The sequence below is a fragment of the Pinus tabuliformis genome, chromosome 4_2 (assembly GCF_031772625.1).
Source record: "Pinus tabuliformis cultivar Carrire ecotype Pingquan chromosome 4_2, CPIR1, whole genome shotgun sequence".
In the NCBI taxonomy this organism is placed as follows: domain Eukaryota; kingdom Viridiplantae; phylum Streptophyta; class Pinopsida; order Pinales; family Pinaceae; genus Pinus; species Pinus tabuliformis.
The window spans coordinates 288,467,614-288,539,702 of NC_142304.1; the positions used below are offsets into that span (position 1 = coordinate 288,467,614).

At 36.9% G+C, this 72,089-nt stretch overlaps 2 protein-coding genes across 4 annotated transcripts; both read right to left on the reverse strand.

Annotated features, from left to right (window-relative positions):
- Window positions 1–34,812: 34,812 nt before the first annotated feature.
- Window positions 34,813–46,607, reverse strand: LOC149169125 (uncharacterized). 3 transcript variants are annotated; one of them, XM_089427023.1, is made up of 5 exons: window positions 46,479–46,607; window positions 45,922–46,315; window positions 35,413–35,499; window positions 35,227–35,319; window positions 34,813–35,054 (listed from the first exon to the last, which is right to left on the reverse strand). In XM_089427023.1, the coding sequence occupies exons 2-5, from the start codon at window positions 46,063–46,065 to the stop codon at window positions 34,857–34,859; spliced, it is 522 nt and encodes a 173-aa protein (XP_089283149.1). In that variant the 5' UTR covers window positions 46,066–46,315; window positions 46,479–46,607; the 3' UTR covers window positions 34,813–34,856. The 3 variants fall into 3 exon arrangements, with proteins under 3 accessions (XP_089283149.1, XP_089283151.1, XP_089283150.1); XM_089427025.1 differs by lacking the exon at window positions 35,413–35,499; XM_089427024.1 differs by lacking the exon at window positions 46,479–46,607 and having other exon boundaries at window positions 45,922–46,337.
- Window positions 46,108–46,959, reverse strand: LOC149169126 (pentatricopeptide repeat-containing protein At3g22690-like). The gene is made up of 2 exons (XM_089425087.1): window positions 46,525–46,959; window positions 46,108–46,341 (listed from the first exon to the last, which is right to left on the reverse strand). The coding sequence occupies exons 1-2, from the start codon at window positions 46,957–46,959 to the stop codon at window positions 46,108–46,110; spliced, it is 669 nt and encodes a 222-aa protein (XP_089281213.1).
- Between the last annotated feature and the right edge of the window lie 25,130 nt (window positions 46,960–72,089).

Consider the following 72,089-nt stretch of genomic DNA (forward strand, 5'->3'; position numbering starts at 1 on the left):
ACATACTCCAACTTGACCTTCTGCTCAAGCACTTGTTCCCGAAGAAAATGGTACTTGATTGGTATGTGCTTGGTCTTTGAGTGCATGACTGGATTCTTTGAAATGCTGATTGCACTTGTATTATCACATAAGATAGAGACTGGTGGAGTGCAAGTGATTTGAAAGTCCTGCAAGGTCTGCATCATCCAAAGAAGTTGTGTGCAACAAGATGCCGCAGCCACATATTCTGCTTCAACAGTAGATAAGGCAATCGAACTCTGTTTATTGCTGAACCAAGATACTAATCTGGAACCGATGAAGAAAGCACCACCACTTGTGCTTTTCCTATCATCCACACTTCCAGCCCAATCTGCATCTGTGTAAGCATGAAGAGTGAGATCTGTATTTCTAGGATACCATAAGCCATAGTTTTGGGTCCCTTGAAGATACTTGAAGATTCTTTTGACTGCCTGAAGATGAGTTTCCTTTGGGTTGGCTTGAAATCTTCCAACAATTCCTACTGCATGTGTAATATCTGGTCGGGTACCTGTCAAATAGAGCAAACTCCCAATCATGGATCTATAAGTGGGTTGGTGAACTGCTGCTGATTCATCATTTGCACTGAGGCTGCATCCTGTAACCATGGGTGTACATACTGGCTTTGACTCTTCCATGCCATACTTCTTCAAGATCTGCTTGAGGTATTTGGTTTGAGACAAGAAGATACCTCCTTTATTTTGTTGAATTTGCAATCCAAGAAAATATGTCAATTCTCCAAGTAGTGACATTTCGAATTCTTTCTGCATAACCGAGGCAAAGTTTTGACTCATAGTCTCTTCATTGCTGCCAAAGATAATATCATCTACATAAACAACAAGAATTAGCAATTTGTTATTTTCAACTTTTATATAGAGATTGCTATCTGCTGATCCTTTTGAAAAGCCTTGTTGGTGAAGATATTTGTCCAACCGATAGTACCAAGCCCTTGGAGCTTGTTTGAGTCCATAGAGAGCCTTTTTCAATCTGCATACTAGGTTTGGATCATTCCCAAGAATGAAACCATCTGGCTGCTCAATATATACTTCTTCTTCTAAGTCTCCATTCAGAAAGGCTGATTTCACGTCCATTTGAAATACTTTGAAGTTTTGAAAGCTTGAAAGAGCAAGGAACATTCGGATGGCCTCAAGTCTTGCTACAGGAGCAAAGGTCTCTTCAAAATCTATTCCTTCTTGCTGTGCATACCCTTTACAAACAAGTCTGGCCTTGTTCCTAATTACTTCTCCATTTTCATTCAATTTATTCTTGAAGACCCATTTTGTTCCTATTACATTCTTGTCTTTTGGTCTAGGAACTAATTCCCAAGTGTTGTTCTTTTCGATTTGCTCAAGTTCTTCATCCATTGCTTTGACCCAACATTCATCTTTGCATGCCTCTTTCACATTTTGTGGTTCAGTGGAGGAGAGTAATGCCAAATACCTTGAAGCTTCTGCAAGTGTCCTTCTTGTTTGTACTCCTGCTTCTTTCTGCCCCACAATCTGAGATTCCGGATGATTCTTTTGAACATATCTGGATGGAGTCTTTTCTTCTATTCTTGTCTGCTCCTCTGGTTCTTCTTGAGGTTCTTCTTCTTCTTGAGGTTCTTCTTCTTCATTATTCCGTCTTTGAGGGTAGCCTTCATCTTCTTCAATGTCTTCATGATGAACTTGCCTAGGAATATATCCCTTCTCATCAACCACTACATCAATGCTGTCAACAATTTTGCCAAGTCTTTTATTGTAGCACTTGTATGCTTTGCTATGTGGAGAATAACCAAGAAGAATGCCCTCATCTGCTCTTGGTTCAAGTTTGCCAAGTTGCTCATCAGTATTCTTAATATAACATTTGCTCCCAAAGATTTTGAAGTGCTTCACCAAAGGAGTCTCACCACTCCAGAGCTCATGAGGTGTTTGAGTGCTGTTTACTCGGACATTTGTTTTGTTAAGAATAATAACCGCAGCATGTGCAGCTTCACCCCAGAAGGTTGCGGGAGTACCTGATTCATCAAGCATAGCACGAGCCATTTGTTGGATTGTTCTGTTCATTCTTTCCACAACCCCATTTTGCTGAGGAGTTCTAGCTGTAGAGAATTCTCTTCTTATCCCATGTTCTTCACAGAAATCGAAAAATTCGTTTGAGGTAAACTCCCCACCTCTGTCAGATCTGAGGCACTTAATTTTGTGTCCTGATTCATTTTCAACCAAGGCTTTGAAGGATTTGAATTTTTCGAATGCTTCATCTTTGTGCTTCATGAGCCCTAACCAAACAAATCTGGAAAAATCATCATTGAATAATATCATATATTCTTCTCCTTGAGGTGTCCTCTTCCTAAATGGACCACATACATCTGTATGGACTAGCTTGAGAGGCATGCTAGCTGATCCTTCCTTCTCTGGAAAGTTAGTTCTGGTTTGCTTTCCAAACTGACAAGATTTGCATATGGTATTGTCTGGAATTTTGATATCTGGAAGACCACGAACTGCCTGATATTTGCATGCTTTCCTTATTTGTGAAAAGCTTAGATGCCCCAACCTCCGATGCCATAGCCAATGTTCATCATCCTTGCTTAAGTAGCATTGTTGTCTTTCCTCAAAGATATATAGATTATTTGGAGTCCTTCTTCCTTTGATCACTGTTTTACCTGTATCAAGATCGCGAACACAACATCCATTTGATCTAAATATTACCTCAGTTCCTTGATCGCACATCTGACTGAAACTGAGAAGATTATGCTTCAATCCATCAACATATAAAACATTTCCTGCTTTGACCTCCTCTTTCAACGGAGCAACACCTTTTCCTTTTATGGCTGCAGAGATATCGTTCCCGAAAGAAACTTTCTTCCCCTTTTCTAATGCGGTATATGACTCAAGCTTTTCTTTGTCCCCTGTCATATGCTTCGAACATCCGCTGTCAATGTACCATAGACTTTCTTGACCTTCTGCATAAAAGGCTATCCCACATCTTTCTGGTTGTGATTCTTTTATTTTCCATGTTCTAACATTTGAGGTTTGTTCCTTCTGAGTTGTCTTCCGGAACCTACTCCTGCATTCAGAGTCTTCATGACCAAAGTTATTACAAATAGAGCATTCAACTTCATTTTCAAGAACCGAAAAGTTGTTATAAGTCCTTTTCATGGTTTCAGTCATTCTCCCTTGTTTTTGAGCTTCTCTAGTCATGATCGTTTTGTAGGCAACACATTGAGCTGCTTTGTGACCGAAGTTATGGCAAGAAAAGCATTGGCCATTAAAGAAACTTCTGCGATAATCAGATCTATCATCCAACCGATTGTAGCTTCTATTCATTCTTGGAGCAAATTGGGAAGATTTTACCTGTGGCTGATTGTAGTTTCTGTTTAAGGCAGTTTGTCCCCGAATTTCTTGATGGTCTTTATTTGTTCTTGAGGTAAACTGTCTCTGATTCACCTGATGACTTTTATTTGGCCTTTGCTCGCTTCTCCTTGCTGCATCAAGATAACTTTTAGAGGCAGAGGCTTGAGATGTTTCTCCATTATATCCAAGACCTGTCTTGATCAGAGGAGATCGCTGCACATTGATAATCTCATCCAAGGTTTCAGATCCTTTAACAAACTTAAGATTAATTGCTTTGGTTTTCTCAATCTCCTTTCTAAGACAAACAATCTCACATTCCAATTTTTCAAGATGTTTTTCCTTTTCAGCTAGTTGACATTGTAGAGAATCAATAATAGCACTCTTCTCTTCTAAACAAACTTTGAGATCTTTCATTTCTTCATAAAAGCCTTCTACATCTATAGCATCCATGTAGTCATCATCTTCAAAAGCCATTAAAAGTTTATATCTATTACCTTGTTCATCTTCATCACTATTTGAAAATCTATCACTATCTTCATGAGTGTAGTAGCTTTTCTTCTTTTCATATTGTTTCTTGTGCCATTTAACAGGTTCCTTTCCCTTGTCATTCTTATCTTTGTGAGGACATTTAGCAGCATAATGACCTACTCTTCCACAAGCAAAGCATTTAAAAGGTAACTTACCTCTGAACCTTCCAGAACCCCTTTGAAGATTTCTGACGAAATTCGATTCCTCTTCTTCATCTTCTGGCAGGTGACTTGCTTCATAATAATCTTCTTTGCCTGAAGCCTTGAAGGCAGCTTCTCTTCTGTCTGATGGACCTCCCTTTCTCATTTCATAAGCGGTTAGAATTCCATGAAGCTGAGACATAGTAAGAATTTGCAAATTTTCCTTTTCTTCTATGGCAGATACTTTAGATTCAAACTTGGGGGACAAAGATCTTAGAATCTTTTCAACCACAATAGCCTCTTTTATTTCTTCACCCAAGTTTTGCATGCAATTCACAATCTCATCTACCCTAAGGAAGTAGTTAGCCACACTTTCATCATTATACATTCTGAGAGTCTCATACTTAATCCTGAGAGTTTGAAGTTTAGCACGCTTTACCTGATCGTCTCCTTCATAGCTCGTGACCATTTTGTCCCATATTTCTTTTGCAGATTTATAGTGCATTACCTTCATGAATTCTGATTGAGAGATGCATCCCAATAGAGTATTGACTGCTTTCGCATTTGTTTCATATTTCTTTTTCTCGGCTGGATCTGTAGGAGTAGCTGAAGGAAAAGTGTAGCCTGTTTCTACGATGTTCCAAACTTCTGTACCAAGAGATTGAAGATATGCAGTAACTCTTACCTTCCAATAATTGAAGTTTGTCCCATCAAAAACCGGTGGCCTGATTGATGGTTCTTTCTCGTAGTTGCTCATGATGATCGATCTACCTTCAAGCGGTCAAGCTTCTCTGAAGGACCTGCTCTGATACCAATTGTTGAAAATAATACTGAGAGGGGGGGTGAATCAGTATTATTAGAACTATAAAACTTTTTCAATGCTCAGAAACATATATGCTACTTTAGTTAAGTGAACCAGCGTGTACACGCAACTGTGTCTAAGGAAAACATCGTGTAACCAGAAATCTTATAATTCAGTCAGTTTATCTTCAATTAAGTGCATAAGGACATTATTCACCAGAGTAAACAGATGCAGTAGAACAGATCACACAAAAATCACACACATGAACACCATGATATAAGGTGGAAACCCAATGTGGGTGAAAACCACCTGCTGCAAGTCGTCTCTATCTTTCTTTAATATGAAACTTCAGTTTACAATCATTTTGTACTGGTGCAGCCTTATACCAGTACGCAGGCTACAACCTTCTCTCGTTCTCCAAACTTCCTTGGAAGGGAGCTCCAACCCCCTTTGCTCTTGTACTAGCCAAGATACTAGTACGTAGGTGCTGGCCTACAATCTTCTTTCTTTCAGGTACCACCTTTCATACATTTTCAGACTGGATATTCCTGAAGCACAACGTTACAATCTGAAGACCACAATTCATTCAACCTTCACAACAAATCATTGAAGCACAAAACATCCAATACTAGCATCATCAATCACTGAACCACTGAAACCCTATCAAACACTAGTTACCAGAACACAGAGCAGACTACAGAACTCTGCAATAACAGTTAGATCCAACTGTAACCCAAAAATCAAGCTCCAAAAGATATACGCTACTTCAATGAGAGAAACCCGCGTATACACGCGCTTTTACCGAAGCCAACCTGCGTACAGATCTAAAAATAAATTCTCTCAACTTGCAGCTGTACCAGACATCAGTTAGACCCAGAACATAACATTGCGTCAGTATGCAGATCTAGAAATACGTATAATCAACCATATCATAATAGTGCATTTCAAATCATTAGATCCCAATCTATCCTTAGGTCTAGTCTTCCATCAACCGAAGTGATCTCTCCTTAGCTTAGATCAAGCAACCCAGAACCTGCATACCAGATCTCTTTCTTCTTCAGATATTCAAGCCTTTTCAAGATATCTTTGCCTAATGATCTTCTTCTCCTTATATAGCCTTAGGCCTTGCTCAATACCAAGGGCCAAACCATAGAAAACCAATACCATCAACTTAGAAACTAGGGATCAACACGTCTGTCGAGATACTTTGGTCCAAATACATAGGCTCAAATACCGAGGACTAACTACCACGGACCAAAGGGAAGCTTCCCGACATATACGCCCTTTTCTGTTCATGCATAAGCGTGTATACGCTCCTTAGTATTAGCTCTCCTGCGTATACGCGACTTAGTATGCAGATCGCTTGCGTGTATACGCAACTTAGACTTAATTAACCTGCGTATATGAGATTTTTCTTCATTTTGTAATATGAACAAAGATCTGTCATCAAAGAGAGTTGCCATCAAGGACAACACCTGTATCATAGCGCCACACCTGTGCCAAAATGCCAACATTGTTGAAATACATTCTATTGATTAAGGACAATTTTCAGCATAAGGTTTTTGATGCAATAAATACAATGAGAGATTCTCAACTTGAAATGTTCTAATAGTTAGCAAGGTTGTTGATTTTTTCTTAGCACTTCATAATCAAGTCTATGTCTAAAACATGATCACAAACACACTAAAATACCACAAAACCACACACTTTTCACAATGAAAAATGTACAATATTGAATCAATGAAGTACACAATAGATATACAAATACAAAACTTGTTTGTATTGCAACTTTAATACAACAAATATAGGGCTCCTATACCAAGGATCATGGCCCTTACAATTAGCCTTGATACAAGGAAAGTTAGGGTTTGATGTCGACAACACTTGACTATCAATGTACCCAAGAACAAGAACAAAATTGACTTTCTTATTGAAGAAGTGCTTACACTATCCCATTCAATCCACTTGTATTGAACACCTAGCATGTCCTTTTCCACCTATACTTGTAGAGAATATGCTCCTCCAATATCCCTGCCTTAGTTGCTCACAAGTTCCTATATTATTCCATATTTTCTTGCACACTTCAGCTCAACACCTCTCCCTTCACACATTGATAATGCTCCTCCAATGTCACTATGCATAAGGATTCAAATAGTCTGCCAACTATGAATTTGTCTCATCAAATATAATTGTACTTAGGGCACAAAACAAATTGGCCAAACCCTCCTTATTGGATAGAACTACACCAATTAAGCTCTACAATCATCTACTTGAAAACCAAGCCACATGTCTTTCCAAGGATCTCTACACAATATTGAAAAGTCTTAGTCCTAAGGTACTCTTCCTCAGGTTACCCGGCCATAAAACTCCCTCATGAAGTACCTCATATTTCGATCTTAGGTACAAACCTAAATACTTATACATATACCTCACTTCACATCCCTTAATATTCGACGCATTTCATTTATGAGGCTCAACCCTCACTTCTACTACACCATAGGCCTTACAGCCTTACTATCTAGCAATTCCAAGGTTCTCAACTCTCCTTAACACACCAAAAATGCAATCGGCCCTATACAAAGATATATACAACAAAAAGTATGTCCAGTACCACATAAAATAACACATTCATCTCCACAGAAAAATTTTCCTAGACAAAGAGCATGCTCAGCCTTCTTTCTAGCACTTGCAGAATGTGACAAACCATACAATACTCCTTCTCTAGCTATGGATTTCTCCTAAGGTTTGGAATACTATTCTTAGTTTTGTTTTCTCCTTATATGAGTTTCAATGATGTGCCAAATGAGCTCCATCTTATTGCTACTTATAGTGTTATTGGTGGAGTCAGTTTGCCACCAAGGGTCATGTCATTTTTCCTAAGCCAACCTAAGCCTAAATTTTCAAACAACATTAAATTTAGAAATAACACTCTTCTCAATGAATTTTAAACTCTCCATTATATCCGTAGGTGCCCTTTAATCCATGAAAGGTGCCCCTCATGCATCCAATAGAATAAACAATATTTTTTTCCCTTGGGTCTTTAGCCCACAACTTTGGGTACAAAGCCCACTACTTGGGTACAATGCCCTCAAAACATTTTTTTCATGGGTAAACTCCTCACAAACCTAGTACCCTAGGGGTTATGGTAGTACCTCCAAAGCTACACATTTCAACACTCCTTCTTAGAGAGGGAGGTACTTCCACTACTCGAAAGTAAATTTTCAACAACACTACCCCAATATTTGGCATCCACCACTACAACATACCCTAAAGAATGAACAACACTATCCTAGGTAGTGTACTTGCTTCTAAAAGCTTCCACTTCTTCCTCTCATGATAAGCCTTAAACCCATTCCATGGTCCCTTCTTGCTAGCTATAGAAGTCTCCTTACTCCCCACTGACCATACACTCTTCTTTGGTTGTATATTCTCCCCCTGAACATACAAACTCTCGCTCAAACTTGACCCCATCTAAGTATCAGGAACTTGCTTCTTCCCTTGATTTATAAGCTTCCCCGTTGGTCGATATAGGCTATGCTCCCTAACTTCAATGATAGCTCCAACAAAGTTAGAGCCTTTGAGCTTGAGCACTACTTTCCCATCTCAGAATATCACTTCCAACCCCTTATCCTTGATCACCGAGACAAAAAACATACTATACCTAAGCTCTGAAAAGGATAGTACATATTGAACTCATAGAAACCCACCTGACTCCATCTTGAATGGAACAACACCTAACCCTTTGATAGCTTTCTGACTCTTACTACCAACATCCATGTGCAACTTCGAGTCCCATTCAGTTAGAGTCTCAAAAACGTATTCTGAATTTGTCATGTTCTTCGACACTTCACTATCCAGGTAACACACATGCTCATTAATGGCACCCTCAGAGGAATGAGAGACTCGACCAAATTCCTCCTCCAACTTTCTTCAGAAGTCATCCAATGCACCTAAAGATGTAACAACCCCAATGGTCTCCTTACTCTTCTCATTATCTCCCTTCTTCTTTCATGAACACTTACTTGCATAATGGCCATACTCACCACATGCAAAACAATTCAACTTGGTCAAGTCCTTATTTTATTTTCCCTTCATCTTACCTGCAAGAGCCACATTATCATCAACACACTTCTTCTTGTGAAGACCCTCATCCTACAATACTTCTTGGATGAATTCTTCCCATAACCTATTCTAATATAACAACTTATCTTCAGTGATAATCCCTTTTATAAAATTCTTCCATTCCTTGGTAAATCCCTTTAAAGTTGTTATAACTAGCTCATATTTTGAAATGTTATCTCCAGTGGAAATTAGCTCATCACAAACTTGAGAAATCCCCATCAAATGAAAAATGACACCTTTTCCATCCAACATCTTGGTGTTCTTGAACTTCTCTCTCAATACCAACAACTATTTACTTTTCTTATTCTGGAACAAGTCTTGAAGAGCCTGTTGGCATTATGATTCAGGTGTTGTCCTTGATGGCAAACCCTTTCAGGTGATAAATCAAGAAGGACGCAGGAAATATGTTCAGCAAGTGCGTCCCCGCAGGTATACCATACAGAACCCGCGTCCAGGGACACCGGCCAGCCGTTCAGGAGGTGCGTCCGCCCAGTGCACACATTTCAAGGCAGAGAAAAGCACGTGGGGGTTTCTTGCATGGTATCTAGCCGACGGTTTTGTGTTTCTATGGTGTCGGCTCGTGGTATTGTTCCATGTTTTGGGGAGAAGCTTGCCTATATAAAGCAAAGGAGTTCATTTGGATTAAGCATCATCTTGGTTGAATATCTTTTGGTGAGATCTAGTCCAGATCTATGAGGGCGAATCTTCTAATGGACTGTGATCTCTATGGCGCATGATCAGATCTGTGGATCTGAGTGTTTGGGTTGGTTCTGAAGTCCTCATATCTTTTATATCTGAAGGGACACAGGTTCAGTGAAGGGCAAGTGCGCCGGGACGCAGTACAGTAAAGGCTCAGGTGCGTCTCTGAGGCAAAGGACGCGGCGCGACTGTGTTATTGGGTGCGTCTCTGAAGCAAAAGACGCGGCGCGATAGTGTTTCGGGGTGCGCCGGTCGCAGCAAAGCATAGAGGAACAGTGCGTCTGCACGCAGAACAACGGAGGGTAGACTGCGTCCAGTCGCAGGCCACAGAAAGAAAATATGCGTCCCTGTCTTAAGATGATCTGTTGACTGTATATTTCTGTTCATAAGGTGTTCTGGGTTATTTCTGTAATTACTGATCTGATATCTGTAGTGGACTGTATCTGTTATATACTTGTTGATCATTTGATTCTTCATGAAAAGAAGTAGGGGGTTGTAGCTCCCTTCCAGGAGAAACTGGAAAACGAGAGAGAGTTGTAGCTCTCTGTAGGTTGCAGCCTGCGTGCTGGTAAAGGACTGCACCAGTACAAAATCATTGTAAAAGAATTTCTTGAAAGAAGATAGAGACATATTGCAGCAGGTGGTTTTCTCCCGCATTGGGTTTCCACCTTACATCTTGTGTTCTTTGGTGTGACTGTCTATTTTCTTTATTCAAGCTCATTATTTTATGGTACTGATATGCAAGAATAATTCAAAAGATCAAATAAGGAAGATTTGGTAAATTGCTTAATAATACTGATTCACCCCCCCTCTCAGTATTATTTCCAACAATTGGTATCAGAGCAGGTTCTTCAGAAAAGCTTGATCGCTTGAAGGTAGATCGTTCATCATGAGAAACTACGAGAGAGAAGCATCAATCAGGCCACCAGTTTTTGATGGGACAAACTTCAATTATTGGAAGGTAAGAGTTACTGCATATCTTCAATCTCTTGGTACTGAAGTTTGGGACATTGTAGAAACAGGCTATGCTTTTCCTTCAGCTACTCCTACAGATCCAGCTGAGAAAAAGAAGTATGAAACAAATGCAAAAGCAGTCAGTACTCTATTAGGAAGTATATCCCAAACAGAATTCATGAAGGTAATGCACTTCAAATCAGCAAAAGAAATATGGGACAAAATGATCACAAGCTATGAAGGAGATGAACAGGTAAAACAAGCTAAACTTCAAACTCTCAGGATTCAATATGAGACTCTCAAGATGTATAATGATGAAAGTGTGGCTAATTATTTTCTTCGGGTAGATGAGATTGTTAATTGTATGAAAAATTTGGGTGAAGAAGTAAAGGAGTCCATAGTAGTTCAAAAGATTCTAAGATCATTATCCCCCAAGTTTGAATCCAAAGTATCTGCAATAGAAGAAAAAGAAAATCTCCGTGTTCTTACTATGTCTCAGCTACATGGAATTCTAACTGCTTATGAAATGAGAAAGGGAGGACCATCAGACAGAAGGGAGGCTGCTTTTAAAGCATCAGGCAAAGAAGATTACTATGAAGCAAGCCATGATCCAGAAGAAGAGGAAGAAGAATCAAATTTTGTCAGAAATCTTCAAAAAGGTTCTGGAAGGTTCAGAGGTAAGCTACCTTTCAAATGCTTTGCTTGTGGAAGAGTAGGTCATTATGCTGCAAAATGCTCTTATAAGGATAAAGGAAAGGAACCAGTTAGATGGAACAAGAAACAAAGCGCAAATAAGAAAAGCTACTACACCCATGAAGATAGTGATGGCTTATCAAACAGTGATGAAGATGAACAAGGTAATAAATATAGGTTGTTAATGGCATTTGAAGATGATGATTATGAGGATGCTGTAGATGTGGATAACCTTTATGATGAAATTACTAGACTCAAGAGATGCATAGAAGAAAAGAACATGATTATTGATACTCTACAATTTCAAATTGATGAAAAGGAAAAACATCTTGAAAAATTAGAAGGTGAAATTGTTGGTCTTAGAAAAGAAATTGAGAAAACAAAAACTATTAATCTCAAGTTTGTCAAAGGATCTGAAACTTTGGATGAGATTATCAGTGTGCAGCGGTCTCCACTAAATAAGACAGGTTTGGGCTATAATGGAGAAACTTCTCAAGCATCCACTTCAAAAAGTTATCTTGATGCAGCAAGAAGAAATGAGCAAAAGCACAAGGAAGATCATCAGGTAAAGCAGGGACAAATGTCAAACAGAAACTATCAGGGGCAATCCAGCAAAAGCCACAACCAGCCACAGGTAAAATCTTCTCAATTTGGTTCAAGAATAGATGAAAATAGAAATTACAATCAGTTGGCTGGTAGATCCAATAATCGCAGAAGCTTCTTCAATGGACAATGCTTTTCTTGCCATAACTTTGGTCACAAAGCAGCTCAATGTGTTGCGTATAAAACAATCATGACTAGGGAAGCTCAAAAACAAAGAAGTATGACAGGGATTACAAAAAGGACCTATAACAACTTTTCAGCTCTTGAAAATGAAGTTGAATGTTCTATTTGCAATAATTTTGGACATAAAGACTTTGAATGCAGAAGCAGGTTTCCGGAAAGAAAGGTACAAGAGCAGAAAAAGGAACAAGCCTCAGGCACCAAAACATGGAGAATAAAGGAACCTCAAACAGAAAGATGTGGGATAGCATTTTATGCAGAAGGACAAGAAAATCTATGGTACATTGACAGTGGATGTTCGAAGCATATGACAGGTGATAAAGAAAAACTTGAGTCTTATTCTAATTTAGAAAAGGGAAAGAAAGTCTCTTTTGGAAATGATACTCCTGCAACTATAAAAGGAAAAGGTATTGCTCCTTTAAAAGAAGATGTTAAGGCTGGAAATGTTTTGTTTGTTGATGGATTGAAGCATAATCTACTAAGTGTCAGCCAGATGTGTGATCAAAGAACCGAGGTTATATTCAGATCAAATGGATGCCTTGTTCGTGATCTTGATACAGGTAAAACAGTTCTCAAAGGAAAAAGAACTCCAAATAATCTATACATATTTGATGAAGGACAACAACAATGCTATCTAAGCAAGGATGAAGAGCACTGGTTATGGCATCGAAGGTTGGGACATCTAAGCTTCTCACAAATAAGGAAAGCTTGCAAATATCAGGCAGTTCGCGATCTTCCAGATATCAAAATTCCTGACAACACCATATGCAGATCATGTCAGTTTGGAAAACAAACCAGAACTAACTTTCCAGAGAAAGAAGGATCAGCCAGCATGCCTCTTGAGCTAGTACATACAGATGTATGTGGACCATTCAGAAAAAGAACACCTAGAGGAGAGGAATACTTGATATTATTTATTGACGATTTCTCCAGGTTTGTTTGGTTAGGACTTATGAAGCACAAAGATGAAGCATTCGAAAAATTCAAATCCTTCAAAGCCTTGGTTGAAAATGAATCAGGTCACAAAATTAAGTGCCTCAGATCTGACAGAGGTGGGGAATTTACTTCAAATGAATTTTTCGATTTCTGTGATGAACATGGGATAAGGAGAGAATTTTCTACAGCTAGAACTCCTCAGCAAAATGGAGTGGTTGAAAGAATGAACAGAACAATCCAGCAAATGGCTCGTGCTATGCTTGATGAATCAGGAACCCCTGCAACCTTCTGGGGTGAAGCTGCACATGCGGCGGTTATTATTCTCAACAAGACAAATGTCCGAGTGAACAGCACTCAAACTCCTCATGAGCTCTGGAGTGGTAAAACTCCTTCGGTAAAGCACTTCAAAATCTTTGGGAGCAAATGCTATATCAAGAATACTGAGGAGCAGCTTGGTAAACTTGATCCTAGAGCAGATGAAGGTATTCTTCTTGGGTACTCTCCACATAGCAAAGCATACAAATGCTACAATAAAAGACTTGGCAAAATTGTTGACAGCATTGATGTAGTGGTTGATGAGAAGGGATACATTCCTAGGCAAATACATCGTGAAGACATCGAAGAAGATGAAAGCCACCCTCAAAGACAGAATGATGAAGAAGAAGAACCGCAAGAAGAATCTCAAGAAGAACCTCACGAAGAAGCAGAAGAACGAACAAGAATAGAAGAAAAGACTCCATCCAGATATGTTCAAAAGAACCATCCAGAATCTCAGATCATGGGACAGAAAGAAGCAGGTATACAAACTAGAAGAACAGTTGCAGAAGCTTCAAGTTATTTGGCATTACTCTCCTCTACTGAACCACAAAATGTGAAAGAGGCATGCAAAGATGAATGTTGGGTGAAAGCAATGGATGAAGAACTTGAGCAAATCGAAAAGAACAACACTTGGGAGCTGGTTCCTAGACCAAAGGATAAGAATGTTATCGGAACAAAATGGGTCTTCAAAAATAAATTGAATGAAAATGGAGAAGTAATTAGAAACAAAGCCAGACTTGTTTGTAAAGGATATGCACAGCAAGAAGGAATAGACTTTGAAGAAACTTTTGCTCCTGTTGCAAGACTTGAGGCCATCCGAATGTTCCTTGCTCTCTCAAGTTCTCAGAATTTCAAAGTATTTCAAATGGACGTAAAATCAGCCTTTCTGAATGGAGACTTGGAAGAAGAAGTGTACATTGAACAGCCAGATGGGTTCATTCTTGGAAATGATCCAAATCTTGTATGCCGATTGAAAAAGGCTCTCTATGGTCTCAAACAAGCCCCAAGGGCTTGGTACTACCGGTTGGACAAATATCTTCATCAACAAGGTTTTTCAAAAGGTTCAGCAGATAGCAATCTATATATAAAAATTGAAAATGACAAATTGCTAATACTTGTTGTGTATGTAGATGACATTATTTTTGGCAGCAATGAAGAAGCTATGAGTCAAAGCTTTGCCTCAGTCATGCAGAAAGAATTTGAAATGTCCTTGCTAGGAGAACTGACATACTTTCTTGGTTTGCAAATCCAACAAAAGGAAGGAGGAATCCTTTTATCTCAAACCAAGTATCTCAAGCAGATTTTGAAGAAATATGGCATGGAAGATGCAAAACCAGTATGTACACCCATGGTCACAGGATGCAGTCTCAGTGCAAATGATGAATCTGCAGCAGTACATCAACCAACCTACAGATCTATGATTGGAAGTTTACTATATTTAACAGGTACCCGACCAGACATCATGCATGCAGTTGGAATAGTTGGAAGATTTCAGGCAAATCCGAAGGAGACTCATCTTCAAGCAGTGAAGAGAATTTTCAAATATCTTCAAGGGACTCAAAATTATGGCTTATGGTATCCTAGAAATACAGATCTTACTCTTCATGCCTATACAGATGCAGATTGGGCCGGAAGTGTGGATGACAGGAAAAGCACAAGTGGTGGTGCGTTCTTTATGGGTCCCAGACTGGTCTCTTGGTTCAGCAAGAAACAGAGTTCAATTGCCTTGTCTACAGCTGAAGCAGAATATGTTGCTGCTGCATCTTGTTGCACCCAACTCCTTTGGATGATGCAGACTTTGCAGGATTATCAAATCACTTGTACACCTCCAATCTCTATCTTATGTGACAACACAAGTGCAATCAGCATCTCAAAGAATCCGGTTATGCATTCAAAAACCAAGCACATACCAATCAAGTACCATTTTCTCCGGGAACAAGTACTTGAACAGAAGGTCAAGTTGGAGTATGTTCCTTCTAAGGAACAAGTTGCTGATATTTTCACCAAACCATTGCCCAGGGACACTTTTGAATACCTCAGGCAAAAGCTGGGGGTTGTTGATGCATCATCTTACTGTTGATCATCTTCCTATTGGTGGTATAGGCTCAGGGGGAGCACATAATGCATTGTTGGCATTATGGAGAAGGAGATCTTGGAAATAGTTGCAATATGTCTCTATCTCCTTCATGATGGATTTCTGGTTACAGATCTGGAGATGCATGAGCATAGGGGGAGCATACCCTTTGCTCTTGATGTCAAAGGGGGAGAATGAAGCTGAAGATTATGTGGTTGCCATCAAGTCCAAAGGGGGAGATTGTTGGCATTATGATTCAGGTGTTGTCCTTGATGGCAAACCCTTTCAGGTGATAAATCAAGAAGGACGCAGGAAATATGTTCAGCAAGTGCGTCCCCGCAGGTATACCATACAGAACCCGCGTCCAGGGACGTCGGCCAGCCGTTCAGGAGGTGCGTCCGCCCAGTGCACACATTTCAAGGCAGAGAAAAGCACGTGGGGGTTTCTTGCGTGGTATCTAGCCGACGGTTTTGTGTTTCTATGGTGTCGGCTCGTGGTATTGTTCCATGTTTTGGGGAGAAGCTTGCCTATATAAAGCAAAGGAGTTCATTTGGATTAAGCATCATCTTGGTTGAATATCTTTTGGTGAGATCTAGTCCAGATCTATGAGGGCGAATCTTCTAATGGACTGTGATCTCTATGGCGCATGATCAGATCTGTGGATCTGAGTGTTTGGGTTGGTTCTGAAGTCCTCATATCTTTTATATCTGAAGGGACGCAGGTTCAGTGAAGGGCAAGTGCGCCGGGACGCAGTACAGTAAAGGCTCAGGTGCGTCTCTGAGGCAAAGGATGCGGCGCGACTGTGTTATTGGGTGCGTCTCTGAAGCAAAAGACGCGGCGCGATAGTGTTTCGGGGTGCGCCGGTCGCAGCAAAGCATAGAGGAACAGTGCGTCTGCACGCAGAACAGCGGAGGGTAGACTGCGTCCAGTCGCAGGCCACAGAAAGAAAATATGCGTCCCTGTCTTAAGATGATCTGTTGACTGTATATTTCTGTTCATAAGGTGTTCTGGGTTATTTCTGTAATTACTGATCTGATATCTGTAGTGGACTGTATCTGTTATATACTTGTTGATCATTTGATTCTTCATGAAAAGAAGTAGGGGGTTGTAGCTCCCTTCCAGGAGAAACTGGAAAACGAGAGAGAGTTGTAGCTCTCTGCAGGTTGCAGCCTGCGTGCTGGTAAAGGACTGCACCAGTACAAAATCATTGTAAAAGAATTTCTTGAAAGAAGATAGAGACATATTGCAGCAGGTGGTTTTCTCCCGCATTGGGTTTCCACCTTACATCTTGTGTTCTTTGGTGTGACTGTCTATTTTCTTTATTCAAGCTCATTATTTTATGGTACTGATATGCAAGAATAATTCAAAAGATCAAATAAGGAAGATTTGGTAAATTGCTTAATAATACTGATTCACCCCCCCTCTCAGTATTATTTCCAACAGAGCCTTCCACATCTCTTGTGTAATGTTCTTATTGGTTAGATGAGGTATCAAGTGTTATTTGAAATCATCTAGGATGATGAGCTTCTCCTTCAAATCCAACTCTTCATACACTTCGAACTCCTTAGGGTCCATTGGATTTTGAATCTCCTTGTCAGAAAATCCCCATATCTTTTTCACCAACAAGAAAATATTGATCCTTTCCTTCCAAGCACTATAGATGGACAAGCCATCCAATCTATATTTGTACCTAATACTAGTGACCAACTTTTCCATGCTGCTAGTGCTTCAACAATAAGGCAACTGTCTCCCTCTTGATTTGTATGTCGTGCACACAGTGATTTAGTTGTCCCTTCAAAGTAGCTCTGATACCATGGTGATTTTTCCTTGCAACTTCCAAATTGATTATATGTCTAAAACCTTATCACAATAGAGATACGACAACACCAAGAGCTTTTCATACTTGAAAATGTAGAACAATGAATCAATGAAGTGAAAAATAGATTTTCAAAACTAAAACTTCCTTTTATTACAACTTTAATATAAAAAACATAGGGCTCTCATATTAGGTTTCATGGCCCTTACAATTAGCCTTGATACAAGGAAAGCTAGGGCTTAATGTCAACAACACTTGATTATCAATCTGACCAAGAACAAGAAAAAATTGGCTTACTTGTTGAAGAAGCACTTACACTAACCCTTTCAATCCACTTGTCTTGAACACCTAGCATGTCTTTTTCCACCTATACTTGTAGAGAATATGCTTCTGAAATACCTATACCTCAGATGCTCATAAGGTCCTTTTTTTCTTTAGATTTTCTTGCACACTTCAACTCAACACTTCTGCATTCACATAGTGATAATGCTCCTCTAAGGTCACTGTACAAACGGATTCAAATAACCTACATTCTCTCACTGATCTGCTTCATCAAATAAACTAAACATAGGCCCAAAAGAATCTTCCTTCTGACAATAACTCAACTACTCCAAAGTCACTGTTCACAAGATTCAAATATCTGCCCTCTAACTATGAATTTGTCTCATCAAATACCACTGTACTTAGGGAAAAAAGTACATTTTATAAGTCCTCCTTATTGGACATACCTACATCAATTAAACTATGAAATCATCTACTTGAGAACCAAGCCACACACCTTTTCAAAGATCTATGCGTAGTATTGAATATTATTAGCCCTAAGGCACTCTTCCTGAGTTTACGTAACCCTAAAATTCCCTTCTATAATACCTCAAATTCAGACCTTACGTATAGAACTCAAGACTTCTACATATACCTCACTTCAAAACCCTCAAAATTCTACACATCGCTAATGAGGTTTGCCCCTCACTTCTGCTACACCATAGGCCTTATGGCTTTACTGCCTAGCAATTCCAAGGGTCTCAACCCTCCTTAATACACTAGAAATATACTTAGCACTATACACAAATATATACAACAAAACATATGCCCAAAACCACATAAAATAACATGTTTAACTCCAAAGAAAACTCACCCTAGACACAGAGCATACTCAAGCTTGTTTCTAACACTTGTAGCACAAGACAAACCATATAATACTACTTCTCCAGCTATAGATTTCTACTGATGTTTGGAATCCCATTCTTAGGATTTTTTACTGCTTACATGAGATGCAATGATGTGCCAAATGAGTTCCATATTATTCCTACTTATAGTGTTCTTTGTGGAGTTAATTTGCCACCAAGGATCACATCCTTTTTCCCATGCTGACTTAAGCCCACATGCTCAAACATCATTAATTTTAAAAATTAAATTCTTCTCAATGACTTTCTCCTTCTCCATTATATCCATAGGTGCCCTTTAATCTATCAAAGGTACCCCTTATGTACCCAATAGAATAAAAACTAATTTTCCACTTGGGTCTTTAGCCCACAACTTTAGGTCCAAAGCCTACTCCTTGGGTACATTTCCCACAAAAAAACTTTTCCATGGGTTAACTCCTCACAAACCCAATACCCTAAGGATTGTGGAAGTACCTTCCAAGCTACACATCTCAACGAAGTCGTATAAACTTTTTCTTACTAGGTTGTATACAATATTGTAAATGAATGTAGATGGATACAATTGAGTTCTTACTAACATTCAAACCATTGAGTACCTAAATATGATAAGCATTCAAATAGGCCAAAATATATTCATAGCAGAAGACCTACTTAAAGATAATTACAAACAATACATGGTTCACATGTGTTGGCGGGGCTAAATGCACTACATGCAGTCCTCAGGGGATCTCTCTAGTATGATGCCCCCATTATACTTTACACTATTTTGGATGAGATTCTCATCCATAATTTTGGCCCAACTACTATCCTATGCTTTGTGAAAGTTAGATTTTAGATGAATGAGATATGAAAGGGAAACCCAAATAAATCCCTTGATGGAATTCAAGTAAAATCAGCCTTATTGAAAATACCTTAAGTGAATTTATATAAGGAATATTGCAACATATTTTTAAATAAGCATGAACCTTAAGGAAAGAGTGATACCAGTATCTAATTAATATACATGAAGATTAAACAATACTAGCTATTAATTATAAAATAGATTGTAATCAACAACCAACACGAAAGCATGTAAAAATAAACAAGACATTCTTAGAAATATGGAATTTTCATTAACATGAAACAAGAGTGCAACAATCATATACTACCAAACAATAATAAAGAACATTCTTATATCATTTGATAACACATTACAAAAATTCCTTGTTGTGGCCCTTACGACTTCTAAGTATTATTGCTAAAAAATTTAATGCAAACTCACAAAGTATCTCCATGAAACCAAACAGTGTGAGTGCACAAATATAGAACTTATTAATCAGGGAAGTTACAAGCCTTTTCCCTTCAAGAATTCTCCAAGAGTCCAAAAGCTAAAGCCCCCATTCTTTTCTAGAGGGTTACATTTATATAAAAGGTGGTGACTTTTCACATTGCATGACTCTTTACCTACCCTCATGTCTAATTTCTAAATTCACTTTATTTTCTAATTTTTATTTCTTTTACATAATTACATTAAAATTAAAAATAAATAAAATAAACACCTATCATGAACTTAACTCCAAAATTGACAATTCTTGGACTTGAACTTGTAACCCTTGGGTCATATGGGCATTCCAAGCCTTGAATTTTTCTATAATAGATGAAAAATTTCTTGAAATTAGACCCTCATTGATGACTTCATATTTGAAGGTATTAGGAACCGCTATCTGCGGATTGACCTGGATTATGTGGAATAATGAAGTAATAATTAAGTGTAACCTTGTGAGTTCCAATAGGTGTTGTTCTAATGCTTCTTTGGTTAGTTTTGTATAGCTATTTTCCATGCATGCATCATCTCCTGTATTTCATGTTCAATTTCTTGTTCAAGCCTCACCTCTCCCTGTGCTTTGATGGAGACTAATTTGTGGGCTTTTATTAGCCTCTCTATCATGTTGTGGTGTTGTTTAGATGTGCCCATAGTTTTTATTACATCTTTCTCAACTTTTCTTGAGATCGGATGGAAAGCTTGATCTCCTCTTTATCTCTTTTCGTACCCAATTCATCTTTCTTTCACAAAGTATATAGTGAAGCTAGGTGTTCTATACTCCACTCATGCATTATATCGATGGATTTTAAGCTATACTTTAGTTGCAAACCTTTTTCCTTAACTGCATCTTGAATTGATATGAGCACAGAAAGCATATTCTAAAGCTTTCCAAGCTCCTCACAACTACATTATAATTCCTTATAACATTTTATTTTCTTCCAATAGTACATTTTGATAATCTTCATCATAAGAGATCAAGGCCAATAGAGCTCAAAATACTCTCTCCTTGCAAATAAGTGATAGATTTCATACCAATTGATGGGGATACACTTTTCAATAAAGCACCTTGTGTTAGCTTATGTAAGTACTAAAGAAATAGGACTTTCTTTTGATCCTTCCTTTGTAGGTTCTTTCCCATGTCTTTTTTTGGAGTTTCTATATCTTCTTATGAGTATATGCTCAGATAAGAATAATTTAATAGACCTAGAATATTAAAGATAGTCATCATAATAGATAAATTAGAAAACAATAGAATAACTTGGTGTGCAGTGCAATGAATTAGCTCAGTCTGGGGTTGTGGAATGCATTGTGTCACAAGAAAATATGTTAGTCTAGGAAGAGGGAATGTGATGAGATATGGAGATGTACTATGACATGATTATATGGTGCATTGTGTTATCTTACTAGAAGCTAAGCAAGGGAAATGTGTCATAGCACAATAGTGAAAGTTAGAATATGAAAAGGAATTTTGATGTGCATCGTGTGATGCACAAGGAAATGACATAGGGATGGGAAGAGAAGTCATGATGCAATGCGAAAAAATCAATTGAAAATAGCTAAGTGTCATAAGGGGCGAGTAATGGTCATGTTTGTACGTATATATCGAAGGTGGAGGTTTCGAGAATAAGTGATCACAAGAAAATAATATAACACTAAGCTTATTGACAAAACAATGATTGCAAGAGTTAAGTGCATAGTACATACCTTGCATGTGGTGCAGATGTTACAAATCCTCGTAGTGAAACCCAATTATGGATGACAGGGAAGAACTACCAAATTGTATGGTGCAAGACAATAGAGGAGGTTTATGATAAAATTGCACGTTGAAAATGAATGGGGGGGTTATAAATATTTTTCATTATGGAAGAGTATTTAATGTGAATTTATTACACTGTTGCAAATGGATGTATGATAGAAGAATGTGTTGCAAAGATGCGAGGTGATGGACTGAAGGATTTCAATGTGCCATTGCAGGGCACTTTTCCAAGTTAAAAAAATTCCTTCTCTTCCCAACCTAAGGGTATGAAGAATAGTTTAAAGGGTTAAAACACATAGATGCCTAATATTTTGAAGGGGGGATCCTAAAAATTGGCCCTTGTAAAAAATTTAAGGTCATTGCAACTTCTTAGACTTTCCAAGTTAAAAAAATTCCTTCTCTTCCCAACCTAAGGGTATGAAGAATAGATTAAGGGGTTAGAACACATAGATGTCTAATATTTTGAAGGGGGGGTCCTAAAAATTGGCCCTTGTAAAAAATTTAAGGTCATTGCAACTGCTATAACAACAAGCTCATAAGGATTGACTCAGAGATAAGATGAATGGATGAGAAAGTTTATTGAAGAATCATAATCAAGTATGGATATTGCTTGTAAACTAAACAAAAATGAATTTCCTTAAGGAAAGAATAAAGCTTGAATTTTCTACCAGGAATATCAAGTATTTAGGTCATGCAAGATTGCAATATTAAAATATTATAAATTTATAAAACACACATGAATATTAAAAGATAAAATGATTTTATTAACCATATAATACACACCACATAGAGAGATTATTAGAAAATGTTAGTAATTATAGGTATTATTCCACATCATCTTATGATATAATGACTTTAAATTCCTTCCTTTTAAGTCATGTTCTCCCAAATAAAATTAGAAAAAAATTATTCTTATATTTCATTTATGTCCATAAAATAACCTAAACGAATGAGTTCTATAAAACCTAGACATATAAAATAAATCTTTGTACTTGTGTGAATATCTAGATTTGTTGAGCCTAAATGGTGTAGCCTGTGCCAACAAGTAGAAGAGGCAAATGTTGATCTCTTCATGACTTACCCTTACTTTTTAAAAGTTTGGAAGGAAGTGGAAAGGATGATAGGGAACCTAAATGTATAGGTAGGATAAACTATTGAAGTGGCCTTTCAAATTTGGTATGACAAAAAGGACTTAAAATAAGTTAAATCTCTTCCTCTCAACATTTCATAGGGAGTTTGGTTGGCTGAAATTTGAAGTTTTTTGAAAACATAGAGAGCTTGCCTTTAAAATCTAATGCATATCAAAAAATTTAGGACAATCATAATTTGCATAGATCCAAGGAAATAGAAATTGATAATTCCATTCCCTGTGAGTTTTTTGATGAAACCTCATAAGAAACCCCACCTAAGACTAGAGAAACATTTCATTTAAAGCAAGCATTGGCTAAGAAACCAATAATTACTATAAATCAATAACTCTCAAATTGGTCCTCAGACTAGCTCATGAGGTTTGGGTCTAAAACATTCAAATATTTGAAGATTCTCTACTAGTTATTGATTGGACGTGGAAGGAGATAGTGGGAAAATCTCATTAGAACCTATGTATAATGACATTCAATCACTTTTATGAGTTTTCTCAAACATTTATTTTTCAAATATTTCTAAGGATAGAAACAAGATTATTGATGGACTTTCCAAACATGGAACAAGGCTATATTTTGTAACTTGGGCAGTGATCTTTAAATAGCTAGAAGGAACTATCTCAAAATATGATTATGATCCATGGATCTAAAATTGTTGTTTAATTATGTTTTACTACTTTTTTATGTATAAGTATGGCATAATAAGGTGGCAGATAATCTATAGAAATAGGTTTTTTTTTATAGGCATTTCTTATTGGATGGATGAAAATTAGTTTTTGAGTAGCATAAATAAAATTATAATGACTAAGAAGATGCATTTATAGTGTAGTTTGATGAAATTTATAATCCTTTTTAGCACTATATAAGGTTGTAATAACAAATTTTAGATATTCTATCAGAATTTGTAGTATTATAATTTTGTTTTATTTAAAAAACAACAAACTTTTTTCTTCATTAAAAAAAAAAGAATATCTAAGAATATCTAGGTTTCTTAGTAATGACTTTCTTTATAATGATTTTTTATGAATGGCATATAAAAAGACTCCATCAATATAAAATATCATTAATGATTTATTTATTATATCTTTTTATTTACAAGTAAAAAAATGCAATAAATTAATACTGTAATATGTACCTTTTCAATATTAATAAGTAAATATATAATATAATTTGTTTGAGTGATAATATAATTCGTTTGAGTGAAATTTATAGATTTACCTATAAAATGTTGTATAATTATATAAAACTTTAGTTTCAACCTAACATACCAAAATTTACACGCATAATGACTTTGAGTTAAAAACAGTCTATGAATCATTAAATCGCCTATGTAAAAAATTTACTACTAAACATAATGAATTTGACTCCACATAGCGATAACTTTTCAACTAGACAGACAAATATATAGCAATGAATACCTTTGCATTTCTCCAAACGCCACAAAAACACAATTTATTGTCCATTATGCCTATGCCTAGTTTAAATATTTTTTTATTAAAAAATATATATCAATTTAAGAACAAAGTGTACATACAATAACAATGGTATGATTCATTAATTAGTAATTTGATACTCTACATAAAATATGTCACTGTAAATAACCTAGAGCATTGTGATCTCTTGGAATTATTATCCTAAATTATAATAATGTACCACCAAAAATGTTCTTAGAATTATTATCCTAAATTATAATAATGTAGCACTAACAACGCTCTTAATTATTAGTTCATGTATTGTCGTCTTTTGGAATTATTCATAAATCTACACCAAATAGTGCACCGCTATTCATTATGCTTATGTATTTTAATATGCATGGAAACCTTTGTAATTTTGTTTCAAAGATTAAGGAGTCTATAACTTAACTCAAGCATTGCATTGGTCATGATAGGTTAATACGTGGCTTAAAGCATCGAATTTCAATGGGGCACACAAAATAGCATATAACTTTCATGATATGATGATTCGAATCAGATCTATGAAGATTATTATAGAGCCATGGCTGTATTAAAACATGACAGACTTTGAATTATGAGCACAGAGCGATCAGGAAGACCTTTGGACAATGGCAGTTTGCAGCCAGCGAGGAACGACGAGGACCTCGGTCAAAGCGTGCTAACCGAGGCCCATGGAGACTCTGCAAGAGGAAAAACTGGCACTTGGGAAGCCCGGATCGGGAAACAGACGGCATTTCTGATGCGTGATTAGCACTAATCGCGCATCACTAGGCAAAACCCCTCGAGAAGGAAAAGCCCCGAAGCACTCGGTCACATGGAAGCCGGGAAAACCATGGAGAAAGTGCTAAGGTGAAAGGCAGGCCCCGCGCTCCAAAACTGACAGTATATCGGGGGCACCCTTGGGCAGTAAGCGGATTTGGAGAAAACCGACCAATTCCATTCAGCGCCTGACACGTGGCAGGCGAATGAGAGAGAAAACCGCCGCTCATCACGCGCTAATGGTTGAGCAAGTCAACCGCACGAAATGAGCGAATGTCGTAGGATCTGGGGGGCTCCAGAACTGACGGTGGAGATTGCACATAAAATAGAGGAACCAAATTTGACAGGGAATTAAGCCGCAACATAGAGAAGTTTGATGTCCGATTTGATCACTGAGTTAGCAGATGACTTGTTCCACAGTGTAACCGAAAAACCGAACCGACGAGGAAGAGCTGGTGCAGTTCGTAAGAGGACAAGTGGCCACTCCCTGTGAGCCGTTGATGAAGACGCAAAGACAGGGAACTCCAAGCGAGCAGCAGTAGGCGATCCGACAGGGGCGGAAGAGGAAGCGAGTAGTCATGAGACAGATTGGCTTTAAGCCATGAACAGACAGAGAACAGAACACAGGAGAGGAGAACGAAGACAGAGAGAAAGCGAGAGCAAAGAAGAGACAATAAAGCAAGAAGCAGGAAGATAGAGAGCCGAGCTGACCTGCAGCATAAGGCAGCATCGAGTAGACAGAAAGCAAGGATATGTCGGGAATTGAGCACCACATTGGGCTCCTTCCATTAAAGACCAGAGAGGTCAAGACTTGGATAGGAAAAGAGTCTATGTACTCTAGTGGCTTGGGGAATCCAAGAACCACCCTACCAAGCATCATTTCTATTTCAGGAGACTCAAATTGAGCTCCTCATTTTAAATCTCTGCTTTAAAGACATAATAAATGAAGGCCACCAGTGAAAGCTAGACTAGAGATGTAGCCTTGGAGAATAGGGTGAACTCCTTATTAATTGTTATGTTCTTGCATTTGCTTACTGTATTTCTCTTACTGTTTTCCTTTTTCCAGTGTCTGTGTATTTTGCAATTTGATCGATTCGTTGCCTAAAATAACATAGACACACACCAGCACATCAGTCTATAATACCTTCATTCAATAATTATTTAATTGAGATCACTCAAGGGTGATTTTCAGATCAAGTGGTATCAGAGCTCTAGGTTGTTAAGGTTAGACAAGCTTGTGTTGGTTTAGTTGTTGAATGCTAACTAGATCAAAGCTCAAGTTAGGAGAATGAGAGTTGGTTGAAACTAATCCTGAAATTGAGAGAGTATATCCTCAGAAGACAATGTCAGAAGAAGGTTCTATAGGACTAGACCCTCAATTCATAGATAGTTTCCGAGCCATAAAGTCCATGGTAGAAGAAATGTATAGGGACTTTAGAAAACATAAGGAGGAAGATTCATCAGGCTTCAGGCAAGACAAAGGAGAAGATAAGTCTCACTTCCATGACCACTCAAAAGGAAAAGGGAAATAGGAAAGCTTTATCACACCTCCTAACAGCCCTGAACACAAAAAGAAAGCATCTTTGATCAAACTAGATGTTAAATTTGATTTACCTATATATGATGGAGAGTTGAATGCAGAAAAGTTAGACCATTGGATTAGACAAATTGATGTTTATAGCAGAGTGCAGAGTATTGATTCAAACAAGAGCAAGATTCAACTGGCAAGCCTATGCCTTGGAGGCATTGCCTTGGTTTGGTGGGAAGGCAGGACCCAAGCTGACATAAAGAGACATGGTAAGACTATCTCTGTCTGGAGTGAATTTGTTTCTGTAATCAAAAAGTAGTTCTATCCATTGGCCTACATGCAACAAGCCATGATTAGTTGGGAAACTCTTCGACAGTTGAAAGGGCAAAGTGTGTAAGGTTACACTCAAGAATTTAGAAAGAGAGCATTGATTCTAGGAATCTCACTAGACTCACCTGAGACTCTGTTGAAGTACATTGGTGGTCTACACAACTACATGAGGCACACTATCCTCATGTTTAATCCCACTAGTGTAGATGAGATATCTGTGCAAGCTACTCATCTAGAAGCTAGAGGAAAGAATGGAAATCCAGAAGTTGGGGGACCATCCCAACCCACTGCAAGCAAGAATAAGGAGAAAAGAAAGCAGAAATCAAAAGCAAGGAAGGCTAACATTGCACAAAAGAGCAAGGCTTCATGCACTCACTGTAAAAAGGATGGGCATGATGATGAGCACTGTTAGATTCTGCATCCAGAGCTGAGACCTAAGAAGTTCGAGGGCAAGAAGAAGAAGACTGTTGCAACTATTCAGAAGGATTTGGGGTTTGACACGGGAGATGAAACAACTATTGCAGCCACAGGTATAAAAGGTAAGAATTTTGAAGCATCTACTAGTAATTCTACACAATCTATTATTGATAAAGAAAATGAGAGAAAAAGACATGAGCCTTTTCATATTCGAGTTATTTCCAAACATCAAAAGATTGATACTTTGTTTGATAATGGCTCACAAGTAAATTTAATTTCTGAAGCAATTGTAAAGAAGTTAGGATTAGTAACCAACCTCACAAGAAACCATACCCATTAGGATGGTTGAATGACAAAGAACAACTACAAGTGACTAGACAGTGCAAACTCAAGTTTTCTTTTCGGCTAGCATTTGTAGATGAGGTTGAGTTAGACATAATTCCTTTGGATATATGTGGAATTGTTTTAGGAAGTCCTTACTTGTATGACAGAAAAACTATTTTCTATCGAGTTGAGAACAACTATCTACTTGTTAAATATGGAATCGAATACTTTGTAAGAGCTCATAAGCTCAAGAATAATTATACTCTCATAAACTCAGGGCAAATGAAACGAATGACAAATTCATGTAAACAATTCTTACTGATGGTTGTAAAGGAAAATAAACCTAATAAAACCAATGTATTTGAGGGTTGTAATGTTAAACAACAAGTTGATTTAGAAAAAGTTGTTTCAGAGTATGATATCTTGTTTCAAGAACCTAAAGGTCTGCCACCCAAAAAGGAAATAGTACATGATATTATTTTGCAGCAAGATGCTCCATTGCCTAACATTGGAATGTATAGGTTGTCTGCTTTAGAGAATGCTGAAATCAAGAAGCAGGTGTAGGAGTTGCTCAAGAAAGGGTTCATCAGACCTAGCACATCACCATGTGGGTCACCAATTGTTTTGGTGAGAAAGAAAGATGGCTCGTGGAGAATGTGCATTGATTAGCGAGCACTGAATAAGATAACAATCAAAAATCGTTATCCCCTTCCTCGCATAGATGATATTTTAGATCAATTGAAGGAAGCTGTTTATTTTTCCAAGTTAGACTTGCACAGTGGATACCATCAGGTTAGAGTTGCAAAACAAGATGCATGGAAGGCTGCTTTCAAAACAAAGCAGGGATTGTATGAGTGGCTGGTTATGCCTTTTGGCTTAACTAATGCTCCTGCTACTTTCATGAGATTAATGAATGATGTACTCAGACCTTTTCTTGATTATTTTTTATTGTGTATCTCAATGACATTCTGATATTTATAAAAACATGGGAAGAACACTTAAATCATGTTAAGCAGACACTAGATGTTTTCAAAAGAGAAAAACTTTATGTTGAACTCTCAAAATGTGAATTTGGCAAAACATCTTTGAATTGTTTGGGTCATATAGTAGGGGGTGGTGAATTGAAGATAGATCCTTCTAAAGTGGTAGTCATTGTGAACTGGCCTAAACCCAAATCTGCTACAGAAGTTAGAAGCTTCTTAGGGGTAGCACAATGTTGGTGAAAGTTCATTTCTAACTTTTCCTTAATTGCAGCTCCTTTACATGCTTTAACAGGATTGAACAAGGTGTTTTAGTGGGGAGGCAAATAACAGAAAGCCTTCGACACCTTGAAAGAAAAGATTAGTACAACACATGTACTAGCACTGCCTGATATTCAGAGACCATTTGAGATCCAAATAGATGCTAGTGACTATGCCATGGGAGCAGTGTTGACACAACACGGTAAACCCATATGTTATAATTTTGAGACATTTAATTCTGTAGTAGTTAACTATCATACATATGATAAAGAATTGTATTCATTAGTACAGAGTGTGAAAAAGTCGAAACATTACTTAATGGGCAAAGAGACAATAATACATACTAATCATCAACCACTTCAATATCTACACTCCCAAACTAAGTTGCAACAATCAAGACACTATAGATGGATGGGTTTTCTACAACAGTTTCATTTAGTCATCAGATAAAAAAGGGCATACATAATAAAGTTGCAGACATGTTATCTAGACCCATTATAAATGCATCTACTATACTTAAGCATAATTCTGTGCTACATGAAAGCTACATTGAACAATATGCTCAAGATATAGACTTTAAAGATGTATAAGCAACTTTAAGTCAAGGAAAAAGAGTAGAAGAATTGGACTATCATGTAAAGGACCGACTCTTATACTATTGTGGGAAGTTATACATTCCACAAACTGAAAGAGTAAAGATAATTCGAGAAGCACACACTTCTCCAATATCAGGTCACTTTGGGGTAAGTAAAACAGTTTCATAGCTGCAAAGATTTTGTTATTGGCCAAAAATGTATGAGACAGTTTCTAGATATGTAAGATGGTGTACTATTTGTGCTAAAAGCAAGCCCAACAATAGAAAAGTAGGCTTGTACACTCCATTACCATTTCCTTCTCACCCTTGGGAAAGTGTTTCCATGGATTTTGTTGGAGGACTGCCTAAATCTAGGAAAGGTCATGATTATCTATATGTTGTTGTGGATAGGTTCAGCAAAATGTGTGTTTTGATACCTCGTAATAAACAAATTACAGCTGAACAAACTGCAAAACTGTTCTTTGAACATGTATGGGTTCATTTTGGATTACCCACTTCCATTGTATCTGATCGAGACACCCAATTTGTGGGGAAGTTTTGGTCAAGTTTGTGGGAACTGATGGACACCAAACTAAAAAAAGGCACAGCTTTTCATCAACAAATTGATGGCCAGACATAAGTAGTTAACAGGATAGTGATCTAGTTACTCAGAGGATATTGCAGCAAACATCCTAAGCTTTGGGATGAACACTTGTGTTATGTGCAGCATGCTTACAACAGAGCAAAACATTATTCGACACAGAGATCTCCTTTTGAGACCTGTTTTGGTTTCACACCAAGGTCTCCTTTGGATATTTTCTTTGGTAAAGAAACCACAGTTGAGGGACACAGTGATGTGGACAAGGAAACTAGGTTCATTGAATAGATCCAAGAGATCCACCAGGCAGTACAGGAACAGCTAGAAAAGAGCCAAGCCAAATACAAGGCAAGGCATGACAAGCATTAGATGGAGCATAGTTTCTAGGTTGGTGACCAAGTCTGGTTGTATATTAGCAAGGACAGGATGCAAGGTGAAGGTAGAAAGCTAAAGCCCATCAAGTATGGACCTTTTAGGATACTTGAGAAGATTGGTGAGAATGCTTTTCACCTTGATCTACCAACTTACATGCACATCTACTCAGTCATAAATGCAGATTGCTTGAGATTGTTTGAACCCTCACTAATTGAGGATCTCGAAGAGTAGAGTCAATTTCCTTATATTGATGACCTGCTACTTGAATATCTTAATGAATTGTAGGAAGACACAGTTCTGGATATGAAGGTGAGGACGACGCGTAGGGGAGATGTTGAGTACCTCAAAATTGGGCTCAAGGGTTCAAAGTCGAGCAGCGCAAAGTGGATAGAGATTGGACAAGTGAGACAATTGTATCCTCACTTAGTCGATGCTTGAAAACCAACTTTTGGTGGTCCAAAAGCTTTTTCAGTGGGAAGGTCGTGATCTGAATCAGATCCATGAAGATTATTACAGAGCCATGGCTGAATCAAAACAGGACAGACTTTGAATTATGAGCACAAAGTGATCAGGAAGTCCTCTAGACAATGGAAATTTGCAGCTAGCGAGGAATGATGAGGACCTCGGTCGAAGCACGCTGACCGAGGCCCATGGAGACCGCAGGAGGCAAAACTGGCACTTGGGAAGCCTAGATCGGGAAACAGAGGGCATTCCTGATGCGATGGGCAAAACCCCTCGAGAAGGAAAATCCCCGAAGCACTTGGTCGCATGGAAGCTGGGAAAACCATGGGAAAAGTGCTAAGGCAAAAGGCGGGTCCTGCACTCCAAAATCGGTAGTATATCGGGGGCACCCTTGGGCAGTAAGCGGATTTGGAGAAAACCGAGTGATTCCATTCAGCGCCCGATGCATGGTAGGCAGATGAGAGAGAAAACTGCCACTCATCTGTGTTAACGGTCAAGCAAGTGAACCACGTGAAATGAACGAATGTCGTAGGATCTGGGGGCTCCAAATCTAACGGTGGAGATTGCACATAAAATAGAGGAACCAGATTTGACAAGGAATTAAGTCGCGGCATAGAGAAGTTTGATGTCCAATTTGACGGCTAAGTTGGCGGATGACTCATTCCGCAGTGTAACCGAAAAACTGAACCGATGAGGAAGAGCTGGTGTAGTTCGTAAGAGGACAAGTGGCCACTCCCTATGAGCCATTAATGAAGACGCAGAGACAGGGAACTCCAAGCGAGCAGCAGCAGGCGATCCGACGGGGTGGAAGAGGAAGCGAGCAGTCATGAGACAGATTGGCTTTAAGCCATGAATAGATAGAGAACAAAACACGGGAGAGGAGAACGAAGATAAAGAGAAAAGGAAGAGCGAAGAAGAGACAGTAAAGAAAGAAGCAGAAAGACAAAGAGCCAAGCTGACCTGCAGCATAAGGCAGCATCGAGCAGACAGAAAGCGAGGATCTGTTGGGAATTGAGCACCACATTGGGCTCCTTCCATTAAATACCAAAGAGGTCAAGACTTGGATAAGAAAAGAGTCTATGTACTCTAGTGGCTTGGGCAATCCAGGAACCACCCTACCAAGCATCATTTCTATTTCAGGATACTCAAATTGAGCTCATCATTCTAAATCTCTGCTTTAAAGACACAATAAAATAAGGCCACCACTGCAAGCTGGACCAGAGATGTAGCCCTAGAGAATAGGGTGAACTCCTTATTAATTGTTGTGTTTTTGCATTTGCTTACTGTATTTCTCTTACTGTTTTCCATTTTCCAGTGTCTGTGTATTTTGCAATCTGATCAATCCGTTTCCTAAAATTTCATATACACACACCAGCACATGAGTCTGTAATACCTTCATTCAATAATTATTTAACTGAGATCACTCAAGGGTGATTTTCAGATCATATGATTTGAAAATATTCCTTTTTTTCTTTTAACTCTATTACTTCGAATCTACATTTCTACATCAAACAAGGGGGCCTGCACGGCAGCTAGTCCCTATCCTAAGATGTTGTTAGTTCAAGCTACACATGTTGAGCCAGTGGCATATACTAGATGTTGATACTATCTAGCTGCAAGAAAACAAATATAGACTCAAAAATTTTATCTCAGAAGCAGTTTGAGAGCCATCAGCCCTCTATGTTTTTAAAAGAGAGTTTGGAATTTGAATTGGTAGATTCTAAGTAGTTTTTGAGCTTGGAATTCATGGTAAATCATAACAATCTAGGGAAATTCTCTCTTTGTAAGAATACAGATATTCATTGTACAACTCAAATATAAGAGGTTCTTACTGCAGCTAATAAGACCTCTATTTTCATTGCAATATGAAGAATTCATGCTCAGGAGAAAAATCATAACAATGAATTAACAAATCTAGGCTCAAAAATTTTATCTCAAAATAAGTTCGAGAGCCATCAGAACTCTATGTTCCATATCCAATTGGATAACCTGGAGCCTGTTAATTAAGAACCATTTCCGGAACCAGAACCAATGGATTGAGTTGCCTAAGTGCTTTCACACTAGTAGATACCGCATAGCCATAAACAAAGGTTTCTAAATCAGGAGAGAGCCTTTTCACTTTGTGGTTTTCTAGTGGAAAAGTAGAGGGTAAGGATATGGAACCTGGTTCTCCTCTATGTTATTCAAGAAACTGGAAACACTGTCAGATCGACGGAAGTTGTTTCATTAACATGAGGAAGAAGAGTTTCTACATTTGTAGACACTACAACAAAACCAACGATTTGCGCCAGATTTTAGTGCATTTTTTTTGTAATTGTGATGAGCAACCTGGCGCTAAATCTGGCTCTATTGTACAATTTTTAAAGCGTCCTTTTTTGCACCTGATTTTGCATCCTTTTTCACGCTAGATTTTGCATCATTTTTTGCGTCAAATTTTGAACCAAGATTTGCATCTTATTTTATGACAGGTTTTGCTTCTAGTTTTGTGTCATTTTTTGCATCTATTTTTCATTCTCTTTTGCTTCCTATTTTGTGTCATTCTTTGCTTCCATTTTTGCACCATCATTTGCATCAAGTTTACACTGTATTTTGAATCCAATTTAACATCTTTTTATGCATCCATTTTGTGTCAGTTTTTGCATCTAGTCTTACGCCAGGTTTTGTATCTAGTCTTACACTAGTTTTTGCTTCTATTTTTGCACCAGCTTTGGTGCCTATCTTTGCACCATGTGTTGAATTTGATTTAGCACCAAATTTTGCATCCATTTTTGTGCCCATTTTTGCATCTTTTTTTGGACCATTTTTTACATCCACATTTACGTTTGATTTGTCTCCATTTTTCCCATCTCATTTTGCACCATATTTTGCGTCATTTGTTTCATCCAATTTTGCATCATTTTTAACACCATCTCTTGCATCTAATGTTACATCATTTTGAGCATCCAAATTTACATTTATATTTGCATCTTATGTTGAGTCATGTGTTGTGTCCACCTTTGCATCTTATTTTGTGTCTAATGGTACATTCAATTTAGAGCCATTTTTTACGTCTACTTTTGTATTTGTTTTTACACCAATTTTTGCATCCAATTTTAAGCTATTTTATGCCCCTTTTTGCACCATTTTTTTGTGTCTACTTGTGTCCAATGTTGCACCATTATTTACACCGACTTTTTCATCCAATTTTGCATTTTTTTGGTGTCTAGTTTTACATCGTTTTCACCATCCAAATTTGCATCTTTTTTGCCTCATTTTGTGTCCACATTTGCATATAATTTTGTGTCTGAGTTCGAGCCTAAATTTGCATGTGATTAGGAATCATTTTTTACATCCAATATGGCATCCTTGGTTTCACCTTTTTTCAGCCCCATTTTGCATCTTGTTTTATGTCTTTTCTTACATCTTTTTTTTTCCTTTTTTTGCACCCAAGTTTGCATCCCAAATTTACACCATTATTTGCATCATCATTTGGCATATTAATTTGTAACGTTTTTTGCTTCTTTTTAACGCTCAACTTTGCATCTTATTTTACATCTAGTTGTTGTCTTTTTTTGCATCTAATTTGGTGCCCATTTATGTGTCCTTGTTTTTGCCCAATTTGATATCCTTTTGTATGCCATGTTTTGTTCCCTTCTTTGTGTCAACTATTGCACAATTTTTCACTTCTAATTTAAAACACTTTGTATGTCAGTTGTTTGCATTTTGTATTAATTCCTAGTTTAACATCCAATTTTGCATCCATGGTTACATCCGCATTTGACTTCTTATATAGAGTATATTTTTCTTTACATATATGACCCCCTTTATAGATTCATAGTGAAATATATGATAGTTTCTAAATATCATTAAAGCAGATATCACAATTCAAAATCATTTGTAAAGAAATTTAAGAGAAATTGACAACATCCATCCAAAAAAATAACAATGTGTCATTAACAATTTTCAAAACATGTATAAAATAGCAACATAATACTAATAAAATCAGTATTATTTTTAATCAAAACAAGTAAAATTCAAATATGATTAACAAATCAAAATATTTCATGAATATCGTTATTCTACGATAAATTAACAACATACATAAATCAAACTCATCGTATGATTACAAAATCAAAATGTCTCATTGATATAGGGTAAATTCACAACACCCATCTAAACATAACAACATTTGTCATTCTACACAATAATTTCTTCATAAAAAACAATGCATGTGCATGCCTAGCTACCACCACCAAGATCATCCTCATGATCATCTTGACCATCCTCATTACTCTGATCCACATCATCACCAACACCGCAACTATCATCATCATCTCCTCCTTCACCACCATCATCCTCATCCTCATCCTCATCATCTCCTGATATATGTTGAACATAATTTGGATCATCGTCTTGGCAATCATTACCTATAGCATTCTGACAAAAAAAATCAATATTACATGTTAGTATTAATTACATAACACAACGCATGTTTTTGTTATACAATGTTAACCATAAAATGAGGTAAGATATAATATCTAATAGTACTAAAAAATAAAATGAAAATATGGTTTAAAAGTATATTGGAAATCCAACTAAAATTACATACCATAGAGTCCATCCAAACAACAAATTCAACCCATCTCTTTTGCTGCAGCACCTCCTTTTCCAAATGATTTGGAGGTCTTCCATATTTTAGTTCCTATCAATCAGTAAATAGGGAGAAATTAGATAACAATGACTTTCTTCTAGTACAAAATTTATTAAAAAAATATCACATGTTTAATATACTTACAAAGGTTGTTATCAGTGCTTTTAAACCTTTCTGGCCACTACGATGAGTGACTTTTGTCTTGGTTAACCTCGCCTTGGATGCCTTGTCCTTAAACATAAACCAATTCAATTTATTTTCACACAAATACATGTCTAAGATACTTATAAGTATTAATACATTCTAAATAATGTTTAATGAAAAATTCAATACCTGATTGCTCTCATTGCCGGCTTTTCTTTGTGCATCCAACTTCTCATATGATTTTACAAGTTCTTTCCATACTTTAAAAGGTATGTCAATAGGTCTTTGTTTCAGTCTTTGATCTTGAGGCATTTTTTTAATTTATCTTGTTTGGTTAAAAATTTTGGTTAAAAAAAACCGAACAAGTAATTCACATCAATGGCATGGGGACTCTATGGATGTGTGTAAAAAAATGGCTATAAAGAAAACATCCAAAAAACATATGAGCTCTCCCTTTGATGGTCACTTGGGGCATATGGCTAGAAAGGAACAACTCCATTTTTGAAAATCAAGGACAATCCTTTCTCAAAGTCCTTCCTAATATTTGCTCCAAATGTCTTAAAATGAAAAACAAAATTCAAACGTCATCCTTAAACATCTCCCTTAAATATAACGTTGGACCATAAATTCTTCATTTTTATTGTTATCGGCTCTGGAATGATTTTTCTATATGCAATTATATAATGAAATATGTGTGCACTAATGAAAAAACATTGAGTTTCATTTTTCATAATCACAAACAATGAAAAAAGAATCACACGTAACTAGCATCATTTTGGAAATTTTATATTTATTAAAAATCTTTAACATGTTTTCCTCCCATATCTCATAAAAAGGTGTGAAATTTTTTATATACTCTCCAATAAGCACTACAACAAAACCAGCGATTTGGAGGTTTTACACTAAGTTTTTCAACATCGAGCTTACTAGGGCTTGCACCACCGGGGTTATTAGTAAGAATCTCATGAGGTTTCCATAGCCATGATTATTAGAATCAAAATAGTAGGATTTGCACTAAAAAACAGTTCATAGTGCTTTCCTGCTAGGGAGAAAATCACAAGTTCAACTTCTGCAGTGCAGAGCACCGAGAGCTCGTAAGCTTCCTTCAGCAATCCACCTACGTTTGGAAAATGTAGCCTGCCTGCTGGCGATGTTCTCAATCCTCTTCCTCTGCATCTTTCCCCTCACTATTCTTGTATGTCCTCTTTCGTTTTTCCCTCCAAACAAACCCTCTCAAATTGAGAAAGCAGAACAACTCACTCGATGAGAATCCGAATCCAATTATCGCTTCTAAAAATAACCCAATACGATACCAGAAGTGATTACACAAAACCTCATTGACTCTTCATTTGTTTGGAAAAGAGCCAAGAATAAACTTCTGACGAGGGTTTCCGTCTCAAGTCTGGCTCGCAGGACGTCGCTTAGTCAATTGCGAGAAAAGTTTTCCACCTGCCTGTCACATACGGTTTGTCACACTATATATTAAAATAAGGTTGATCATACTAACAATAAGGTTGTATAGTGTAAAAGGAGGGCTCTCCTGACTGCATTTGGTTGGTTTATAGAAAAGATTGCTGGAATGTGTAATGTGAATGCTCTGCTAACTGTTTTTTAAGCATTTGGAAGTATTAAAACCCCCTAGGATAATTAATGTAAGACCTGTTAATTAATGTGTAAAGATGGCTATTGTCCTTGGGCTACCTTAGCTGTTCGTGTTTAGTGATCTGTGGTATTATGACTCCTCAAGTCACTATTAAACCATGAGAACCATGCCCAGGCAGACTAGTGTGACATTGTGGATGAGAACCAAAACTAGACTCCTATAACCTCCTTTTTCATCCTTTAAATTGCAGAATTAACTGACTGTTCTAGTAATCGTTCTTGAGCACCTGAAGATGTACACCCTAAATAATAAGAATAATACCTTGTAACATATGAATAGTCCATCTTGTGCATGTAGGATATGCACATGAGGTCCAATAAAATCACTAACCAGAATACTAGGTGTTATTAAAGCCTCTACAGGTTGATATATATGAATGTTACAGTGTGCAGGAGTATGATTCAATTCCATACGAAAATACAAAACATCTGATAGGATTTCCTTATACCTCATAGGCAAACAACCATTGTCCCTTCTATAGATGAGCAGAATAAGTGCTTGGTTCTTTACACTAAATAAAGACAAAGTATAGTACTTGTTGCTGACAAAATAGGATTTAAATCGCGGTTCAATTGCTTGACATTCAGCTGGTCACAGAATTGTAGAGTGCATAATCATAAGTGATGTTGCGAGCCTCATTGCTCAAATTCTAAGGGTCTTGCGAGCCATAATCACAGCCATGTATGGAATATCTTGTGATTATGGCATTTTATGAGGTCAATTCTTGTGAAGACATTTCAGTTTATAATAAATTTTGAACCTCAACAGAGTTTTGGCAAGACCTGGCTGAGCTAGGACATCAACAACACAGCTAATATGAATGACATAATCTAGCCTCAAGAGGGAGCCTCTTTTGTTTCATCCCTCTAACAATCTATGAAGTGGTGGAAAGCATAACAACTTCCCCTTGAATATGACACCTAAACTGAGTACAAATCCTAAATGATGCAGCCTTTGGTGCATGTCTCTCAAAGTATCGATATTTCAAATGTTGAAAGCTCTTGTGCCCATTTGATATGCATTCGATTGCAGTTCCCCTGAAGAAAGAATATTATAAAGGTGAGGCCATGGCCAATATGTTAGCCATATCCATTGGAGTTGCCATTGCTTGACAACTTTAGTGTGATCAGTCCCACCATGATTCACATGGGCTTCTACTCAACACTGGCTATTGCTATTGTAAGAGTCTTCAAGCTCGTTGAACCCATAGTATTGATAAGTGTATTCTTTGGGTCTCTGGTTTTCAAATTCTGCCTATGTTTTCCTCTCAGTATCATTATTTGAAATGCTGAAAGCTCTAATTCCCATTGTTGTGTATTTGATTGTGGTTTCCCTGAAGAAAGAAGCTTATAAAGGTGAGCCCGAGGCCAATATGTTGGCCATATCCATTCGAGTTACTATTTCAGCTTATGGGGAGGCCAAGATGAATGCATGGGAGGTGATTCTCCTGTTAAGTGCAGTTGCATGTGAGACTACCCAATTGGTTCTCATACAAATTCCACGAACATCAAAAGGGATTAAGTTGAATCCCATCACATCTTTGTTGCTCCTTGTTGCCTTGTTTTTCTCAGCACCCCCTGGGCCTTAGTAGAATACCCATTTCTGATAATCAGGGTCTCTTCCTTTGATTTGGATTACATGACATTCTGCTTGTGCCTTGGCTCTTAATCTTGCAGTGTTTCTTCTGATAGGAAAGACTTCAGCCTTGACTATGAATGTTGTTGGTCTTGTCAAGGACTGGCTGCTCATAACATAATCTTTGTCTGTAATAAATGAAAAGGTTACAGTCATAAACTTGAGTGGGTGTGGACTGGCTTTTCTGGCTGTCTGTTACTATAATCATTTGAAACTTCAAGCTCTCAAGTCCAATGACAACCAACCAACGTACCTCAGCAGTGCAGCTGATGCCAATGATGAAGGAGAAGGTTTGATAATGACGAGTGGTAGATTCTCAATCAGAGATTCAGAACCAGTAGAGAAAAATCAAACTCAAGCTTCAGGATTAGGTATTTAGATCATTAATATTGTCTTGTGCTAGAGATTACTGTTCTTGGATTGGCTCCTCTATGCCCAGATCTATTTGTAGGGAATAGGCCAGTCATTCACAGTGAAGAAGATAATGACAATATTAGTGTATAATGATGGACAGGATGGTGCCATGGTGCCAACCTAAATCTCAAGTAAGGAGACATCTATTCATCAATTTGTCAAGAAGCATGGCCTACAATTCAATTGCTCTAAGCCTATCACTTCTTCCACCTGTCAAATAAATTGTTTCCTGTTTGTTTAGTTGACTATGGTTCTAATAAATATACTATTGTTTGATGTAAAAAGACAAAACAAAACAAAAAATATGGAAAGTTGTGACCCCATTTTCTAACTACAAATTGAAATCGGATTACCATAGTGACCACCTCTGCTTATTGGAATCAAAAAGGGGGTGGGTTATGCACAATCCTCCGTATCATTTTCTATTACCAGAGATAATTAAAGCCACCCTAAAATCAAGTCTTAACTATGCTGATAGGGTGTTTGGGGAGGGGGATCCCTTACCAACCCACTATAATCTACACAAAAGCATCCTAAGAACATATGCAAAATTCTCTCCTATCATCTAATGTCCAAGCAAGGAAACTCTTGAAAATATTATCTCTGCTCTGCTGAATGTAGGGCTAGTCTAATAGGTGAAAGGTGCCATACTTTGGATCAGTCTGGAGCTGGTTTACCCCTAATGGGTGGAAGGTGCCATACTCTGGATCAGTCTGGAGCTGGTTTACCCCTAATGGGTGGAAGGTGCCATACTCTGGATCTATCTGGAGCTGGTTTACCCCTAATGGGTGGAAGGTGCCATACTTTGGATCTGCAAAGTATCTGTCTGGAGCTGGTCCATAACTCGCTCTGATTATGTATGGCCTAGTCTAATAGGTGGAAGGTGTCATACTCTGGATCAGTCTGGAGCTGATTTACCCCTAATGGGTGGAAGGCGCCATACTCTGGATCTGTCTGGAGCTGGTCCATAACTCGGTCTGATTATGTATGATCTGTAACCTAATATGGCACAACCCCGAACAGGCATCAAAGATGTTGATTGACCACCAAGGCAGAAGGTTGAGGTGAGATCCCATCTAAAGTTGGAAGGAAAGAAACTATGGATAAAATCTTGGCTGCTCCTCTGAATCCGGGGTAGAATAACAGTTAGGAAGTACCCTGTGTAAATGATGAAACAACATAGAAATGCTCCCTTAGTGCTTCCAGATGTATACCAATTAATGAGCATTCAAGTGTTATTTCAAATATGAATCAAATTTGAAACAATGTCAAAATTTTCCAAAATTCAAGAGAGCAGTGCTGTAAATGAAATCAAAGTTTAGATTCCAACATACAATGGTCAAACTAGTGCCAAATAAACACATTAATGATGTTCAGATATGACAGAAAGACACCAGCACCAAAGCACAAGACTATGTATGTAAAACAATGCATCCACAATAATAATAATAAAAAATAAAAATAAAAAATAGAAGATATATACTAGTTCCAAAACAAGAAAGTTTACATAACAATTATGCAAATAAACCCCAAAGTTTGATCATTCAGGACGTTAGCATGATCTCAAGAATTCTGCAGTAAAAGCTAGTACTTGAACTCCTAGTAACAGAAGATAGAACCAGTGTGATGCTAGTATTATTGAGTGGATGTTTGGGCTGTTATCAGCACTGATTTAGTTTTGGATATACCTGAGATATCAGTCATGCAAAAATTTTCAAAAAGGAAACGTTTTGACAGAGCAGAGTGTGATCTAGTTGCAGAGTAGCAAACCTTGTTCCTAAATTCCAAAGGGCAGAGAGATAGGCTTGTTCATGCGTTAATGTGAGTCTTTAGAAGATGTATCAAGCTATAAAATACCAAACCCATCATGAATACTTGCAGATTAGAATAATGTGATCTCAAACTCCAGACATCGAACTTCAATAACATAGATCATTCCAATTATATTATTCAAATTGTTCATCTTGTTTTGGCATGACTCTGTCCTTGGAGATGTTCTCTGTTGCTAGATTTATCAGAATGATTGCAAGAAAGCAATGGAAACAGGCTAAAAATTAAACTGTTTATGCAGTCAATTGTTCCATCATGAAAGTGACTTGGAAGGCGTGGATCTCATGCATTTGAATGTTATGATGAGCAATAAATGATTATTATGCCATTTGTGTGTTTTATCTCTCATAAACAGATTCAGATCTGAAAAGAATTAGATTTGTAGCCCTGAACGTCAAGCAATTAGGGCAGAATTTATTCAACTTGCCAAGCAAGTTGTTCACCTTGATTTAGGGTCGACGCTTCTGTAATGTGTAGATCAAGAAAATGGTGCAACACTTACCCTAAATCCTTAGTATGTGAACTTACACAGGAACTAATGGAAATTTCAAGCCTCCTGCAAACAATTCTGCCTAAGGATAACGCAAATGACAAAAAGGTAATTTGTATCAACAGGATGACCAATGTCAAATATTTTTTTTTGGGAAGATTAGAAAACAGCCAGTCATGATTTTGGCAAAACTGAAAAATCAGTTTCCAGTCAGAAGATGCATATATTTTTGCCTAATTAATATATACATTTTTTTTCTTTGAAAAAAAAAAAAGTCAAATATTATGTAGAATATTACAAGAAGGAACATAGGTTATCAATAAATGGATTCCAGCTATAACTGCGAAAAAAATTATTAACCTCGGAACCATTCTGCAATCACAAGAAATTAACATAAAAGCCACTTATCCCTGCCTGATAAATAAAATTAAAAAAAAAATTAAGAAAAATCTCATCCAAGACTTTCACAATGAACTCTGGGAGCAAGAGTAAATCAAATAGAAATTGACCAGCCTCTGCTTTTTTCAATCTTAGAGGAAGTACTAAAGAATTTACAAACCATTTCTCTGTTTTAAACATCTTATACACTCCAAGATAATTGAAAATTATTCCATTTAACCTGGGATATAGATCAGGACAGACCAATCCTGTAAAATACAATAGCAGTAGATTGAATAAACCATTAACTTGGGGAGGATGAAAAGAATATTTAGTTCCACAGAATTCTATAGAAAGAATAGGAAGTTCCACAAAATTGTAAAATAGAATTCATGGAATGCTAGATGACCAGTCTACAAATCACTTTTATTTAGCTTAGTTTATTTATTAGTGAAAAGTAACCTTAACTCAGCTGCAAACAGTTGTATCTTAGGCAACTACTCTCCATGGTCAGTCCAAATGGTGAATAGAATTCATACTTGCAATGTTCAGAAAGGTTCAAATCTCATGGGGATTATACTGGCCTTGACTCATGAGGACTTCTCACTCTATTCAATGAAGCAAAATAACTTGAGACAACTGCAAGCAACTAACTTGTTTCTGCCTTTCTGGAAAAAGTAATTGAACTCGAATTGTACCACCTTGCTGCAGCGAACACATAGTTAGAAAGCTATGTCGCACTGGCTTTGGGACAGGGGGTAGCAGGGATGGTGGGTAAGTTTCCGGAACCACCAGAGTGCACCCCCAAATTTTTCAGGGGACAGAAAGTTGGAGATGGCAATAATATATAAATTATTTTATATATTATAATAATAATAGTAATAGTAATCATAAATATTTAAAATTTTGAAAATAATAAAATATTAAATATAATAATAATAATATTTTTTCTTAATTCACCATGATAAATATAAAACATTTAAATAAATTCCAATTGCAAATAAGAAACACTGTGAATAAGAATTTAAATAAATTCAAAGAGAAAATTTAAATAGATCCCAAAAGCCGTCGTTGATGCCCACCCCCCTGACATTGATAAAGATTATAAATACAGTCAGGGATAAGAATTGCAGAGGAATAGCAAGTATTGACTGAGAGTATGATGCACTGGAGTCTGTGAGTGCCAGCGCCGCAGAAAGGAATTGATGAGAACAATTTTAGAATGATATGCTGAGATGACAGGTAGGATTTAGAAAATTAGAAGCAGGTAGGATTTAGACTTCAGGCAGGTGCAGGGATGGATTTAGGTTATATATATCTATATATATAGATATAATCTTGAACTGTCAGTAGGTTCAAGGGTCAGTTGACTGTCCCAGATATTTTTGTGAGAGACAGATTGGGAATGCCCTAGAAGTTCCCATGTCTCCAATGATGCCCCTAGCTATTCTGGGACATTCCCAAGCCATTTTTAAGTCCCCAAAACACTGGAATGCAGGGTACAAGGGATTTGTCATCAGGCACATGTTGACTCTCCATGCAACATAGTTGGAAAGTAAGAGAGATATGGGAGACACGAGTTGAAAAAAAAAAATTAAAAAAAAAAGAGTCTGAAGTACAAGTTAATTACAAAAATGTAGATGAAAGTAAGAATGACCAAAAATTCTTTCAGTACGAATGACCAAAAACACTCCAGTGGTATTTCATTAAAGAACATAAGTTTATTATTTTGAATCATGACTGTCTTCTCCCATATAATCAACTTCTAAAAGGTTAAAAATTCCTCTAATGTTTAGCAAACAGACAAGTTGCTGAGTCGAGAGAACAAAGGAAGGCAAGTAGCATCTGTCTCCCTCTCAACCCTGCACATCCTACCCCGCACCTAGAATGGTTTCGCTTACTGTAGAGGAGATTCTGGAGCACATAAACAAAAAACTTAAGAGCCACCCTTATTGTCTTTAGCATAAACACTCTCAATAACGAAAAAGAATTTGACTTTGTGTTTAAAATGGCAAATGCATGATGTAGAAGTAGTTTTAGATAAGCTAACTCTAGCTGCTTAGTACTTACTAGATTAGGAATGACTGCCACAGGTTATTCATGGATATAAATTTTAAGATAATGTGTTGGATAGCAAAAGGTTAGAATATGATTTTTATTAGTATATTTGTTGTACTTTGAACTGCAGCATTTTGCTTGGAACTGGATACAACTTACGCTTAATTAATTAAGATAAGCTAACTATAGCTGATTAGTAGAATGGGGACGACTTTCAGTGGTTGTTAATAGTAAATTAAAAGTTGGATGAAAAAGTGTTAGAATGAAACTTTTATAAGTTTAGGTTTGTTGTACTTTGAGCTGCAATATTTACTCAGAACTAAATAAAACTTATGCCTGATTAACAGCACATGCAACAAAATATTCAATATGAACATATAAGGGTTTAAACCAGAAATTTCAAGTAAGGAGATGTTAAAGTCCTCTCTTTTTTTGAAAGATGTAAAGCAATGAAAAATATAGCACATACTCAGAATCAACAGGGGAAACCATTATTATCCTCATTTTGTTACAAGTTGTATTTTAATAAAATCTTAATTACCCTAAAAATCAAAGCATGCAGCATGAAACGATATTGAAGACGACTGTGCTGAGATATTATCTAAACAGCACTGTTGAATGAAAAGAGATTCAAACTTCCTAATGCCAATCATTTTCTGGGAATGGAACCTAAGCAACATTAAGCTAATTAAGACTCAAAATTTCTGTATTTAAATTTCATAGACAATTTAATTCCTCCAAAGCAGATGGCTTCTCATTGACTTGAAGTGTTTTGAGCTGTATTTTTCACTCAATTTAGGTTCAGCGAGTCATACGATTAGCCCTTGTCACATGCCAGCCAGAGGTCACAAGTTCAAACTGTGCAGAATCAGCAATTGCAAAAGTAAACCTCTCAACGAGCCACTCAGTTCTGCACTTCAACATGTTACATAACACACAAAAGTTCTCGCATTATCTAGAAGCGTGATGATTCATGTTTACAGCCCTAAATTTGATCAACTTAGCAAATCGTTAACAACAAAGACTCAACGAGAACCCTTTTAACATAATGCTACAATTCATTTGAAGGTAAAGCTCAACCTACATGCATAAAACTTCAAATAACATAACAATCAACCCTCAACATAGCATGATAGCCCTTTACACATGCCAGCCAGAGGTGACGAGATCAAGCCCTGGGGTCACCGATTGCCAAAGGCAACATCTCAATGACCTAACAAGTTATGTTCTTTCCGCCACTGTGATCAAAAACTTCTAGGATTTTCTATCTAGCGACTTCATTGATTATCTGTGAAGTTAAGACAGGCTATCCTGATATTTGAACTCTTACCCATGGAAATTAATCTTTCATTCGAAAGGAACACTTAAGTGATTATCTATGAACTTAGGACAGGCTGTCGTGATATTTTAGTTTCACACACGGCCATAGAGTTTTGCTTTTAAATGAATACCTCATTGATTATCTCTAAAGTTAGGACAGGCTGTTGTGATATTGGAAGTTTTAAGCATCGAACCGCGCTTTGCTTTTAAAGAAATTGAAATGCTACGTCGGAAGTGATTGTTATCGGGTTTACAGATCCAGTGTAAAAAACATTGGGATTAAATGTTAGAAGTCTAGGATGTAGTGATTTCATGCACTATATTTTTTTAAGTTAGGACGGGTTTAATAAACCTCTAGAATTGTCTAGATGATTAAATCATCGCCTAAATTCGATCTGCATAACTCGAAGAAAACCGTTTTGGGCAAAAAGAAAATGCAATTCATTTTAAGGCAAAGCTCAACTTCCATGCTTGAAACCTGAAATATCATAACCTGTCCTAACTTTACAATTTATCAAAGAAATCACTACATTCTGAACTCATCAAGAGAACTAACGCTTCGCATTTCATTTTTGAAAATCATTCGTCACAGGCTATCTCTAAAACGCAACAAGAACCTCTTTATCGCGAATTCTTTTAAAGGAAAAAGCTCAATTTTCTTGAAAATATAAATAACGCAACAGCATGCCCTAACTTGAAAAATGATCCATGAAATCGGTACCTGGGAAGCTTGAACGAGCTCGTCCAGGGAAGCCGGAGGTGGCAGCTGCTGCTGCTTCTGGCTGTGATAGACCGCGCCCAGTTTCTCTTTAACTCCATGTTTGCTGAGTGAAAACCCTCGCAGCTTCCTCAGAGAAGACTTCATTTTCGCTACAGAGATTTTATGCTTCAGAAAAAAAACCTCGAATCACCGTCTTAAAATGCAGAAACCCCCCCCCCGTCCTGAATCTGTCCGAACTCCATTACGCAAACCTCGCAATAGCCCCTCTGAAACGGTCAAGACATTATTGAGGGTCTTGGTATGAACGGGCATGCTGAAAATGCTCTTGGGCTCTTTTCTCAAATGGAGCACAGTGGCGTGAAGCCAACCTACATCACATTCGTGGGTGTTTTGACTGCATGCAGTCATGCCACAACATCTCTGTCAAGACATTTTGTCAAACAATAGACGTGCCATTTCAATACTTGCACATTTCGAATAGAGATCTGTGAGGGAGGTATCTACAAAGATTTTGATCTCAATCTCATTTCTAATCATGTAACTATGCACACACTTACCTCGTTGAAGAGCTTCGACCTATGTACATGCTCGGAGAACACTAACCATAGTAACGGGACCCGGTACCACCTCCTCTAGCAGCATTTGATGGAAAAGCATCAATGCCTCATAGGCATGTCCATTCTGAGAATATCCAACAATCATAGAGTTCCATGACACCATATCTCTCTCACACATTTTGTTAAACACTTGGCGTGCGTTCTCTATACTTCCACATTTTGCATATAGAGCAAGAAGGGCGTTCCCCACAAATAGATTGCAATCCAATCCGACTCTTATTATAAAATGATGAACCTTCATCCCCTTCAGAATAAAGGGAAGAATGAGTTCATCGGGTTGTATGCCTTTCTGTCGCATTTGGGAATAGAGTAGGAGGGCTTCCTCACAGGGTCCATTCATGGCGTACCCTCTGATGGGCACATTCCATAAAACACAGTCCCATTTAGGGGAATTTTCAAAAACCAGTCGTGCATAATTCATGCGGTCGACTTTGTATAGAGGTTTATTAGTTTGCTTAGCAAGAAAATATTTCCATGAAACCCAAATCTGAATATGTGTGTACAAGCTTGCAAATATGAAGCCACACCTTCGTAAGTATCAATAACGGCGTTTGGCTTCTGTGTCTGTTTCTGTTTGTTAGTGGTTTTGCATTTAATGGTAGTGGAAGCTACAGTTGGGCTACGAAAATGGATGAGATAGGCATCGCCATTGATGTTGATGTTAGAGTGTGCATGAATATTTACATGCTCTTCCTTTTTAAGTATGTGACGAAATTCTGCTAAGTTGGAGGTTGCACAAGGTAGGATTGTATGTGCCAATTCCATTCTTCAACTGAGGGGACGAGAAAGACACCCCATGTATTTATTTCCAAATTAGTAATTAGTATACGGTAAGCTTCTTCGCACTCATAATACAGGGAACCCTTAATGCAAGAAATGTTACATGTAGAAAGCGAGAATAGCTAGAGTTTTTATTTTTTATCGGGAGAGGAGAATACATAAAATTGCAGAAATGTTACATTGGAAAGCGAGAATAGCTAGAGTTTTTCTTCTTACAAGGAGACGAGAATTTGAGAAATTTTATATTGGAGCAATACTTAACAACACTCTTAATTGGGGTTTAGTGGGCTTTGGGTCTCAAAGGAGGGACTTTCTTTTTGGGGCAAAACTAACCTTTTTTCAAAAGATAGTTTCTATAATTGAATCCATCTTCAATATCCATTTCTTCAACCCCACTCTGCCGGATTTGAATATTGAATCCCCCCTACTTATTTTGGGATGAGATGATCTTTCAAAAGCCAACATAAATATATTGGGGACTTACAACAATATACAAACTAAGCAAGGAAGGGTATACACACATGTGTTAGAATTTGAATTGAAGTTGACTTGAGCAAAGGTATAACAATGCATATTTAATTAAATATTGGTGATTTTAACAACCACGTCCATTAGATTAAAATAATGATACTTTATGTGTATCTATATGCAAAGACAAAATACTTGAAAGGCACCTTCCCAACAACAAAGGTCATTATAAGAAAAATGGAAAAATAACAAGTTGATGGGTGGTATGATTGAATGAAGAATCAAAGGGAAAGAAATAAGAGACATCCAAGTTTAGTCCTAATAAAAGATGTTATGGCCCCTTCCAAGGAGTGCGTTATTAAGAGGGACACAAACATGATCATGGAGTCTGTGCTAAAGTCTTATGGGAGAAATAGGAAGCATGTGAATGAGATATTATGGATTTCAAAAGAGAAATCATGTTATTCAATCCAATAGAAGCAAGGGGATTGGTGCTACTTGAGACTCCATAAGCTCTAAATCAATTGGTGAAAGCAAGAAGTCTAAAAGATAAATGCAAAGAAAGGAATATCCATCTATGTACAAATCTACAATAAATAAATTCAAAATTATACAGTGTTTCCATATAGACAATGTTAGGTCCCTATAACACTAGTGATTCCCCCATTACTAGTGTCATTGTGGCCCTTACTGTTATTGTTGTGCCCTTATTGTCCCCATATTGCTATTATTGTGCCCCATAGAAGCCCACTATTGTTATTTTTGTGCCCTTATATTATTGTTATGTTGACTTTGATTATATTGTGACCCCTTAGACTCCTATATATAGAAATGAGGCTTTGTCATTTGTATCATCCAATAATTGTTCTTTTGTGTAATGTAAAGGAGGTTGCCCCCTCGAAGAAGCTGATTTCTAAGTTGTTGATCTATCTTTTCTATCTTTTTGTGAGTTGGTTTCATAACAGACAACCTAGGTTCGAACCCTAAAAAGTGTAGGGTCTTTGTGAGTGTTTGTGAGGGAATGTGTTTGACATCACATAATTGGATTCCCTTCATCATCAAAGAGACATGTGTCCCAAAAGTCAATTTGGTTTAAGTGGATGTTAATATGATACATTGTATATTTTCTGAGGGTAGTAGCACAATTGGAAAAAAGCATGTTGGCAAGCCCTTGTGTATCCAAGTGATCGAAAGTTCAATCCCCCAGACATATCTCACCAATTGAACTTAAAAAAAATATGATACATTGTATATTGCAAAGCCATTAAGTTAAGTAATGACCTTGGCTAACCCAAATATTTAATTAGAATTTAAGCTCAAACACAACATTAGAAATGAAACCTTCACTCTAGATCTAAGGATATAGGGGTCAACATTGGATATTGGATACAAGACAAGGTGATCAAATGTATCTCTTGGACTAGCATTTTTTACAAAGGAATACAAATTTTAATGCTTATATTAATATGTATGTATAATATAATAATGAAATAGTCACTCTTTAGTTCATGGATAAAAGTGTTGGTGTGGAAGGAAATCTCGAGGGATGTGTCACTATAGTCATAAAAATTTCATTTATTGTGGCACATGGAGAACTTATTAATTGGGTGTAGCTTTAAAAATGGATAGGAGTGTTATCCTCCCCACCTAACTGCAATTCCTACAAATGACATATTTAGTGATTAATGAGTATATTGTTGTAATAATTTTGAACCCTGTGTTAAGAAATCCCTATGCAATCCAATTTAACTTATGTACCATCCTCAAAATGAGGAGAAGTCATTTGTGGGTTTCTTTAGAATGTGTATTTCAAGGAAGAATGTGTACTTTGTCGATATGTTGAAAGGTTTTACGGTCTTTGTGTTTTAGTGTACCATGTCATGTTTGGCATTGAGCGTTGGGTGTGTTGGAAGCCAACTCTTGGTAAACTCAAATACACTTGTCCTAAGGAGGGAGTTGGGGTTTTAAGGTTCTCTGGTTGTAAAAGCTTTCAAAGTCAATGTTTTTCATCCTCTTCTTGCATATTGCAGCCTCAAGGCCATTCGATGAGTTGGTGGTCATGCTTAAGGTTTTCATCCTATTCTTGCATTGTGCTTAAGGTTGATTGGTACCTTGTTCCATGAATTATGATCAACTTTGGGTCCTCTTTCAGTAGACACCTCCTAGCCACAGTATTAAAGGCAACATATTGGTTTCCTTTACTAATTTTAGCTTGTAATAAATTTAGATGTAATGGTTGTCACACGCGTTCATATACAACTACCTCATAACAAAGCTAACACAAGCACTTCTACCCATGCCTACATCACATCACAGAGGAGGAATCAATCAATATTATTCAATATCCCACATTCGAGTATCCCTCCTTTGAGGATTCAATCCAACATTTATGGAGATCAGGTCATCCATTTACAATAACTAGCTTTGCCATATAGCATGTTCATATTCCTATTGTCATGGCCGAAAGTACCACCGATATATATCTTATGCAATACGAATAAATAATTAGAACGCCTCAATGGATGCAATTCATCCTATAATGCATAATGCATATATTAGATAACCCGAACCATAGGCTCTACTGTTTCAAAACAAAATCATTTATCATACATAATCAATAATCCGTCTGCCACAGTTGCATGACACGTTAACATGTGTATCTTAGGGATTATGCACAATTAATCAGAAGTGCAGCATTGGATGCATAGCACAAATAACTTGTACCATAGTTTATACAGTCGAGCCTTAACCACAATTAACAAATTTGCATAGCGACTCAAGCACGACTATTCACTATCTTAACAAAAGACAGGTTAACACCAATTCTACATAAGATCCACATACTGTGACTGTAATTAGAATTTCATTTATGTGCATCCATAAAATCATCTCATTAACGCCACATGCAGTGCATTTAAAACTCAAGCAAATTCTCTCATATGCTAAGGAATTTATAACATAGAGGGTAAGAAACCAACATACAGAACAATCCACGCAAGTGAGTCAAACTAGATCAAAAGAGAGAACGACACTTGGAAAACAGAGCACCGCTACCCAACCTAGAAATGACTCTTCAGTTCACCACCGAGTCGAGGTTCTTGCCATGGATCAACCGCCTCCAATTGATCTATGCAATGGGTATTTAATACCTTCTTTCATGATATGGTTTCCATTAGCGGTGTCTCGCTTTTATGGATCTTTTTATCCATTTGCGTAGGCTTATCTCATAAAAGCTCACCTTTCTCTCCCATGAGGATTTTCCTCATAGAAGATTGCCTTTCTCTCCCGCACAACTTTTATGTTTTTCTCAATGGATATTTATCTCCAATCCATCCAACTTATCTAGAATTAAATCGAGAAGCTTTACCATGAAAGAATTATCCTTTCCCATTCACCAATGTGATTTGGCAAGAATCTCATCTCTTGGTGTCTCGCTTTTCCAAGTGATTAATTTATTAATAATGTATTTACTTTTTATATTACACATCATACCTAGCTTTTCTCAGCTTAGGTTTGCAAAGTTTGACACACAAGGGAGGGGTGTTACATTTTGGATCCCTCTCTTTCCTTAAGATCCCTCCAACGGCAGCTAGAGTTCTTAGATGACTGTAAGGAGGAAGCCCCTATTGGAAAGGGACAGACAGTTTGAAGGTGTCTATCTTGTTGGTAATTCCTATATCAAAAAGTTGTATTTTCATAGTCCAGGGGTTGGGAATACACAATTCCCATCCACTTGAGCTCAATTTTATCTCGCAAAACTTCATTGGGATCTACCTAAACACATATGCAAACATAGGTGAAAATGCCTTTCAAAAGTCTTTCCCTGTCTACTTTGACGAATCTTCCAATAAAATTGCCCACTTTTTCTAAGAGATCTAGATGGGTAAAGTGAATGGGAAAACTGGGAATCTTACCCATACTAGAGTAGTCATCGGCAACATAGTGAGAGGATTGAAGTTGGGAAACCATGGCTTCACTAGAAGACCAACTCATCCCCAAAACCATGGACCTTGGTCAAGGATTTTTTTCTTATCCTCAAGACATTTGAAGATCACCACAAAAAAACATGGGTCTACATCCACCTAAACCGGCGTTCATCCAATCCTATCATAATCGAACAGAAAAACGCTACTTTTTCAATAGAAAATGGGGAATAAAAGTATCACCCAAGGATAATGACCATCACATCAAGCGCTCAATCATAAGGGAGGAGCAATAATTTGACAATCACACGTCCTTGATTTCTGTTGATTTAACTCTAAACACTCACGTAATATTCTCTTGCTTGGCAAATTAAACACCACTGCATGGAATGGACGAGGATTGAGCCGAACCTTGGATGAAGCCCACTTCATTCTCATCTAAACACAAAACTATATATACGTCAAAGCTATTACAATAGATTCTGACTGTCAACACCTCGAAGTTCTGTTTATATGTGGCTACCTTTTATGGTTACTATTGAATGTGTGATTGGCAATAGTAATGGCAACTTAGGGCTGCCAAATTTCCTTCGATTCCCTCACTACATCCTAACGCAAATAGTTGTTCAATGCCTTGGTTGTCTTTCAAAACTGGTAGGCAGTGTCTTCTTTGATATTTCTCGATGGTTTTAATTCCACTACAATCACAACTTTCATTTACATAAACTTCGTTTTTTCGCACGAGCGACGATTGTTCCAAGGTGAAATGTCACTTGGATGGTTTCAATGTTGTTGACCCATCATAACTAACTAACGGATATGCCCATTACAATTTTGTACCACCCCATTATCAATATCAATTATGCATGGGAACCAATTAAAGCAACTTTTCACATTAATTTTATATGAGCATGAGAACATGTGTTAACAAGCAGCCCATAAAGCCTCATTTTGAATGCCATAGTCACTTAGAAGGAATTCCTCTTGTAGTAGCATCCTCCCTACTAAACTTTGCTAGTGCTAACATTAGAACCACCATTACAACAAGATATCTTTCTAGTGTTGACAACACCATTATAGTAAGATACCTCAAGAGAGACAGAAAATTTAAAAAGTATGATAGTAATACGTATCCAGAAGATGGTATTGAAACTAGTAATTGTTCACGAATCCATAAGATTGTAAGGTCATTCTCATTATCATAATCATTGTCATCATCATCACCATCATCCTTGTCATTGTTATTGCCATCATTACATTATCATCATAATCACCATTCATGCCATCATCATCATCATTATGGACATTGTTTGCAATTGTTCATAATTGTAGATGTTGTAAGAAATATCATCAACCCAAAAAATGTGATCAGTGCTAGAAAAGGGTTGTTTAGGACACATTGATATACGTAAGAGAAATAACAACTCTATTTTTGACAGATGATCGATGATCATCATCATCACCACCATTATCATCGTCATTGTCATTTTTATCATCCCCATCATCATCATTAATGTAATTTCTATCGACATTGTTGTAATCATGCATCATCATCATTCATGCCATTATTGTTTTTTATGATGACCTAGATGAAATTATGATCATGACACCAAAGATAATGCTTATGATTATGACAATGACAACATCTAAAATTGGGAAGATTCGCCAACATCATTAGCATCGTCATCATCATAATCATTGCCATCATCATCATTGTCATTGTAACCACTATCGTCTTTATCATCATAATCACAATTCATGTCATTGCCATCATCTTCATTTTCATCATTGTCAATATTATTGACATTGTCATCAATTGTTCATAATTGTCAATGCCATAAGGAATATCATCAATGCAGAAAATATGATGAGTGTTGGAAAAGGGATGCAAAAGCGAACATAGAAATGGGGGCAACAATAGAAGTAAAATTGGATGAAAAGTGGATACAACATAAGTAGATGCACAACAACATGAAAAACCTGACACAAAAGTGGATGCAAAAGTAGATGCAGTTGTCAATGCAAACTTGGATGCAAACATGAAGGCAAAAGTGGAAGCAAACATGGGTCCAATGGTAGGTGTAAAACTTCGCACAAATTGTGGTGAAACAAATATGGATGCAACAACGGAAACAAAAGTATATGCAAAAATGGATGAAACAAAAGTGGATGCAATAGGGGATGCAAACGTGGAAGCAAATGTGGTTGCAATGGTAGGTGCAAGATATGGTGCAACAAAAGTGGATGTAACAATAGACAAAAAATATGCAAAATAAGATGCAAAAATGGATGTAAAAGTGGAAGCAAACATTGATGCAACAGGCAAAACAAAATTGGATGCAAAAAATGGATATAATGTAAGTAGATGCAAAAGTAGATACAAGACGAGATGCAAAACCCAATGCATAAACCTGACATAAAAGTGGATGCAAAAATAGATGCAATATTTGATGCAAAAGAGGATGTGAACATGGATGCAAAATTGGAAGCAAACGTGGATACAACAGTGAGTGAAAAACATGGTGCAAATTGTGGCATAACAAAAGTGGATGTAATGATAGATGCAAAAAAAGAATCAAAGTATGATGCAAATGAAGATGTAAAAAGGGATGCAAAAAGTGAAATTTAAAATGGGTGCAACAGTGGATGCAAAATTGTGTGAAAAAGTGGATGCAATAGAAGTCGATGCAAAAGTAGATGCAAAACGAGACACAAAACCCGATGCAAATCCCGGTCCAAAATTGGATACAAAAAAGGATGCAAAAATAGATGTAGTAGTTGATGAAAACCTAGACGCAAATGAGGATGCAAACGTGGATGCAAAATTATAATCAAAAGTGGGTGCAAAAGGAGGTGCCAAACTAGGCGCTAATTGTGGCACAAAAATATTAGATGCAATAGTGGGTACAATAATAGATGCAAAAGAGGATGTAAATATGGATGCCAAACAAGAGGGAAAAGTGGATGCAACAAAAGTAGATGCAAAATTTTATGCAAAACTAGACACAAAACACGATGTAAAACTTGGCGCAAAAGGGATGCACAAATGGATGAAAAAATGGATGCAAAAAATGATTTAAAAAAGGATGCAAAAAAGGATGCAAAAGTCGATGCAAAAGTTGATGCAAGTGTAGGTGCAAAAAGTGGATGCAAATGAGGATGCAAAAGTATGTCAAACAAAATTAGGTGCCAAACTTGATGCAAAACCTGGAACAAAACCTGGTGTAAAGGATGATACAAAACTTGGCATAAAATTTGGTGCAAAACGTGGTGCAAAACCTATTGCAATACCTGGTGCTAAACTTGGTGTAAGATTTGGTGCAAAACTTGATGCAAATTTTGTGTCAAGTTTTGCACCATATTTGATAAATGGATGCAAATAGCACCAAAAATGGGCTCTAGATGCAAAAAAAGAAGTAAAAAGGGACGCTAATCGCTGGTTTTGTTGTAGTGAGAATTTGCAGAATTATCACCTAATTCGGCTTCTTCAGCTTCTTCTTGATCAGAGGCCGACTGTGATGACAATACAGGCAAGGCAGGCGAAGGTAATGGACAACTGATAGGTTCAGCAGTGATATCGAACAGGCTAGAATGTCATTTCCTTCTGGTTAGATTACTCTGCCTAATAAAATACTTTTGTGCATGACTAGCAACCTGAGTAGGAGTTCTTGTCGGCACAAAGTTTCTTGATATACCTCTCCAATCACCCTTTCCAAGATTTTGAAGGCCAATAAGAAACATGCAGTGTTCCTCTTCAGTCCATGGAACCCCTGAGATTGATTGATTTCAAGGAAAATCTAGAAAAATTCACAGCTCAAACTTCTTAAGCTCGCAAGAAAGAAGACAGTGCATGAATTTTGTTCAACTCAGACTATTTGTTGATAATCAAGAAATTCCAGAACAAAAAGCTTTGAAAACGATTGGAGCAACAACTCAAGCCCATTCCAGGTTTAAAGGATGGCCAGTAGGGAAAGGCATTGATCTTTCAGGGCAAAGGTGCATGGTTGAAATCTCATGGAACCCTCCCCCTGTCAGAATGGGGCAGAGGTGCAAAGTTCAAATTTCTTGGAACCCTCTACTATGGTAGAGATCAAACAAAAACCATTACTTATCCAAAAAAACAAAGACAGGGAACTCAAAAGAATTGAAGGAACAGAAACCATAGCACCATCACATACTGCCATACTGTGCATAGTCCTGCATATGAGGGAAGGTATTTCGCAATATGGTATGTGGAACCATGAGGTTTCTATGAGCCAAATGCATCATTAACATATACATCAGCTAGGGCAGAGAGTTGAATTACAAATCTGTTAAGCTTCTCTCCTTTGTCTTCCTCCCCCTGTTTCATGGAAGAGCTAAAACTATTATCAAGAAAAGATGATTGGCTACAGAAGTTATAAAGGAAATGACTATATTCAATCATATTCAGCTGATCCTTTGTCTTCCTCTCATGTTTCATGGAAGAGCTAAAATTATTATCAGCAAGAGATATTTGGCTTCAGAAGTTATAAAGGAAATGGCTATATTCAATCATATTCAGTTGATCTTTGATACCAGACACATTGGTTTGCTTAATAGAGCTAGATGAAACATAGAGGTCCACTCAATATAAGTTTCAAGGCCCCCAGGTTCCTGTTCCTCCAAGGTACATCATATGCCCCAGATTTTTGAAGAATTTGTTTTCAGGAGACCAGCTATTAGTAAAACCCAGAATGCTAGTCATATGAGTAAACAGTGCATTGAATAAAAATAGTGGACTGGGCACATTGAAAATGGACACTAGAAGAAATCCAACTAAGACTAGGTCTAATGCTCCTGTACATTTGGAAGCTCAAGTATATGCACACACAGATACACATTAGCTATAGCATGAATCTGAAAGACAATTCTATAGAGCTTTACTCCTGTCTTCATTACCATGTTTCATGTAAGGGCAAAGAATTTCCCATTCTTAATTCACTTTCAGGAAGATGTATTCAACTTGTAAATTATAAAGAGATGCCTATATTCAATCATTAAGTCTAGGTAGCTGGTCAATGCTACCAACCCCATTATATTTTTTAATACAAGGGTAGACAAAACCTAGATGTCAACTCAATGTAAGTAATTGAGGTCTCAGGTGTCTGTTCATAAAGGCTTTGGGTCCTAGATCACAAGTCCCAGACTTTTAAAGAATGTCTTCCTGTGACTAGACATAATCAAGTTCAGATCACCTTATAGTTCATTACACCCAGATAAGCCAGGTACATTCTGTTGCCTGGCATGCATAACAGTACATGGAATCTAAACATACATTGGCTAAATAGAATTATAAATATAATTAAGAGTGGTTAAGAGTCACCTGATAAATGAGGACAGACTTTATGAGCTAGGATATTCCAGCTCATTATATCTTGATTGTTATGAGAACAGGAAGGCTTAGTGCCTGGAATCAAGAAGGCTAAATACTACAAGCCTGGACCTTTGGGTCGATTACAGTGAGTAATTTGGACCAAGCAGTGACTGGTATATCATGCCATAATAGATGCACTGCATTGAGGATTGCAACAATGAACTAGAAGGGCTCTCATTTATTGAATTTCTTTGATATACATGTCCAGGTAACAATGATGATGACTAATGTAATAAAAGAATCAATTGTGTGCATTGGATATGTGTGAAAGGTTGCCCATAAGATCACTGAAGGATTTGAAAAATGGCAGTTGGTGTAACATGCCAGGATGCATGTAATGCCTTAATGGTTTTCAGTTGAACATGTTGGAACCACAGGAGAGATCCATTGGAACTCTTGGCTTATGGAGTTGGTTATGGAATACCTAAAAGTGACCATAACAGGTATAGGAAACATGAAATAGACAAGCAGATTATGAATGATCCTAATAATCATATGTAATCTAATTGCAGCAAAGAGATGATGGTGAAGAGCTGTGGTGCTCAAGAAGCAGGGTGAGGAGAGGTATGTAAATACCAATCTACAAGAAGATACATCCTTAAGCATAAAAGGAGGGTGTGAGCCATAGACCCTCACGATGAATGCAAGGCATCCCAAGGCATCCTAATCAGCATAGCTTAGACATGTAAATATCAAAAGATGAACAACAGCTCGAGAACTGTAAGAATATCCTGATATCTTTACAATATCAATAGTAATATGTACACTTCTCTAAATAAAAAATAGAAAATGGGAGATAGTGATTAGTTCTTGATGCATTGTCAAAATGTAATTAGCATAATTATGTATAGAAAAGGAAATGAGGGATTAATACCACATGTCCTGTTCCATAATAGTGAACTTTCATCAACCATGGCACAATTATATCATTTTCAGTAGTTTTTGGATGCTTGACAATGGGATCTAAAGGTTCACCATGCTTTGTTAAAATTTAACAAAAACAAACAGATTAACTATTAAAGGTACATAAGACTTTGCCTCTGTTCAACTAGGCAGAGTGTAGTGGGCTGTATAGCTCTCCTCTAATTGGCGAGTAGAATGGATTCAAGATGGTGTTTGGTTCTGTTTCTTGTGGCTTTCTGCAAATGTGCAAAACCCGCCCAGTATATTTTGTACAAGGACCCATCTCAACCCATCTCTGCTCGCGTGGACGACTTGTTGGCATGGATGACTCTGGAAGAGAAGATCGGACAGATGGCCCAGATTGAAAGATCAGTTTCCACTCTAGATGTTATGACAAATTACTATATTGATAACAAACACACATTGTTTCTTTCATCTCAAAACTCTTTCTTTTCTTTCTTTCCATACTATATGCAGATCTAGGGATACAGATCTAAAATTTAGGATAACAACTGAAACGGTTAAGATGGTGTTGTTGATGGTTAGATGGTACTGTTGTAATGCAGGGAGTGTGCTGAGCGGAGGAGGCAGTGCGCCTGCACCTCAAGCATCTCCGGCCACATGGATGAACATGGTAGATGGTCTCCAGAAGGGTGCCATGGCCACTAGGCTTCAAATTCCTATGATATATGGGATTGATGTTGTTCATGGCCACAACAATGTGTATGGGGCTACCATCTTCCCTCACAATATTGGGCTTGGAGCTACCAGGCAAGTAGAGTATCAACTCCATTTTTTGTTCATAGCATTTCCTTGCAACTAGAAAATATCATGGCTAATAATTTAAACAAATGAGTAGGTTGAGTGGTCAGTTATATTTCATGAAAACCCTTAATCTTTGGAAAATACTAGAGAGCTTGAGCCTATATCTGTAGGCATTATTTTTCATCATAAGTAGTATTATGATTTGGAAAGTGCCAAGGGCCACTCTTATTGCAATGGGAAAAATGTTAGGAGGCAACGATTTGAAAAGTAAATAGGGTCATCTGGATGATTATAGGCAAAATATTGAGTAAGTGAATTGGGATAATAAAAGAATCATGGTGAAAATGTTGATGCTTAGTATATCATGGCAACTCTGACTTTTGAGTACCACATTCAAAATCAAAATATTTTAAAAATTCTGGCTAACAATTCGTTCCGAGATTTTATTGATACAGGGATCCCAATCTGGTTAAAAGAATTGGAGCAACCACAGTTCTGGAAGTTCAATCTACTGGCATTCAGTACACCTTTGCTCCTTGTGTTGCTGTAAGACTCTGGCACAGATGTGCATGATGGAAGTATATTAAAAAATGAGAGTCAAGTTTTCACTTCTGAGAATGTCTTGTTTGATGAGAGCAGGTTTGCAGAGATCCTCGATGGGGGTGCTGCTATGAGAGCTACAACGAGCATCCAACAATAGTTAAGGCCATGACAGAGATTATCTTTGGCCTGCAGGAGGCTGCTAAAGAACTCACTGCAAACCACCGAGTATTTGGCATGTAGATTCCACCAATCTTCTGACTCTTAAGGTCATGGATCAGCCAGTTGATGGAGGTGTCAATATCCAGAATTCCATTTTTCTCCGTTGTACTGAAGCAGGGAACTGCAAATTTGATGTGGAGCTTTCGTTGCAAATACAGAAGTTATAAAGGAAATGACTATATTCAATCATATTCAGTTGATCCTTTGTCTTCCTCTCATGTTTCATGGAAGAGCTGAAATTATTATAAGCAAGAGATATTTGGCTTCAGAAGTTATACAGGAAATGGCTATATTCAATCATATTCAGCTGATCTTTGATACCAAACACATTGGTTTGCTTAATAGAGCTAGATGAAACATAGAGGTCCACTCAATATAAGTTTCAAGGCCCCCAGGTTCCTGTTCCTCCAAGGTACATCATATGCCCCAGATTTTTGAAGAATTTGTTTTCAGGAGACTAGCTATTAATAAAACCCAGAACACCAGTCATATGAGTAAATAGCGCATTGAATAAAAATAGTGAACTGGGCACATTGAAAATGGACACTAGAAGAAATCCAACTAAGACTAGGTCTAATTCTCCTAGACATTTGGAAGCTCAAGTATATGCACACACATATACACATTAGCTATAGAATGAATATGAAAGACAATTCTATAGAGCTTCACTCCTATCTCAGGTGTCTGTTCATAAAGGCTTTGGGTCCTAGATCACAAGTCCCAGATTTTTAAAGAATTTGTCTTCTTGTGACCAGACATAATCAAGTTCAGATCACCACATAATCAAGTTTAGATCACCTTACAGTTCATTACACCCAGATAAGCCAGGTACATTCTGCTACCTGGCATGCATAACAGTACATGGAATCTAAACATACATTGGCTAAAACAAAAATGGACACTAGCACAGGCCCAACTAAGTCAGGCTCTGATACATGCAACCTTGAGTTTTGTAACATCAAGTTACATATCAAACATCGGTTTAGTTAGGACTGTGCTAGTGACAAAAATCTTTTTCAATAAATGACTAGGCCAGATTATCACAACCATGAATTTAATAATTTACTTCATATAGGGGAAAGGAAATTGAGCTGGGAGAACCAAAAAAACAGTAATCATGCTAAAGAACTCACTGCAAACCACCGAGTATTTGGCATGTAGATTCCACCAATCTTCTGACTCTTAAGGTCATGGATCAACCAGTTGATGGAGGTGTCAATATCCAGAATTCCATTTTTCTCCATTGTACTGAAGCAGGGAACTACAAATTTGATGTGGAGCTTCCATTGCAAATAGGCAACAACAACATCCACAGATTCATCCTGGAGTGTAGTGATAGTTTTTGTCTTCTTGTCATAAGGGCATCCAATGTGGGTCATGATAATGGGCCTGCACATTCCAGTTTTAGGTCAAATGAGCTCATCACTACAACCTAGGCACAATAAACACAAGATTAAGGGCTGCAGAATATGTCTAGAAGGTAAAACAGTTGAACCCACCTTCCACCTCGCTCCACTATATTGTACATAGTTGGTAAGGTCACATCGATTTTGTATTGATCTAGTATTTTACCTGCACCCAACAACGTTAAAAACCACTGGGACACCACAGATTCCAAGGATAACTCTTTACAAAATTGAAAATACTCAACACAGTCTGCATCACAAAATTGGTAGGAAGACTACTACAAATGGCTGTTAATTTAAATATTCAATAGTTGAGAAGTGATTAAAAACTAAAAATAATGCTACTATGAAACCCTGAAATAACCATTTACGGTACAAATGGAAGCTGGAAGTGAAAATTCTGGCTTCTGCTAAGCTCGAAGCCTTCAGCCTGTTCTTTGGTGTGTGTAGGGTGGCCTTTCCTTCAGTTAAGTTACTCTATATATGATTCCGCACTTCGGGCAGTAACCTCCAGCTACCCTAAGCCCCAGTGAATGAATCTATCCAATCACTCTCATCAACACGTGCCATGCATGCAAGGCTGTTATGCTAAATTTAAAAAATAATAATAATAAAAATAAATAATTGAAATAAAAAATAAATAAATGAACATTTGGGTGGATACGTTGTCGTGAATGCAATCCATGTGCCCACCTCAACCTGCCCCCAATGCCAGACGATTGTTTTACCTTTTTTTTTATAAACCAAGCGCCTCCAAATTATAAACCAAGCTAATGGTCATTGCCTAGCAAAGCAGGAGGCCCTGAATCTGTTAACCCCTCTCCCTGGTTCTATCTGCTTCCTCCGTCGACAAGTACAGGAATGGATAAGGCTGAATGGTAAAATACCATGCTAAAATCAATAACAGAAATGAAAGATTCAGCAACATAAATAAAGATAGGCATAACTCACTATCAAGGAAGTAAATACATGGATAGGCGGCCTCTGCCACAAAGTTTGAACCCTGGTGCTTGCAGACTGTAAATAAAACTAGAAAATCTCCAGAGTCACAATCACAATGCAAGGTGATGAAGGAGCATAGTGGGATATTTAATAAGATGCAATGGGGTGATGTCTGAATAGAATGACACAGGTGTAGGACATGCATGAAGAAATGTGGCAGGCATTATGAGATTTATATAAGCAAGAAAAGAGCAAGATGTCTCCACGAAAAAGGAATGGTAATCGTAAGCATTACCTTCGTTGGCCCTGGCCCCCTACTTATATATAGCCTGGCTTTGGCTTCAATCTGTTACGCCTTCCTGGCTCAAGACACTCATATCCGGTGGGGCTTTGTACAGGTTGGTTTGTTACGGACGGTTTGTTTTTTCCTTCCCTTCGCAGAGCAGGAAAAAAGAGAAGTAAGACTTGTTGTGGGTTGGTCCTGATCTTACCTGAGCAAAGCCATCCCTTCGCAGAGCCTGGGCTGGGGCTGGGGATAAGTCTGAATTGCAGAAACCATGGCATTAGCACATGAAATGGTAAGGGAGTTGTACAGGGATGTGTAACTAATCTTAATATAGGGTTTCGTCTCTCTCCTACGGCACCGACCTGGGCCAACGTGTGTAACTAATCTTAATATAGGGTTTGATAAGGAGCATAATACCTGGCAGTTGATAGCTAGTGCCCGGAAGAAATGGCTTGGCTCTTTAATGATGCCTGGAAGACTTGTGATCCAACATCGGTAAAAGCTTCCGCCTTTGCTACTGCCGCTATAGGTTCGCTTGTTTATGTCTATACCTCTGCTATTGCACCTAGCTTTACTACAGGTTCTGTTAGCTTTTGTCCTTACTCTAGTGGCATAGGTCCGTGTCTTACCTGCGTGAATTCCATACTGGGGGCTTTGAGGAATTACACTACACCTTCCTAACTTCTTATAGAGGTTCACATTCAGGCATGAGGCAGGACAGGTCCATGTCTTACCTATGCGGATTCCATACAGTCTTACCTACACGGATTCAAGATATTTCATATTTCTTTCCATCAAGGCGGCTTTAAGTCTGAAAATGACTCATTGATTTAGGTTTGAAGGGAAGAATATAAAGGGTTGATAACTACTCCTTTATTGGTAGGTGACTGCTTCATGCACAAACTAGAGCGAAATTCATGGCTTGAAGGTGGCCCTCAGTCATACTACTGAAATTTTTGTTTTGTAGCATCTTCATGGTCTGGAGTCGTCCCCTCTATTAAGCTACAAGACACTCTGTTCAACAACATCCAAATTCATCATTGTGGTTATTGACGCATCAAGGTTTGAACTCGCCTTTTTGTATAATTCATGATGAGCCTGTTACTCAATATGCCCATAACGTTTTCTCCAACCTACCTGACCTACCCGTTATCTACCTTGCCTAACTTGCCTACTTATGGGAAGTTCTACTCATGGGATTTTATACTCTCTTCGTGGGATGCTCTCATCAGTGCTAGCTTTCAGTCTTGAGTTTCTTTCCAGAATCAGAATGCTCCCTCTCGGAATACTGTATGCCTAGAGAAATCAATTCATTATCGGGCCAATCCAATATACATAGTGGCGCTCGCCCCGGACCAGAACAGACATGGCTTGCCTGCAAGGAAGCCTTAATTTCTGGCTAACAAGTAGTACATGCAGATCGCGGATGGCTTGACAAGTAGAGTGGCTCGTGTTGTGCAACCGCCATGTGGTGTAGCCAGCGACCTGCTGCCTTATATGTATGTTGCTACCTTAAGCATGTCCTAGTTGTCACTGCCTTAAGCATGTTCCAGAGCTCAGTTGAGCTAACATTTAATGTCGTCGACTAATGCCAACATTAGATTAGGTAGTATTTTTAGGAGTTTCAAAATATCAAGCAAACAAAAATTTAACCTATTGTTTTAGCTTTGGATTAGCTTCGGTCTTCCAGTATTTTTAAGAGTTTCAAAATATCAAGCAAACAAAAATTTAACCTATCATTTTAGCTTCATATTAGCTTCGAATTAGCTTCGGTCCTTGGGAAGAGGCCAAATAACATCATAAATCAATATGTGTCTACAAACTTCATAAATCATTATGTGTCTGCAAACTTTGTTTATAATTGATAAGGCACTAATAAAAGCAGCTCATATAATACTAAAGTGCTCATTTCCGATTACTATAGTCCCATGCCAGGATGGCAAGGACTAATAACTTTATTACTTTAAATTTACATTTCTACATTTTTATGCAACTTTTACATTCACAAATTTACCCAAATTTTGAGGCTTGAATTACATAATACTTTTGTGGCATTGGTTTCTCACCAGACCCATTTAGCAAAATTTAAACCCCCCATTTCCTATTATGTTTATATACATAAATGGGCTAAAAAACTTGCAAAATAATATAACCTTTACAAATTATCGTATATAGAAGTTTTATTTTAAGGAGCCATCTTTGGTTGGGTTTTCATCTTGGTTGACTGAGGCATTTGCATTTAGAATAGGAAGTAACTGTGGAACTATGAACCTCTCACTACTTGACTATGTTGATCTGTCAATTATTTTGCCTAAGATGAGTGAAGATTCTCGAAGACTGTATATTCATCTTCAATTCATTGAACATCTGGTGCTCCACTATTATATTCATTACTGTTGTAATGCTTGAGATTTCTTAGTTGTGTTTTATTTGTACGGGGGATATTTCCCCTACAATTGGTTTATTATGTCCCAAAAGGACCTTATTTTTTCATTATTATTATTCTCCATTATTCCCACTAATTTCAAATTCAACTGGAAATCTATTATGCAACTTAAGTTAATTATCCAATTTCTAAGGTTCTAGGTGAGAATGCTCATAATGAAGGAGCTTACTTTGACTGTTGGAATGTCAATTTCAAAAAAATTGAGAGTGCACCTTGAACAAGTTGTTCAAATCCTCAGCCTCGTGCTTCTCAAGGAGGGCAGAGAGAGCTAGAAGTCGCCTTAGAGAGGCGAGGATCCTAGGGAGCTATAAGTCGCCTCAAAGGTTTTTATTCCTGCTAAGGATTGAGAGCTTAAAGATGAGGACATTGGAGGTTCTTTTTGCTGCACCCATGGTCAGTGAAAGAGACACAAAGATAACCAAAAGAACATAACATACACAATTCCACTAGAGTCCATACTTCGATATAGAGAGTGGATTTTTTTTTTAGAAAATTCCATCAATACCAAAGAAGACCCAATTCCATCATCATTTCTTCATCTTCAACTTGTATTGATGAAATAGTCACGGGAGCTTCAATAGAGGTCAGAATTGGAATGTCTCTAACAACATATTATATGTTTATAGTGATGGAGGTGAAGCAACAATGGAATTTAGTATGTTAGGATTGGGATTGGCCTCTACTAAACACTTTAATTCTTCCATACCTAACTTCACCTCTTTTCTTCCTTTATTAACCTTTTAAATAAGCTACTCTTTCTTCAAGGAATTTCTTGATAGAATACATTTGATCCCCATGTTATTAGTGGATTAACAACACTAAATATACAATTTTTTTCCTTCCAATCACAAAAAAAGCATAAAAGTTGTACGCAACAAAACAATTTCATAGAAGATGTCAATAAACTTGCAGATGAGATAGAAATGTTAAGAGAGTTTGAGGAGGGTCATTATGTTTATTTATTTATTTATCTTTATCTCTTGGGATTTTTCACATGGTTTAAAACACTTTCATGTTATATTGGACACACATTTTAGAGCATGAAATTTCCTTTAATGCAATGGATGAAAAATGCTAGTGTTACATACCTAATCAATTCCTTGAGACCCATACCTAATGATTAAAATGTTGTGAGGGAATTAACAAAAAGTATTAAAGATTCATGAAATAACCCCTATAGGTAATGTGAAATGATTTGAGGCATTTTTCATGGTTCTATATTCTTTTAATCTTTATTTATGATCCAAACCTTGGATTTCTTCCCTAGCTTGTTTTTGAGGCTGTAGGAGACATACCTTCTACTCAAAACCACCTAGTGGCACTAACGTCCCTAATCACGTGCCAATGATACTTAGATGAGGTCATGTGTGGTTTTTAAATGAATCCTTCTTGCAATTAGATATATAAAATATTCCATTGGGTCGAAACACATATGTTTTATCCCTTAGCCATGTCTATTACCCTAAGATCCATGTCCAATGTTTTTGGTGGTTCAAGGTGTTATTATTGGCCCTAGAAGCCTACAAGACTACTTCAAGGCACAACTATTTGGTCTTTTCCCCTAAACATACCTAGGTATTAAAGACTCATATTCAATTTTCAAAAAATCATAATGTTGACTATCCCCATTTGAAGATTAATGATATCTAAGAAAAGGTCCTTTATGGTGCTTAAACATGTCATTTATGGCACGAGATGCCTAGAAACTTCTTTGGGACCTAAAACCTATGTTTCCTCTCTTAATTGTGTTCAAGTACCAAATACTCATACCTAGTGCTCAAAATCTCTTAAGGATGTCCATATCCCCCCTTTAAGGCCGTAGATCCCCTTGAGAGGTCATTTATGGTTTTTTGAGGTATCATTAATTACCCTTGAGCCCTACAAGCTACCTAAGAGATTAATAGGTTAGGTTTGGTGCTTTGAGGTGTCATGTTTGTCCCTAGATGCCTACAAGAATTGTACTTCATATAAGGCTTGGGTTTCACCCCTTGACCATATCAAGTCCTTAAGATATATGAAAAATGCTCAAAACTTTGGGAGGGCACTAACATCTTTCAAAAAAGTTAAGGATAATGTTTAGAGGTAACACATACTAATTTAAGGCATATCTCATACATCTGAATGCCTTAAATATTTCTTTAAGCCTCATGGCACGAACTTTTTCCTTAGATGATTTCAAATTCATTGGGACACATACCTACTTTAAAAACCACCTAGTAGAATTTACATCCCCAATAATAGGCCAATGATGTACCCCTAGGAGGTTTTTCATTATTATTTGAAGCATCCTTCTTGAACCTATTTGGGTATAATCTTACTTTAGGGCCTAATGTTCATGTTTCCTTCACTATTTATGTCCAAATTCCCAAGAAACATACCCAATTTTAAAAAATTATAGTGATGCCTATACACCTAGTTAGAGTAAAAGGATGCCCTCAAATTCATTTTTGGTGGCTCAATGTGTTAATCATGGCCCTAGAAGCCTATAAGATTCCTTTACCACTTAATTCTTGGGTTTATTCCCATGACCATATCTAGGTTCTAAAGACTCATTCTTAATTTTTAAAAACTTATAATGTTGACAATCCCCATCCAGAGACAAATCATACCCTAGAAAGGTCCATTTTGGTGGACCTACATGCCACTGATGACACTAAATGACTATAATATTTTTTTAGGAACTAAGGCTTAAGTTTCCCCTCTCAATATTGTTCAAGGACCCAAGAACCATACCTAGTTCTCAAAATCTATTAATAATTCCCATATCCCAACTTGAAAACCAAAGGTCCTTTTGAGAGATCACCTATGGTTGTTTGATGTATCATTCATCACCCTTGAGCCCTATAAGATACCTAAGTCCTCAAGAAGTTGAATATGGTGGTTTGAGGATTTTTTTTAGTAGTATATGCTTACAATATTTGTAAATGAAATAAGTTTTAGGCTTCCGCCCTTGACCATATTGAGGGCTTGAGACTCGTACCTATTGATCAAAACCTTACAATGGAACTAATATCTTTCTTAGAGGCTAAGGATACCCTTGAGATATAATGTGTAATGCCTCAACACATTATTCATGTATTTGTATGCCTTAATATTTCCTTATCACATAAGGTATGTCATTATTTCCTAGATCATTTACAAGGCCTTGGGACACACAAATACAACTCAAAAGTACCTAGTGGCTCCACCATCCCTAGTAATAAGAAAATTATACCTCATGAGGACATGTCTATTTTTTTGAGGCATATTCTTGGTACAAAAATGATAGAAGATACCTTTATGGCCTAGAATTCATGTTTCCTCCCCTACTCATATCGAAAGCCATGAAACCCAAAACTAGTGCTAAAAATGCTAGTGGTTCCTATATACCTAGCTAGAGGTAAAAAAATTCCTTTGATGAGTCATTTGTGGTGGTTTGAAGTGTTTTTCTTATCCCGAAATGATTCTAATATTCCTTTAGGGAATAAATTTTGGGTTTGTTCCCCTAAGCATGTCTACATACTATAGAATCATACTTATTTTCAAAAGTTCATAATGATCACTATCCATATCTAGAGACCAAGGATACCAAGAAAATTCCCTTTCGGTCCCAAATTCCTAAAATATTCCTTTAGGACCTAAGGCATAGGTTTCCTTTGTCAATCATGTCCAAGGACCTAAAACTCATACCTAGTTCTAAAACCTTCTCATAATTCCCATTTAGCCACTTGAAGGCTAGAGATCCCATCAAGAGGTCATCTATGGTCACTTAAGGTATCATTCATGACCCTTGAGCCTTAAAATATACTTAAGATCTTGCAAATTTAACTATGTTGGTTTGAGGTGTCATGTTTGGCCCTCATTTCCTCGAAGATTTGTACTTCAAGTAGGTCTTGCATCAACAATAGTAATTCATTAAGACCCATACCTAATGATCAAATCCTTATGAGGGCACTCATATCCTTTCTTAAAGACCAAGGACACCCTCCAAATATAATGTGATATGCTTCAAGCCATTACCCATAGATTTGGATGTATTAAATTTTTATTTAGGACCAAGTCATGCGTTATTCCCTAGATCATATATAGAGCCTTATGGCACATACTTGTTGCTCAAACCACCTAGTCACACTAACATCCCTGATCACAGGGAAATGATACCCTTAAGAGGATATGTATAGCTTTTTTAGGCATTTTCTTGGCCCTATATGGCTAGAATTTTTCTTTAGGGCCTAACATTCATGTTCCATCCCCTAGAAAAGTATATGGCCTTGAGATACATACCAAGTGATAAAAAATATAATGGTACCTATATAGTTAGCTAGAGGTAAAGGATGCCCTTAATATTTAATAATTGGTGGTTTAAGGTGTCATAATTGGCCCCAATAATATATAAGCTTCCTTAAGGACCAAATATTTCATTTTTTTCCCTAACCATTTCTAGGTTGCAGAGACTCATACCCAATTTTTAAAAACTAATAATGCTAAGTACTTCCATGTAGAGATGAAAGATTTGATAGAAAGATATTTTTTGGTGTTCAATGCATCATTATTGATTGTCGATACCTAGAAGCTTCCACTAGGACCTAATTCTTATGTATTCACTCTAAATCATGTACAAGGGCATGAAACCTATGCTTAATGCTCAAAATATCATAGTGATTCTCATTTCCCCAACTAAAGGTTGGGTTGCACTCTTGACCATATCAATGAACTCATCCTTGTTGGTGTTGTTCATGGAATTGAGTTAGAGAAGCTATGTTCAGGACTCAAAGTTATTGTTTCACTACGAAATCAATGTCAATAGCATTAGGGTGTTGTTTCCTTACCATGACTATGGTTAAGGTGTTAATACACAACTGTGTTAAATGGGACTTTTTAATGGCACAAATATCCAACTATAAGGGAAAAGACCCTTTAACAAGGGCTCATACAATTGTGTATTGGTTTTATTCATGGCCATTAACCTAAAGAAAGTTCAAGAAGGATACAAAATTTTCTTCTTAGACGTCTAGGCACATTCAAAAGTATGCTTAGTCAAAGTAGTTCATTTGCATTATAGGAATGCACATGTGATCTAAAATGCATGCACACTTTACTAAGCATATGTGACGTAGAATGCATTCATCTTCCTTCCATTAATTTTTTTGGGTGAGATTAACAACTTTGACATATGTGTTTCCTAATTTGGTTGCCTCATATTTATGTTCATATTAACAAACCTAGTGATTTGGGTTACAATATATCATCACCTGCATTTTTCAAAATGGCTCTCAATATCTCTATTTTTCATGTTATTCTTCTATAGGCTATACAATTACATCATCAATGAAATTATACATATAAATAGAGTCAACTATGTAGATTCCAAATATATAATGAAAAGAAATAATATTTTTATTATCTTTAATATATTTTTGTTTTGACACATATCATAACCTTAAAATATTGCATATTTGGTTCATATTATAAGTTTATATTACCTTCATTATTTTTAGAAAAAATGACATGCTACATTCACTAAAATTTTAGGGACGAAATTTCGCAAGTGGGCTATTTTTTGGACATTTTTTGGAAAAACATATTCGCGAATTTGATTAAAAATTCGCCTCTTTTTTACATATATATAATTAAATGAATGATATTCGCCAAAACATTACCAATTTTAATAGTAAATTACATGTTTTTTATTGAATATTCACCTACATTCTATATGTATGAATTTTCAAACCAAAATAGTCGTGTACAATACTATATATAGGAAAAATATTAAATCCTTAGAAAATACTCTAGCTACATTAGTGCAAACCAAAATCTATAATTTTATTAAAAAAAAAATTATTATGTTAAGACCCTTATACCCTATGATAGACAACCTTATATATTTAAAAATATAATTATATGTAAAATGAACATTATACATTTATGAAAAAAATTAATATTCTACAAAAATAATATGTTTTCTACAATTATTAAATATTTATAAAAAGAACTATCATTTAAATATTTAAATTAATATGAATATATCATTTTTTTCTCAAAAATAATAAAACATTATTAAAAATCTTAAATTTCAATAAATATAAAAAAATTCTATAAATATAAATTTAAAACATATTTAAAAAGTTAATACAATTTATAATATTTCATATTTATATACTATATTCAAATTCATTATAATAATACTCTAATTTTTATTTTTTTATTTTTTTCCATATCTACATTACTACTCACTTTCACTCTTCCTTCTATTAAATGCAAATAGAGCACAATAACTATATATTTAATATATACAAGATTCCTGTCATACAAAGCTGGAGTATGTTGTCCTATTTAAGCCATTAAAATATATTTAATATGAAATAAAAACCAGTATATTTACAAATACACAAAATATGTAATTTTAATCTTCTCCAATGATCATATTGTGTTTTGAGCATATGTAAGAATTTGATTTTGATTTTATAATGGAATTTAAAATGAATTTTTTTACATAAAAAATTATATTTATAATTATTTTCTATTCTCAACACTTCATTTTGTTATTAAGCAGACATTTATTCAATTTTTTAAATAGTAACTTGAGGTTGAAAAATAGATTTAGGTAATCACTCCATCATGAATTCCAAATTTAGATAGAATTAATGTGTTTCGGAAGAAATGGAATCTACGTATACGACGACTTGTCTCTTACAACTACCGAAAGAGTGGTGGATAGTGGCATAGGTAAGAAAATCAAGCAGATGAGAGGGGTGTTAAAAAACATGAGAAATAAGAAATTGTTACACAACATAAATTATATTCGACATATTATTTATTTCACTATATATATAAAAGAAAATTACACACTGAATTTGATGTTTTTAGATAATAATTTTAAGTCATTATATAAGAAGCAACCGTTTCTAGAATGGCAGTTAGGGGCTCACAATGACAACTATACATAACATGGAAGCATTACTTTCAACGCCCTCTCTTAATGCTTATATGGATAACAAGAAAACCATATATTATAACAATAAGTAAATCTATATGACTCGTCTTCATCAACACTCACATCCACTCTAGAATCTTGCAAACTCTTCTCTTTCACCACCAAATCTTCGAGCTTTCACTTGACCTCATTTTAAAACGTAACCACCTCTGACCATCATTGATGAACTTTGCATGATCAACAATATTAACAAATTGTCTCGTTGGGGCTTTTGCGATAGGAGCTGTCAAGTAATGAACCATCCTATGGACCAACCACCATCTGTCGAATATTTCGCTTTCGGCTATCCATCAGTTGATAGGATGGAGGTCTAGATACTGAATGTTCTCAAGAGTTGATCAAACAACTTGACCTTACACAAGAGTTGATGTTTCAGACACCGAGGCTTCTATTTTATAACCAAAATTACTAACACGCAAAAATTGACGTGTCAGACACCGGGGCTTGCAATTTAAAAACCATCAATCCTTTTTAACATGAATTTGCACATAACTATATATCA

Coding starts and splice junctions, on each gene's coding strand:
- LOC149169125 (XM_089427023.1), bottom strand. CDS start 46,065: ATGAAGTCTTCTCTGAGGAAGCTGCGAGGGTTTTCACTCAGCAAACAT. Junction 35,500..45,921: donor AGCTCGTTCAAGCTTCCCAG/GTACCGATTTCA, acceptor TTTATGTTTAAG/GACAAGGCATCCAAGGCGAG. Junction 35,055..35,226: donor TTGTTTGGATGGACTCTATG/GTATGTAATTTT, acceptor TTTTTTTGTCAG/AATGCTATAGGTAATGATTG.
- LOC149169126 (XM_089425087.1), bottom strand. CDS start 46,959: ATGAATTATGCACGACTGGTTTTTGAAAATTCCCCTAAATGGGACTGT. Junction 46,342..46,524: donor TACCGGGTCCCGTTACTATG/GTTAGTGTTCTC, acceptor ATGTCTTGACAG/AGATGTTGTGGCATGACTGC.